Source organism: Rattus norvegicus, chromosome 3 (assembly GCF_021556685.1).
Source record: "Rattus norvegicus strain SHRSP/BbbUtx chromosome 3, alternate assembly SHRSP_T2T, whole genome shotgun sequence".
In the NCBI taxonomy this organism is placed as follows: Eukaryota; Metazoa; Chordata; class Mammalia; order Rodentia; family Muridae; genus Rattus; species Rattus norvegicus.
In genome coordinates, this window is record NC_141536.1 from 109,085,667 (window position 1) to 109,157,755 (window position 72,089).

Consider the following 72,089-nt stretch of genomic DNA (forward strand, 5'->3'; position numbering starts at 1 on the left):
TATATTTATGAGCTTATTGACGTGTCAGTTATGGGTTCTATCTTGTTGAGCTGGGTTTAAATCCAGTTAAAAGAGTTTTAACTCCTGTAATATTCATACCACCACTGCACCAGTGAGTATATCTGGTAAGCAGGTCATTACTATGGCTAGCAGGATGTACAGCTAGGAGAGATTGATGATTTTCTTATTAAGTAGGAGAAATAACAACTTCCAGAACCTTGAACACTAGAATGTAGGGATGAAGCTTCCAGAAGGTCATCATGTATTTCACCATGTTCTATGACATAAGGATCCTCTACATCAGCGTAATTTCTAGGAACCCAGTGGTATGGGACAGACAGATATTTCTTAGAAGGTGAATGAGAATTATGGGATTTCACCCCTCCTCCCATCTAGACAAAAGCATGCTGCCTACTTGCCCTTTTGGATTTGTAGGCAGCCTATTTCCTGAGTTGACCAAGTTACTATAACACATATACCAAATGTCTCAAAAGGCTGCTGGTTTTAAGAAGGACCTGGAATAAGAGTTTTTTTTTGTTTTACAGGTCCAGGCTGCTGTACAGGATGCTAGTGCAATTGTGCTGTATGACCAGCAGACTGGATGGTACTTGAGGAATCAGTGGCAGACAGGAGTGTTTAGAGTGTTTGGCAGGACCCTATAGGTATATTCCAATGGAGATTCTTGGAATTTTGACCAAAAGTCCTACTGTTAGCTACCTGCCAAGGCCTACATGGCTGCAGAAGGGACTTCAAGACACGGTTCCCTCCTCTGCAGCAGAGCCAGCAGGGCATGGGCCTCTATGAGTGATGATGGCTGCAAGGCATAAGGCTTCTCTGTATAATAATGTACATATTTCCATGCTCTTCTTTTGGGGAATGCTTTCCCTGTTAAGGTCAATGACTCCATGATACTTAGAAACAGCATGAGTCCAGGAGGCAAGAATATGTTCCTCAGCAAAATGGTAAATGCTGTGACCTTCAAGACAGCCCTTAAGGCTGTGGGAAAGAACTCTGAAAACCTGACTTCATGAATATAAAACTCTCAAAAACAAACAAACAAACAAACAAACAAACAAAAAAGAGTATACAACTTCTCAAGTATGCAAAATATAAGAACATAATATGAATTGTATGAGGGGCTTCATGGATAAAAAAAAAAAACAAAAACAAAAAAAACAAAACAAAAAAAAAAAAAAAAAACAAAGGCAGCTGCAGTAATGAGCCAGCTCAGCTCACCAGAAAAGTTCAAAGGCAGGTAGATTTCTGAGTTCAACTCAGCCTGGGACAGAGCAAATATAGGTGCAGTCATGGTGAGAATGTTGTTCTCAGAGCTCGATATCACCCAGCTAAATCATTGTCTGTGCTTACAAAGGCAGGTGGATCACTAATTCATTTGCTATGTTAAAATATATATTTGTTGTCTTTTTTCTAAAACCAAGTGGCTAAGGTCATAAAATGTTGATTCATGGTAAATCAAAAGGTAATGATTGAATTGATATATAAGTAAAAGATTGGGCTTTAGTCTGTAAGAGCTAAACTATCTAGATGAGCAGTCTAGAGAGGTGTCTCGAACAGAAGACAATTGTCTGCTTGCACCCTTCACTGACTTCAAGTCATTTCTTTCCCTGCTCTCAAAAACTCCGTCCTTGGGACCCCCCTCACTAAACCAAGGCTGGTCCTTGGCATCTGCTGATAGCCATTCTCCCTTTGAAAAGCAGCTTTTGATCTGTTATTGTGCCTTATTTAGTGGAAAATGAGCACTTGACAATGATCTGCAAAATTATCACGTGACATGGACTACCAGTCATAGGCTGTGTGCTGCCTGCTACACCAAACTGCCTCATTGAACATCCACAGCAGCTATGCACTATGTGTATGATTGGACCTAAGTAGGTACACAGGGCACAGTGAAGTTACATGAAGAAGTTGACTAATCCTGTGTACTAGTAACAGTATGCCTTCTGTCTCCAAGCATGTACCTTAGGCCTTGCTGGATGTGTTTTATGACTGATTGACTGAGAATCAGAAGAAGTATGTGGACAGACTACCCCAAAAATGAAGATATTTGTATCTCCCATAATTGCTCACCAAACCCAACATCATCAATGTATTCCTGATATCACACCATTCTGCAGCATGACCAGCCAGAAACTAGGTGACAGGTGGACTACATCAGTTTAATTCTATAGTAAAAATATCAGTGATTTGTTCTTACCAGAAGAGATACTTCTTCTGGCCATGGATTTTCCTTCTCTGAAGGCAATGATTAAGATAAAGTATCGTTTTTGGATTAATAAGTGCTTCTATAGTATTCCACGTTTCTGACCAAAGAATTAACTTCATATATATGAAGAAGTATGATGATGGTGGTAGTAGTTATACTTCTATTGCTGTGAAAAATTGCCATGACCAAAAGTAACCTAAAGAAAGTTTATTTTTACTTATGGTTCCAGACAGCTACATCCATAAAGGAGGGTCAGTATGACTTCAGACAGGCATGGCAGCAGGAGCAGGTAACTGGAGTTTACGTCTCAATCACACACAGGGAGCAGAGAGAAACAGGAAGGTGGGTGAGCCTGTGAGCCCTGAAACACCATGTCTTGAGATGTCCTTCCTTCAGTCAGGCTGTACCTAAACATTCTATAGTCTCCTCAAATAGTGCTACCAACTGTTGACCACTGTTCAAATGCACTAGCCTATGAGGAACATTTCACATTCAAACTGCCATGTTTTTCATCATCTTGAAGCAGCTGACTTGAGTAAATTGTAGAACAGCTTTTTAAAGACACAGTTACTGTGCTGTAAAATGAATAGGAGTAGAAACTTTACTGAAACTCAGGTTTCCCTCTAGGTGGATCCTGTCTTCTAACCTTTAGATATGTACATTTATGTGAAAGAAATTGTTGATCCCAGGAAACGAGAAGGTATAGAGTGCTAAAGGGGGAAATGGAATCTTGAGTGGAAGTAGAATGCCTGCTATATGCAAATGAAAGGGGAATGCTGGGAGTGAAGAGGTATGAGGAGGACACAAAGGAAAGGAGTCAACCCAAACTAAGGATGCATGAAAACACCATAGAAAACATGAGTCTTGATAGGGGAACAAAAAAAAAAAGTAATAGTTTAAATAGAGGTTCCTTGTGTAGATAGCAAAAGCTGTTAAATAACCCTGAGTCATGGGTGATAACTAAAAGCCTGTGTCAGGGATGATACCTCCCTATGGATTGCTGATCAGGGAGTCTCATGGAAGGGGTGAGGCAAGACAGGCATCTGCTATTGTTTGCTCACCAGGACTAGGTAGTAAAATCAGATTGCTGAAGATGCCCCATTTCTTGACCACAAGACATAGAAAATCAAGCTATAGCTTGGGGGAAAATTGCTGGGGATCACTCAAAAAGCCAGAAGGCATTACATAGGCTGTTGGAGAGAATTGTTCCCAACACCCTTACTTGGCTGTGGACCCTGTGTGAACAGTACTGACAGGCTAGATAAGATAAGCCCACTAGTACATCAGTGGTAGGGGATACCCAACTGCTATCTGGTTAGGTTTTATGTCCACCACCAGGAAGGAATTCATAGCCTGTGGTTAGGGAGGTTATATTTCCCAATGGGGAAGTACTGCTGTTGCTTTGCTAAATGGACATGATGTTCCCATTAAGTTGCGTTGTAATATAACTGTTTATGTTCATAGGGTACTAGTTATCTGCTTAGGTCGGTAAAATTTCTTCCTGCAGTTGTCAGTTTTGTCTGAAGAAATACAACTGGTCAAAGTACTCAGAGCAAATGACCACTGATAATAAATGAGATATCTGTTTAGTCACATATAAGACTTCTGAGTACCACAGAAAGAGGGCGGGGATGAATCTATGAGTTGGAGGAAAGGAGTTGTCGATGGTGTTATGGTGGTGACTTCTTTTTTTTTTTTTTTTGGTTCTTTTTTTCGGAGCTGGGGATCGAACCCAGGGCCTTGCGCTTCCTAGGCAAGCGCTCTACCACTGAGCTAAATCCCCAACCCCATGGTGGTGACTTCTGAGCATGATATAATTGTTGCACTCAGGAACTCACAGCAACTATGATTACTTAGCAAAACGTGCACATCATTAGTCCTGTACTGTCGATATTCTGTTTAGGGAATGAGAGAGAATTCTGGAGTCCCACCCCTTTCTGAGGATTAATCTATGTCAGTTGGTGGTTGACCTCTTTCTCAGGTATAGTGATTGGCAAGGTGCTCAAGACCCTATAAAGAAATCCACTGGGTTGTTAAAATAAAATTGAGACTTGGAAGTAGAGGAGTGGATTGTGATTAAAGCCAATGGGAAACTACAACAACTCAACTTAGGAAGGATGATACATAACTGATACCCTTCAAGAGTGAAGGCATCGGTTACTCCTCCAGGTAAAGGACCAAGAGTCCCTGAGGTGCTTGCTGAGGGTGGAGGAACGAGGGAATGTGTATAGAAGATAGTTACAACTCCAGCTAAGGCTCCAAGATCTGCTATAGAAATGAGGATTATTATTGCCATGAGTGTTCCTGTCCCAATTTTGTTCAGGATATGCTTGAGTAAAGAGATGCATATATTAAGCAAACATCAGTGCTTTCTTTTTGGGGGATTCCCCTTTCCCTGATACTTTACTAATGAGATACACACATCTAAAGTATAAAAGCTAGCATCCATGTATGGAAGAAAACATAATTTTTTAAAATGTGTGTGGAAAATTCATTGTCCACGTATATCTGTGTACCACTTGCATGCAGTGCTTGTGAATGCCAGATAGAGGCATTGGATTTCCTGGGGTTGGAGTTAGAGATGACTGTGAACCTTAATGTGGATGTGGGATCAGAACCTGTGTCTTTTGTAAGAGCAGCCATGGCTCTTAACCTCTGAGTCTTTTCTCCAGGCCTTTATGTTCCATTTTTAAAGTGCGTTGTTTTCTTGATGTTTACAGTAATCTCAGATCCAATGCATTTCCCATAAAAGTCTAACAAATTCTTTGAAATAATTGAAAAATAATAGTTTTCATGGAAACACCAAAACCCCAAGATAGCTAAAATATTCTTGAACAATATAAGAATTACTGAATGTACCGCCATTCTTCATTTTAAGCTGTACTACAAGGCTATGGTTAATAAAAAAAATAGCATGTTATTAATATGAAAACAGATATATTAACCAATGGAATAGAATTGAAATCCTGAACATAAGTTCACACAACTACAGGCTGCTGTTTTAAATTTGAATTAAAATCTGTTGATTTAAATCTCAATTGTTCAATTTTACCAATAATGACTGGGAGTCAGATGGAAATCTGCTAGCCCAGAGAGGCAAAGAAAGCACCTAACTGACGTTCCTCCTGAGGCCACATACCAAAAATCCAGTTCTCCTTCTCCATCCCTTCCTAAAACCCCACAAACTGAATGTCCCTCCCTTCTACTTCCTGTGTGTCTCTCTATCTATCCTCCTGACGTTTTCTTAATTTTTATATTTTTTTCCTATGTTCAATACCTGTCACCTGGTTGTTTATTTTCCCTCTTGATTAAATTAATCCTGTTTACAATGTACAATCAGAATGCTCTTGGGTTAAGAATGTGTGCTAGGACTACAAAGGATAATAAAGGGTAAAGCCCAACATAAGGAGGCAAGCTATACCCTAGAAGAAGCAAGAAACTAATCGTCTTGGCAACAAAACAAAGAGAAGAAAAGCACACAAACATAACCTCACATCCAAATATGAATATAACAGGAAGCAATAATCACTATTCCTTAATATCTCTCAACATCAATGGCCTCAACTCCCCAATAAAAAGACATAGATTAACAAACTGGATACGCAATGAGGACCCTGCATTCTGCTGCCTACAGGAAACACACCTCAGAGACAAAGACAGACACTACCTCAGAGTGAAAGGCTGGAAAACAACTTTCCAAGCAAATGGTCAGAAGAAGCAAGCTGGAGTAGCCATTCTAATATCAAATAAAATCAATTTTCAATTAAAAGTCATCAAAAAAAAAAGATAGGGAAGGACACTTCCTATTCATCAAAGGAAAAATCCACCAAGATGAACTCTCAATCCTCATCTTCGGTTGGTTTATATACAAGTGTGCAATTTCTGGGCTTGAAGGTGAAGTGATGCTGTCTGGTGCTGGATAGAGGAGCCTTGTTTTTTGTTGTGGCAGCTTGCTATTTTTGTGACGTGGTGATTTGGTTGAACACAATGGAGTGCAGTGGTGGCTGATCTCCCCTTCTTCCTGGATGAGTGAGCAGATGGTTGAATGTTGATGTCAGCATCCTTGAGCATGTTCGGATGGGCTTCTGCTTCTGTTGAAAATGATGCTGTGTTTGATTGTGGTCCGAAGCTTTGAAGCACTACTTGGCATCTCCTTCCTTGGAGGTCTCACTGTTTAGACATAACAGATTTGATAGCTTGTTGGTGAGGTGAGGTCCAGCTTGTCTCCACTAGGTCATCTTCATGTGAATCCGGTGGTTATACGGTTTTGTTTTAGGGATATTTCATTTTTTTAATAACGGTTTTAGCTGACATTCATGGAGAGAATGAATCCTTAGAACTGTGCCACTAGTGAAAGGAAATCCTGTCTAGAGTATGTTTCTTTACAAAGCTGTGTCACACCATCCTTTGGGCCCTCTGCTGGAAAAGTAGAATCAAGTCTCAAATAATGCCTTTTAAATTGTATCCTCTAGTATTATAGATGTAGGACAGTACTGTATCATACCTCTGTGGATGTAAAATAGCTTGTACCTGCTTTATGATACGTAGTAGTGACCGTGCTTTATCAGAGCTGTTTTTAATGATGTTGCTCAGAATGTTTTCTTTCCAGATGATGATTGAGAAGCTAATTAAAAAAAATGGTGCCAGGTACCACAAGAGTAACAGAACTGTGCTGTTTTCTGGGGTTTTGTTTTTTTTACTTTTTTTTTTAATGGAGTGTGCTGGATGTCTCTACAGTTTTGTTCAGATTACTGCAGAACCTGGAAAAGCTGTTGCTGCTGTTGATGCATAACACACTGCTATTATTGGTCTTTTTATATAAATATAAATATATATACAGATATATAATTTGAATTTTGGAAACTTTAGCTGTGCTGTCAACTTTGGAAAAAAGTATCCCCATTTACTGTGTTGAGTTGGCACTGTACAGAAATTAACAGCCATATTGGTCTAGAAATGTTGAACTTAAGTTTTTTCCATTTGTACAGGGGTAACGCACTGTATTAAATATGTAAGGTCTTATCTACGTGGGTTTGATTACAAAAACTAATAAAGTATTCTCAAAAAAAAAAAAGAATGTGTGCTAGGGCTAAGCCACACCCCAACTAGAAAGAAAATTATTCTTTATTCCAGTAAACAATAAGATCTCAGGTTTCATAGTGTGGTCAAATACACTACAACAGACACCTGATTTTTGACAAAGAAGCCAAAAGTGCACACTGGATGTGATGGTTTGTATATGTTTGGCCCAGGGAATGGCACTATTAGGAAGTGTACCCTTGTTGGAGTATGTGTGTCTCCATGGGCATGGGCTTAAGATCAAAATCTTAGCTGCCTGGAAGTGAGTCTCCCACTAGCCGCCTTCAGATGAAGATGTAGAACTTTCAGCTCTGCCAGCACCATGTCTGCCTAGATGCTGCCAGTTTCCCACCTTGATGATAATGGACTGGACCTCTGAGTCTTTAATTCAGCCTCAATTAAATGTTGTCCTTTTTAAGACTTGCCTTGATCATGGTGTCTGTTCACAGCAGTAAAACCCTAACTAAGATCTACTGGAGCTGGGGTTACAGGTGATTGTTAGCCAATGGATGTTGATGCTTGAGATCGAACTCTTGTCCTCTTCAAGAGCAGCAAATGCTCTTGCAAACTGAACCATCTCTCCAGCACCCCCCCTTTTTTTTACCATTTACTGTAACATTGAGGTAATATCAGTGATTAAGTGCCACACCCACTCCAGTGGAGTCTGTGTGACCTGAATCTCTTGTGCTTCGTTTCTATCCAGAACAGAGGCCTGTGCCTGGAATGGCTTGGCCTCCTGGAGGTCCCTGGTGTCTCCCTACAAAAAGATGATGACTGGGGTCTATGCTTGCAGTGGAGGTGCCTTCTGTGTTCTAGCCTTGGTGATTTTAGCAACTTTAAGCCTGTCAGCAATATCTAATTTTAAGAATATAGAAGTGTGGGAAGATGGTTATGTACCTTTAGATGTCTCAGGAACTGAAAATTCAGAGACGAAAACGTCTCACATCTTCATGATCCTGATAAACTTAAGGGCTGCGATGAATACAACTGCTATATCCATTATCTCCCAGTAAATAGGAGAGAAATTAATTACAGTTACTAACAACATGACTGTTCCAGAAAAGCCTTTCCCCCCTTTTGGAAAAGTTTTGTTTAGCATGATTCAAAATAGTAATAATTCTTTTAAGAAGATCATAGACAAGTTCCAACAAGTTGAATAAACTTATCAAGAGTTAACTATGGTTACAAAAGTTTCCTTATTAATCTGAGGGACCATAAATATAGAGTTTAAACTTTATTAAAACAAAGGTAAATGATGAACACATACCTGGTACTCACAAGTCTGGCAGTATAACTACAGTTTTCTAAACTATTGTTTGAGGCTGAAAATTGTTTCCTAGACTGTACGTTCAGCTTTCCTCCTTGCAAGGGACATTGGTGGGGTAATGAATAGAACTGGATGACTGCCTATTATGATGTACCTGTTCTAACTGCTTAAATCTATGTCAAGAAGTAAAGCTTTTTACAGCAGCACACACCTCGAGTTTGTGTCTGTCTGTCACGCCGAATCTGTTCTCTACCTGAAATCCAAGCCTTGGTCCTCTGCTGACACACTCCCCTAGGTGGTCTACGACAGTTAAGTGTTGCAAATATGTATTATCATATTCAGGCTATGGGACACCAAGAAACTAAATGTTCCCCAAGCAAGTTTGCCTCTTATTGTGGAAGGAAAAAATGTGCTTATGGTTTTAATGTGGGACAGTTATATCATGCTGGGCAGTATTATGGTTTTGATGTTGTTTTTATTTGGGAATTAAGCATGACATAAAGATAGGTGAATGGATACCAAGTTGCCAAGGGGCAGACTTCTGATGGTTAATTTTGGTTGTCAACTTGACTGGTTATGAAATCAACTTTAGTTTTGGAGGCAAGAAGGTAGGTAGACACACCTGTGAGGAACTTTCTTGACCAGATTGTTAGAAGTGGGAAGACCCATTGTTAATGTCGACAGCCCTTTCCAGTAGCATCCCAGATAAAAGAAAGAAGGGGACTGGAGAGACTGACTGTTCAGTGGTCAAGAGCACTGGCTGTCTTCCAGAGGACCTACGTTCTGTTCCCAGCTCCCATATCACAGTTCACAACCATCTATAATTCCAGTTCCAGGGGGGATCTGACACCTGTGGATTTCGTGGGATCCAGGCCATACACATTCTTTAGTGACTTTTACTTCCAGATTGTGGTTAATTCTTTTTCCTGTTTGTAGGGGGACGGTTTGTGCAATCCAAGTCCAATGGGCAATCCCTGGTTCATATGCCCCAAAGTTAATTTTCTGATTCATAGTCAAGTGTATCTGACACAACCTCCCATCTTAACTGTTCAGGGAGAAGCAAGGTCTATGCGGCAATTATCCAAGGTTGAGAGTACTTCCCAAAACAACACAGTAATGGCTTGACTCACAAAAACTTTAGAACTCCCTAATAATCATGGTGTCCCCAGAAGTAAAATAGACATGGTGTCAACTATATTTTGTTTGATCTCTATAAGCAAAGGAACTTCAAAGAGTGGAAAGAAAAGTTACATCGAATTATTATAATAGAGAATCAAGGTCCCCTTAACTAATTTCCAATCTGGAGTCAGTTACAGACATAGATCCCCTCAGATCAATGGGAGGCCAGGTCTCCTTGAGGCAGAACCTACTATAATGCCAGAAAGTTTCCCTGTGACTTTTTCTCCTTCCCTCAGGAACCTAGAATTTTTTGTGAGGTTAAAGTCACATTGGAGTAAAGAAGGTGATCAAACTTCGTCTGGCCCAAGAGACACTGCTCTGAATTGACATTGATTTCAGAAGATGGCAGACTGCATTTTGCTCAGAGTCAAAGAAGAGGCTTATGGGAGTCAGGCCATTGATAGAGTTTTAGCCAAAGTGTGACTCACACTGGGTCCAGTGGTGTGTTATACTCACTTTTTTTTATTATTTTCTAGTCCTAGAATGCCTAATTGGGATAGATACATTTAAGTATTGACAGATTCCCCATATTGGTAACCTGGTTGGCAAGGCCAAATGCAAGTGAATAGAGCTGCCCCTGTCAGGGAAAATGCTGAGTCAAAACTGGTGTGCAAGGCTCAGAGGATTACAGAAGTTTGTCCCATCATCAAGGAATTGAAAGATGCAGAGCAATGGCTCCCACCTCATCTCCTACTGGCCTGTGCAAAAGACACAGAGATCATAGAGAATGACAGTTGTCCATCACAAACGTAATTAAGCAGTGACTCCAATTGCCACTGCTGTACCAGACATGGCTTCTTTCTCTCAGTAGACTAGCATACCTCCTGGTACCTAGTATGAAAACATTGACCTGGCAAGTGCTTTTATTTCCTTGAAACTTTTTACTATGAGAGTTCACTAATTCTTTTCCCCAGTGTCCTAACTTAGTTTGCAATAATCTTGATCACTAGAATCTTCCACAGTGGTCACACTGGTCTATTTTATTGAGGACATTAGATCTATTGGACTATGAGAGCAAGAAGACCTCAATTTAGACTTGTTTGTAAAGTATATGTCTATCAGATGATGGGAAAGAACCTGGACAAAATGAAAGGATATTCTACATCAGTGTAATTTCTAGGAGCCCAGTGGTATGGGATGGACAGAGATTTTTCTTAGAAGGTGAATGTGAATTGTGGGATTTCGCCCTTCCTACCACGTACAAAGAAGCATGCTGCCTATTTGCCCTTTTGGATTTGTAGGCAGCCTATTTCCTCAGTTGGCCATGTCACTCCAACACATATACCAAGTGTCTCAAAAAGCTATTGGTCTGTTTTCCTTCTCCATATTTATTATATTGGGTATTCAATGTACACATTTCAATTGTTAGGCCCGTTCCTGGTTTCTAGGCCAACATCCCCCAGTCCCTCACCCTCCCCTTCTATATGGGTGTTCCCATCTCCCTCTTCCCCCCATTTCTGCCCTCTCCCCAACAGTCACGTTCACTGTGGGCTCAGTCTTGGCAGGACCCAGGGCTTCCCCTTCCACTGCTGCCCTTACTAGGCTATTCACTGCTACCCATGCAGTTGGAGCCCAGGGTCAGTCCATGTATAGTCTTTGGATAGTGGCTTAGTCCCTGGAAGCTCTGGTTGGTTGGCATTGTTGTTCATATAGGGTCTCGAGCCCTTTCAAGCTCTTCCAGTCCTATCTCTGATTCCTTCAACGGGGGTCCCCTTATCAGTTCAGTGGTTTGCTGTTGGCATTCGCCTATGTATTTGCTGTATTCTGGTGTCTGTCAGGAGAGATCTACATCCGACTCCTGTCTGCCTGCACTTCTTTGCTTCATCCATCTTATCTAGTTTGGTGGCTGTATATGTATGGGCCACATGTGGGGCAGGCTCTGAATGGGTGTTCCTTCTCCCTCTGTTCTAAACTTTGCCTCCCTATTCCCTGTCAAGCGTATTCTTGTTCTCCTTTTAAAAAAGGAGTGAAGCATTCACATTTTGGTCATCCTTCTTGAGTTTCATGTTTTCTGTGCATCTAGGGTGATTCAAGCATTTGGGCTAATATCCACTTATCAATGAATGCATACCTTCTGTGTTGTTCTGTGATTGGGTTACCTCACTCAGGAAGATATTTTCCATTTCCATCCATTTGCCTATAAATTTCATAAAGTCATTGTTTTTGATAGCAGAGGAGTATTCCACTGTGTAGATGTACCATATTTTCTGTGTCCATTCCTCTGTTGAAGGGTATCTAGGTACCTTCCAGCTTCTGACTATTATAAATAAGCCTGCTATGAACATAGCGGAGCATGTTTATTTGTTATTTGTTGGAGCATCTTTTGGGTATATGCCCAAGAGAGGTATACCTGGGTCCTTAGGTAGTTCAATGTCCAATTTTCTGAGGAACCTCCAGACTGATTTCCAGAAGGGTTGTACCTGTCTGTAATCCCACCGGCAATGGAGAAGTATACCTCTTTCTCCACATCCTTGCCAGCGTCTGCTGTCACCTGGATTTTTGATCTTAGCAATTCTGACTGGTGTGAGGTGGAATCTCAGAGGTGTTTTGATTTGCATTTCCCTTATGACTAAAGATGTTGAACATTTCTTTAAGTGTTTCTCAGCCATTTGGCATTCCTCAGCTGCAAATTCTTTGTTTAGCTCTGAACCCCATTTTTTAATAGGGTTATTTGTCTCCCTGCAGTCTAACTTCTTGTGTTCTTCATATATTTTGGATATAAGCCCTCTATCTGTTGTAGGATTAGTAAAGATCTTTTCCCAATCTGTTGGTTGCCGTTTTGTCCTAACCACAGTGTCCTTTGCCTTACAGAAGCTTTGCAGTTTTATGAGATCCCATTTGTCGATTCTTCATCTTAGAGCATAAGCCATTGGTCTTTTGTTCAGGAAATTTTTTCCAGTGCCCATGTGTTCCAGATGCTTCCCCAATTTTTCTTCTATTAGTTTGAGTGTGTCTGGTTTGATGTGGAGGTCCTTGATCCATTTGGACTTAAGCTGTGCACAGGGTGATAAGCATGGATCCATCTTCGTTCTTCTACATGTTGACCTCCAGTTGAACTAGCACCATTTGCTGAAAATGCTATCTTTTTTCCATTTGATGGTTTTGGTTCCTTTGTCAAAAATCAAGTGCCCATAGGTGTGTGGGTTCATTTCTGGGTCTTCAATTCTATTCCACTGGTCTATCTGTCTGTCTCTGTATCAATACCATGCAGTTTTTTTTTATCACTATTGCTCTGTAATACTGCTTGAGTTCAGGGATAGTGATTCCCCCTGAAGTCCTTTTATAGTTGAGGATAGTTTTAGCTATCCTGGGTTTTTTGTTATTCCAGATGAATTTGCAAATTGTTCTGTCTAACTCTTTGAAGAATTGGATTGGTATTTTGATGGGGATTGCATTGAATCTGTAGATCGCTTTTGGTAAAATGGCCATTTTTACTATATTAATCCTGCCAATCCATGAGCATGGGAGATCTTTCCATCTTCTCAGATCTTCTTCAATTTCTCTCTTCAGAGGCTTGAAATTCTTATTGTACAGAACTTTTACTTGCTTGGTTAAAGCCACACCGAGGTATTTTATATTATTTGGGACTATAATGATAGGTGTCGTTTCCCTAATTTCTTTCTCAGCTTGTTTCTCTTTTGTGTAGAGGAAGGCTACTGATTTATTTGAGTTAATTTTATACCCAGCCACTTTGCTGAAGTTGTTTATGAGCTTTAGTAGTTCTCTGGTGGAACTTTTGGGATCACTTAAATATACTATCATATCATCTGCAAATAGTGATATTTTCACTTCTTCTTTTCCAATCTGCATCCCCTTGATCTCCTTTTATTGTCTGATTGCTCTGGCTAGATCTTCAAGAACTATATTGAATTAGTAGAGAGAGAGTGGGCAGCTTTGTCTAGTCCCTGATTTTAGTGGGATTGCTTCAAGTTTCTCTCCATTTAGTTTAATGTTAGCTACTGGTTTGCTGTATATGGCTTTTATTTGTGTAGGAATGGGCTTGAATTCCTATTCTTTCCAGGACTTTTATCATGAAGGGGTGTTGAATTTTGTCAAATGCTTTCTCAGCATCTAATGAAATGATCATGTGGTTTTGTTCTTTCAGTTTGTTTATATAATGGATTATGTTGATGGTTTTCTGTATATTAAACCATCACTGCATGCCTGGGATGAAGCCTACTTGATCATGGTGGATGATTGTTTTGATGTGCTCTTAGATTCGGTTTGTCAGAATTTTATTGAGTATTTTTGCGTCGATATTCATAAGGGAAACTGGTCTGAAGTCTGTTTCTTTGTTGGGTCTTTGTGTGGTTTAGGTATAAGCGTAATTGTGGCTTCATGGAAGGAATTCGGTAGTGCTCCATCTGTTTCAATTTTGTGGAATAGTTTGGATAGTATTGGTATGAGGTCTTCTATGAAGGTCTGATAGAATTCTGCACTGAACCTGTCTGGACCTGGGCTCTTTTTCGTTGGAAGACATTTAATGACTGCTTTTATTTCATTAGGAGTTATGGGGTTGTTTAAATGGTTCATCTGTTCCTGATTTGACTTCGGTACCTGGTATCTGTCTAGGAAATTATCCATTTTCTGCAGATTTTCAAGTTTTGTTGCATATAGGCTTTTGCAGTAGGATCTGTTGATTTTTTGAATTTCCTCTGATTCTGTAGTTATGTCTCCCTTTTCATTTCTGATTTTGTTAATTTGGACACATTCTTTGTGTCCTCTTGTTAGTCTGGCTAAGTGTTTATCTATCTTGTTGATTATCTCAAGAACCAACTTTTGGTTCTGTTGATTCTTTCTATGGTCCTTTTAGTTTCTACTTGGTTGATTTCAGCTCTGAGTTTAATTATTTCCTGCCTTCTACTCCTCCTGGGTGTATTTGCTTCTTTTTGTTCTATAGCTTTTAGGTGTGCTGTCAAGCTGCTGACACATGCTCTCTCCTGTTTCTTTTTGCAGGCACTCAGAGCTATGAATTTTCCTCTTAGCACAGCTTTCATTGTGTCCCATAAGTTTGGGTATGTTGTACTTTCATTTTTATTAAATTCTAAGAAGTCTTTAATTTCTTTCTTTATTTCTTCCTTGACCAGGTTATCATTGTAGAGCATTGTTCAACTTCCATGTATATATGGAGGTTCTTTCCTTATTGTTATTGAAGACCAGCTCTAGGCCATGGTAGTCTGATAGGACACATGTGAGTATTTCTATCTTTCTGTATCTGTTGATGTTTGTTTTAGGTCAATTTTGGAGAAAGTACCATGAGGTGGTGAGAAGAATATATATATATATTGCTTTCAGATAGAATGTTCTATAAATATCTTTCAAGTACATTTGGTTCATGACTTCTGTTAGTCTGTCTATGTATCTGTTTAATTTCTGTTTCCATGATCTGTCCATTGATGAGAGTGGGGTGTTGAAATCTCCTACTCTTATTGTGTGAGATGCAATGTGTACTTTGAGCGTTAGTAAGGTTTGGTTTATGGATGTAGGTGCCCTTGTATTTGGGGCATAGATATTTAGGATTGAGAGTTCATCTTGGTGGATTTTCCCTTTGATGAATATGAAGTGTCCTTCCATATCTTTTTTGATGACTTTTAGTTGAAAATTGATTTTATTCGATATTAGAATGACTACTCCAGCTTTCTTCTTCAGACCAATTGCTTGGAAAGTGGTTTTCCAGCCTTTCACTCTGTGGTAGTGTCTGTCTTTGTCTCTGAGGTGTGTTTCCTGTAGGCAGTAGAATGCAGGGTACTCATTGTGTATCCAGTTTGTTAATCTATGTCTTTTTATTGGGGAGTTGAGACCATTGGTATTGAGATATATTAAGGAACAATGATCATTGCTTCCTGTTATATTCATATTTGCATGTGAGATTATGTTTGTGTGCATTCCCTCTCTTTGTTTTGTTGCCAAGACAATTAGTTTCTTGCTTTTTATAGGGTGTAGCTTGCCTCCTTATGTTGGGCTTTACCATTTATTATCCTTTGTAGTGCTCTATTTGTAGAAAGATATTGTGTAAATTTGGTTTTGTCATGGAATATCTTGGTTTCTCCATCTATGTTGATTGAGAGTTTTGCAGGATACAGTAACCTGGGCTGGTATTTGTGTTCTCTTAGCCTGTGTATGACATCTGTCCAGGATCTTTTGGCTTTCGTAGTCTCTGGCGAAAAGTCTGGTGGGATTCTGATAGGTCTGACTTTATATGTTACTTGACCCTTTTCCCTTACTGCTTTTAATATTCTTTCTTTATTTTGTGCATTTGGTGTTTGACTATTATGTGACAGGAGGAGTTTCTTTTCTGGTCCAATCTATTTGGAGTTCTGTAAGTTTCTTGTATGTTTATGAGCATCTCTTTCTTTTTGGTTAGGGAAAATTTCTTCTATGCTTTTGTGGAAGATATTTACTGGTCCTTTAAGCTGGGAGTCTTCACTCTCTTCTATACCTATTATCCTTAGGTTTAATCTTCTCATTGAGTCCTGGATTTCCTGTATGTTTTGGACCAGTAGCTTTTTCTTACATTATCTTTGATAGTTGTGTCGATGATTTCTATGGAATCTTCTGCCTCTGAGATTATCTCTCGTATCTCTTGTATTCTGTTGGTGATGCTTGTATGTACAGCTGCTTTTCTCTTCCTTTGGTTTTCTATATCCAGAGTTGTTTCCCTGTGTCCTTTCTTTATTGCTTCTATTTCCATTTTTAATTCCTTCAACTGTTTGGTTGTGTTTTCCTGAAATTCTTTCAGGGATTTTTGTGATTCCTCTCTATAGGCTTCTCCTTGTTTATTTATGTTTTCCTGCGTTTCTCTAAGGGAGTTCTCCATGTCTTTCTTGAAGTCCTCCAGCATCATGATCAAATGTGATTTAAAATCTAGATCTTGCTTTTCTGGTGTGTTTGGATATTCAGTGTTTGTTTTGGTGGGAGAATTGTTCTCCTATGATGCTATGTAGTCTTGGTTTCTGTTGCTTGGGTTCCTGTGCTTGCCTCTCACCATCAGGTTGTCGCTGGTGTTACCTTGTTCTGCTATTTCTAACAGTGGCTAGACTGTCCTATAGGTCTGTGCGTCAGGAGTGCTGTAGACCTATTTTCCTGTTTTCTTTCAGCCAGTTATGGGAACAGAGTGTTCTGCTTTCGGGCGTGTAGTCTTTCCTGTCTACTGGTGTTCAGCTTTCCTGTGGGCCTATGTCCTGAGTCCACCAGGCAGGTTGCTTGGAGCAGAAAAGTTGGTCTTACATGTGGTCCTGCAGCTCACGTTTGCTTGTGGGGGGCTGCTTTTGAGCTGTCTGTGAGGGCGGCATCCAGGAGGGCCTGCGCTGCCTTTTCTGGGAGCCCCCCTGCACCGGGTTCCCAGATGGCATTAGGTGTTTTCCTCTGGAGTGAGAAATGTGGGCAGAGTGTAGTCTCTCTGGCTTCCCAGGCGTGTCTTTCCCTCTGAAGGCTTAGCTCTCCCTCCCATGGGATTTGGGTACAGAGGACTGTTGATAGTGTCCCTTCAGTTCCGGGCTGTGTCTGGACTGTGGGGGACCTGCCACTGTAGTGCCCCTATCTTCTGGTTCCCAGAGGCCGTATATACTTTCCTGTGGGCCAGGGATGTGGGCAGGGGTGGGCAGTATTGGTGGTCTCTCCCGCTCTGCAGTCTCAGGAGTGCCCACCTGTCCGGGTGGTGAGCTCTTTCTCCCAAGGGGTTTGGGAGCAGTGAGCTGTGGGCCAGGATCAGTGAAGTTTTCCTTATTTCTTTCTCAGCTTGTTTCTCTTTTGTGTAGAGGAAGGCTACTGATTCATTTGATTTAATTTTATACCCAGCCACTTTGCTGAAGGTGTTTATCAGGTTTTGTAGTACTCCGGTGGAACTTTTGGAATCACTTAAATATACTATCATATCATCTGCAAATAGTGATATTTTGACTTCTTTCTTTCCAATCTGAATCCCTTTTATCTCCTTTTGTTGTCTAATTGCTCTGGCCAGGACTTCGAGAACTATATTGAATTAGTAGGGCAAGAGTGGGCAGCCTTGTCTAGTCCCTGATTTTAGTGGGATTGCTTCAAATTTCTCTTCATTTAGTTTAATATTAGCGACTGGTTTGCTGTACATGGCTTTTACTATGTATGGGCCTTGAATTCCTGTTCTTTCCAGGACTTTTATCATGAAGGGGTGTTGAATTTTCCAAATGCTTTCTCAGCATCTAATGAAATGATCATATGGTTTTTATCATTCAGTTTGGTCATATAGTGGATAATGTTGATGATTTTTCATATATTTAAATCATCCCTGCATACCTGGGATGAAGCCTACTTGATCATGATGGATGATGTTTTGATGTGTTCTTGGATTCGATTTGCAAGAATTTTATTGAGTATTTTTGCATTGATATTCATAATGGAAATTGGTTTCAAGTTCTCCTTCTTTGTTGGGTCTTTGTGTGGTTTAGGTATAAGAGTAATTGTGGCTTCATGGAAGGAATTCGGTAGTGCTGCATCTGTTTCAATTTTGTGGAATAGTTTGGATAGTATTGGGATGAGGTCTTCTATTAAGGTCTGATCCAATTCTGCACTAAACCCGTCTGGACCTGGGCTCCTTTTGGTTGGGAGACTTTTAATGACTGCTTCTACTTCTTTAGGAGTTATGGGGTTGTTTAAATGGTTTATCTGTTCCAGACTTAACTTCAGTACCTGGCATCTGTTGGAAATTGTGCATTTCCTCCTGATTTTCAAGTTTTGTTGAATATAGGCTTTTATAGTAGGATCTGATGACTTTTTTGAATTTCCTCTGATTCTGTAGTTATGTCTCCTTTTTCATTTCTGATTTTGTTAATTTGGACACACTCTCTGTGTCCTCCTGTTAGTCTGGCTAAGTGTTTATCTATCTTGTTGATTATCTCAAAGAAACAGCTTTTGGTTTTGTTGATTCTTTGTATAGTCTTTTTTGTTTCTACTTGTTTGATTTCAGCTCTGAGTTTGATTATTTCCTGCATTCTACCCTCCTGGGTGTATTTGCTTCTTTTTGTTCTAGACCTTTTAGGTGTGCTGTCAAGCTGCTGATATATGCTCTCTCCTGTTTCTTTCTGCAGGCACTCAGAGCTATGAGTTTTCCTCTTAGCACAGCTTTCATTGTGTCCCATAAGTTTGGGTATGTTGTACCTTCATTTTCATTAAATTCTAAGAAGTCTTTAATTTCTTTCTTTATTTCTTCCTTGACCAGGTTATCATTGAGTAGAGCATTGTTCAACTTCTATGTATATATGGAGTTTCTTCCCTTATTGTTATTGAAGACCAGCTTTAGCCTGTGGAGGTCTGATAGGACACATGCAATTATTTCTATCTTTCTGAATCTGTTGATGTCTGTTTTATGACTGATTATATGGTCAATTTTGAAGAAAGTACCATGAAGTGGTGAGAAGAAGGTATATTATTTTGTTTTAGGATAGAATGTTCTATAAATATCTGTTAAGACCATTTGGTTCATGACTTCTGTTAGTCTCTCTATGTCTCTGTTTAATTTCTGTTTCCATGTTCTGTCCATTGATGAGAGTGGGGTGTTGGAATCTCCTACTATTATTGTGTGAGGTGCAATACGTGCTTTGAGCTTTAGTAAGGTTTGTTTTATGTATGTAGGTGCTCTTGTATTTGGAGCATAGATATTTTGGATTGAGAGTTCATCTTGGTTGATTTTTCCTTTGATGAATATAAAGTGTCCTTCCTTATCATTTTTGATGATTTTTGGTTGAAAATCAATTTTATTCAATATTAGAATGGCTACTCCAGCTTGCTTCTTCAGACCATTTGCTTGGAAAATTGTTTTCCAGTCTTTTATTCTGAGGTAGTGTCTGTCTTTGTCTCTGAGGTATGTTTCGTGTAGGCAGCAAAATGTTGGGTCCTAATTGCATGTCTAGTTTGTTAATCTGTGTTTTTTTATTGGGGAATTGAGTCCACTGATGTTGAGAGATATTAACGAATAGTGATTGTTGCTTCCTGTTATATTCTTATTTGGGTGTGAGATTATGTTTGTGTGCTTGTCTTCTCTTTCTTTTGGTAAAAAATGATTAGTTTCTTGCTTTTTCTAGGGTGCTGGTTTTAAGTAGAACCTGCAATAAGAGTTTTTTTGTTTTACTGGTCCAGACTGCTATTCAGGATGCTGGGGCAATTGTGCTGTATGACCAGCTGACTGCATGATACTTGAGGAATCTGTGGTAGATGGACGTGTTGCTTAGTGTGCTTGGTAGGACCCTGTAGGTATATTCAAATGGGGGTTCTTAGAATTTTGGCGAAAAATTTTACTGATAGATGCCTGCCAAGGCCTGCATGGCTGCAGAAGGGCCTTCAAGACACAGTTCCCTCTCTGCAGCAGAGCCAGCAGGGCTTGGGCCTCTATGAGTAATGATGGCTGCTACGCATAAGGGTTGTCTGTATAATAATGTACATATTTTCATGCTCCTCTTTTGGGGTATGCTTTCCCTGTTAAAGTTAATGACTCCATGATACTTAGAAACAGTAGGTGTCCAGGAGGCAAGAATATGCTCTTCAGCAAAATGGTAAATTCTGTGACCTTCAAGACAGCCCTTAAGACTGTGGGAAAGAACTCTGAAAACTTGATTTCATGAATATAAAACTCTCAAAAACAAACAAACAAATAAACAAAAGAATATACAACTTCTCAAGTATGCAAATATAAGAACATAATATGAATTGTATGAGGGGCTTCATGGATCTAAAAAAACAAAGACAGCTGCAGTAATGAGCCAGCTCAGCTCATCAGAAAAGTTCAAATGCAGGTAGATTTCTGAGTTCAAGGTCAGCCTGGGACAGAGCAAATTTAGGTGCAGTCATGGTGAGAATGTTGTTCTCAGAGCTCAATATCACTCAGCTAAATCATTGTCTGTGCTTACAAAGGCAGGTGGATCACTAATTCATTTGCTATGTTAAAATATATATTTGCTGTCATTTTTCTAAAATCAAGTGGCTAAGGTCATAAAATGCTGATTCATGATATAATTAAAAGGTAATGATTGACTCAATGGACTCGAGCTCATGGATCCTATGAGTTTTACCATGTTTCCCAACATGCTGAGGCAGATGGACTGGCAGATGATAGCATAGTGGAATGGACTTTGGTTGCAGGATATTTGATTACAGTGTGAACCCCAGATCATGTTATTTACTGAAAAAAAAACTGTTTCTAGTTGTGGTGAGGCTCAGCCCTTAGCACATGCCTTTAATGCCATGGCTCGAATACACACACACCCTTAGCACACACCTTTAATCCCAAACAATGAAGCTAAAGTTAGTTTGTATAAAGAAACACCCAAACCCAAGTTTGAAAGTGATGTCTAATTGAGGGGCACACAAAGTAACTAATCAGGAAAGATCTGACAGAATAGGACATGTCTAACTCTCCCAAGAAGAGAGAGGAAAAGGAGTTACTTGAGGGAGCAGAGCAGAGAGAAAAAGGAGACAGTTTTACTGGGACAGTTGTACAGAGACAGGTTTCATAGACAGATCAAGCTAGACACAGGTGAAGACAGATGAGACATAGAACGAGGAGCCAGAAGATTAGAACAGATTGCCCAAAGTCAGTATAAAGCCAAGCAGAGCAATTCAGGAGACAGAAGGAGGGAGGGAGGGAGGGAGGGAGGGAGGGAGGGAGGGAGGGAAGGAGGGAAAGAGAGCTTGGAGAAGAATTTGAGGCAGAACAGCTCAGTTGAACCAGCCAGTCAGAGTTCAGAAAGAACTAGAAAGGGGTGAGTTTAATCAGCAGTAAGTCTTAGAGGCTGAAAATATTCTTGGCTGAGATTAGATTGTACAGATGTTAGAAGCTTCCAGAACTAGGCCTAGGTTAGCAGACTGAGGCAGTAAACCTCAGATGACAATTACATCAGGTAAATAAAGCATACATTTATGGGCTTTCTAAAATACCAATAATTTTATTTATGTTTGAGAATTTCATGATATATTTTGACCATATTCTTTCCCCTCCATAGCTCATCCAAAGTTCTCCCTTACCAACTTCTTGTCCTTTCTAAAAAAATAAAACAAAATGAAATAAACCCATGGAGTCCAATTTATGTTGGTGGACGACCTCTAAGCACAAGGCTTGTCCTGGAGCACTGCTGATATACCCATTGCCCTCCATTCATGAAAACAGATTTCTCTCACTCAGGACTAAAGTTATGAATAGTTTCTTGCTTAGGGATGGGACTTTGTGTCTCATCTTCCATGATGGGATCTTGTCTGACTTGAGCTTGGCAAATCTGTATATTCTGTCACAGTCTGTGAGTTCTTATGCACATATGCCCTGTGGTATCTAGAAAACACTGCTTCCCTGAAGTCATCCACTAACTCTGTCTCCTATTCTCTGCATAGGGACCAGTTGTGGATCTCTGTGCTAATAACCATCTACCACAAGAAGCTTGCACTGATATGTGGGTATAGCAATGTAACACTAGGAATCATGTTACTGCTGTGCTCATTTAGCAGAATAATAGTGGTAGGTTTTCATCTGCAGACCATTCCTATCCAAACTTAGATTTTTGACCTTATCAAAAGTGTCTGTTATGGGTTCTAGCTCATTGAGCTGGGTTTAAATCTATCTTAAAGAGTTTTTACTCCTGTAATATTCATACCACCATGACAGCAGTGCATATATCTTGTAGGAAGACCATTACTGTGGCCTGCAGGATTCATAGCTAGGTGATTTTTCTCCACCAGTAGCAAGCATAACAACTTCCAGAAGTATGAACGCTAAACAGTAGGGGTGAATCTTCAATGTGCACCATTTTTATTTTACCATGTTCTATGACATAGGTATCTGGTGCTTTCAGTTGTGGAGGGCCGTCCTCACATTCTCCATTGTAAGATGGCGCCGATATCCGGCAGGATGCACCTAATAAAAGGGCAATACGCAAGCGTCTGGTAAATTCCTCACTCAGGGGGACACGTATGCTGTGGTACATCATCTGGCACATCTGGCAGCGACCAGCCAGAGAGTGACACGTCCGAGGCGAGGATAGTTTCCTATATAAGGGATGGTCTTTCCCTCACTCAGGGTCTCCGTATTGTAAGCTTGTGCTCTCGCTCTCAAGATGCATTAAAGCTATTTCTACAGAAGGATCCTTTGTGTCCTGCGTCATTCTTGCTGGCAAGATGTAGCGTGGGACATTTGGTGCCAGAAACCCGGGAAAAAGACCTCATCAGCACCTCCGGAGACCCCTTGGTGACAAGGAGGATTCAGAACTGCAGGTAAAAAAAAATACGTTCAGAGAGGCATGCCTTTCTTGGATTTTGGTCTGGGGTTGTTGCCGCCTTGGGAAGGATTTGTTGAGGCTATGGTATTTGTTCTCGGAGCCACTCTACTCTTTCTTATTATTATGTACTGTTTTCACCGTTTCCGCTGCTAAAAGGACAGCAGCTGGAGGCGCGTCTCAGTCTCTCGTAAATAAGTGAGCTTCGCGCAGCTCCCCTTTACTGTTGGGGAGCAGGGACGCGATAGCACCGCCTGGGAAGTGCGCGTAAGACTCCCGTATATAAGAGAGCGGCGTGTCTGTTTCTACTCACGCTTTGTCAGACAGACGTAGATAAGCCGCTGGGCATTCTTGGTCCCTCATGGGATCCTCACAGTCTGTGATCACGGCTCTGGAAACGGTGCTAAAGCAGAGGGACATTAAAATTGGAGGAAGAACACTTAAAAACTTTGTGAAAGAAGTGGACAGGGTGGCTCCGTGGTTTGCCTGCTCAGGCTCGTTTACAATTGCCTCATGGGACAAACTTGGAAGGGACCTAGACAGAAAATTGGCGGAGAAAGATCTGCGTCTAGGAACTAAAGCCATATGGAAACTAGTCAAAAATTGCTTAGCAGATGAAGTGTGCAAGGCAGCAGTTGTAGGAGGGCAGACCACACTTGAAATATTTCGAGAAAGTATGTCAGAAACTGAACGTAGTGAGAGATTAGAGGCGCGTAAGAAAAAGGATGTCCTGAGAAAGAAAAAGAGCCCTCCCATTAAGTCCTCGGATAAGGGAGTGTTAAAGCTTTCAGATTCCGGCACTTCCCTCTCTACACAGCAACCAGGAGGGGGAGCCAGCATATACCCTGTGAAAGAGCTAGAAGCGCTGAACCTCGACAGTTCTGATAGCTCTGAGAATGGAATCTTAGATTCAGAGGAGGAGGCCGAGTTAGATGAGGAAGCAGCTAGATATGAGGAAGAGAAATATCACCCCGAGGAACAAAAGAAAGGTAATAAAAAGCTTCTGCCGCGGCAGTCGCCAACCGCACCCCCTCCGTATGAGGTGCGCTCTTGCGCATTCTCTTTAGTCCCCGATAGGGTGAGAAGGAAGCTGCAGTTGACGTTCCCGGTCTTTGAAACGCAGGAGGGTGAGCGGGTTCATGCCCCAGTCGAATATAACCAAATAAAAGAGCTGGCGGAGTCTGTCAGAAAGTACGGAGTTACAGCCAATTTCACCCTAACCATTCTTGAAAGGCTGGCCCTAAATTATTTGACACCCGCCGATTGGCAGATGATTGCAAAAGTGACCCTTGTGAACATGGGCCAATATATGGAATGGAAAGCGCTTTGGTATGAGGCGGCTCAAACACAGGCCAGAGCTAATGCCACGGCGGCGTTAATGTCTGAGCAGCGAGAATGGACGTTTGAACTCTTGACAGGACAGGGTCGCTTCGCAGCAGACCAAGCTAATTACCATTGGGGTGCTTATACTCAAGTCTCCAGCTCGGCCATTAAGGCCTGGAAGGCACTCACTAGGAAAGGCGGGGCCGATAATCAACTTACTCCTATCATCCGAGGACCTCAGGAACCGTTCTCAGACTTCGTAGCCAGAATGACAGAAACTGCTGGACGAATATTTGGTGATGCGGAGCAAGCAGCACCGCTCATAGAACAGCTCGTTTACGAGCAAGCCACCCAGGAATGCCGGGCGGCTATAGCACCCAGAAAAAACAAAAGATTACAGGACTGGCTCAGAGTCTGCAGAGAACTCGGCGGGCCTCTTACTAACGCAGGCTTGGCGGCCGCCATTCTCCAGTCCCGGCAACGCCCCCTTAAAGGGACAGATACAAGATCATGTTTTAGATGTGGAAAAATGGGCCATTTAAAAAGAGACTGTAGGATAACCAAGGAAGACAGGAGGCCTGCAACTATCTGTGCCCGATGTGGCAAGGGCTACCATAGGCCTGACCAATGCCGCTCAGTGAGGGATATTAAGGGAAAACTACTCCCTCCCTTGGAAGCTCAGCCTAATGAGATGTCAAAAAACAGATCGTTGGGTCCCCGGTCCCAGGGCCCTCAAAGATATGGGAACCGCTTTCAGAAAGCTATGACCCTGACAGAGGAGACTCCCCAAGAGGTGACACAAAATTGGACCTGTGTGCCGCCTCCGACTTCTTTCTAATGCCCCAGATGGGCATTCAGCCAATTCCTGCTCAGACTGTGGGGCCTTTGCCCCCAGGAACGATAGGCCTTGTCCTTGGGAGAGGATCTCTCGCCCTACAAGGACTGATAGTCCATCCAGGCCTTGTTGAAGCTCAGCACTCTCTTGATATTCAGATTCTTTGTTCAAGTCCTGATGGGGTTTTTTCCATAAGTGAAGGAGATAGAATAGCACAGTTATTACTCCTTCCGTGCTCCCAAACCACAATACAGGATACCAAGGGGCCCATGGGGACAACGGGTAATGATTTGGCATATTTGGTGGTTCATCTTAACAACCGCCCAAAATTGAGCTTAGAAATTAATGGAAAGAAATTTGAAGGCATTCTGGATACTGGGGCTGATAAAAGTATAATTTCCTCAAAATGGTGGCCTCAATCATGGCCTACCATAAGATCTTCTCACTCGCTACAAGGCTTAGGCTACCAGTCGTGCCCTAAAATCAGCTCTGCCACTCTAACTTGGACTACTGTCGATGGCCGACAGGGACAATTTGTTCCCTATGTACTTCCCCTACCTGTTAATCTTTGGGGGAGAGATGTTATGCAGACCATGGGACTAACCTTATCTAACGAATACCCCCCACAAGTGGCCCACATGATGTCAAGGATGGGCTATAAGGAAGGGAAAGGCCTAGGGCGATTAGAACAGGGCTGTCTCACACCCATTGAACCAGTTACAAACCCCTATAAACAAGGCCTGGGTTTTTCCTAGGTGCCATTGAGGGTTCTATGCCCATACCCTGGCTTACAGAGGAAGCTATATGGGTTCCTCAATGGCATCTATCCTCTGAAAAATTAGAAGCTGCCACTAAATTGGTTAATGAACAATTGCAGCTTGGTCATTTAGAACCGTCCATTTCACCATGGAATACTCCTATTTTTGTGATAAAGAAAAAAATCAGGAAAATGGAGACTTCTCCATGATTTGAGAGCCATTAATGCACAGATGTGTTTATTTGGCTCGATCCAACGAGGCCTACCCTTACTCTCTGCCTTACCTAAGCAATGGAAGATAATAATTATAGACATTAAGGATTGTTTCTTTTCCATCCCCTTGTGTCCACAGGACAGACAGAGGTTTGCATTTACTATACCAGCTACTAATCATCTTGAACCTGATAAGAGATTTCAGTGGAAGGTCCTACCTCAAGGCATGGCCAATAGCCCCACTATTTGTCAGCTATATGTGCAACGAGCCCTTGAACCTATAAGGAAGCAATTTCCATCTTTGCTTCTGGCTCATTACATGGATGACATTTTAATATGTGATAAAGATTTAACAACCTTACAGACCTCATATCCCATCTTAATCAAAACATTGGGACGATGGGGACTACAAGTCGCTGTAGAAAAGGTTCAAATTGCAGAAATTGGCTCATTTCTGGGATCGGTCATTTATCCTGAAAAAATAGTTCCCCAGAAATTAGAGATTCGCAGAGATCATTTGCATACCTTAAATGATTTCCAAAAGTTATTGGGAGATATAAATTGGCTGAGACCATTTTTAAAGATTTCCTCTGCTGAGTTGAAGCCCTTATTTGATATTTTGGAAGGGGACTCTCATATCTCCTCTCCGAGAGCATTGACCCCAGCCGCAAACCGGGCCTTACAAGTTGTAGAAAAGGCCTTACAGGATGCTCAATTGCAGCACATTGATGAAACCAATCCTTTTGATTTGTGCGTTTTCAAAACTATGCAATTACCAACAGCTGTCTTGTGGCAGAATGGGCCTTTATTATGGATCCATCCCAATGCATCTCCTGCTAAGATTATTGACTGGTATCCCGATGCGGTCGCTCAGCTTACACTCCACGGGTTGAAGGCAGCTATTACTCATTTTGGGAAAGAACCCAAAACTTTGATAGTACCATATACAGCCATTCAGGTTCAAACATTAGCTGCTACCTCAAATGCTTGGGTAGTGTTAGTTACTTCCTTTGCTGGACAGATAGATAATCATTATCCTAAACACCCCCTATTATGTTTTGCTAGATCACAACCTGTTGTTTTCCCCCGCGTCACATCCCACAGACCATTAAAAGAAGGGATAACAGTGTATACGGATGGGTCAAAAACAGGGGTGGGAACATATGTGGTAAATTCCCAAGTGTTCTCACGACAATATTTTGAAACCTCACCCCAAGTGGTGGAATGCCTAGTGGTCATGGAGGTCCTTGAAAAATTCCAGATGCCTCTAAATATTGTTTCAGATTCCTCCTATGTGGTCAATGCTGTTAATATCCTTGAAACCGCTGGCGTAATTAAGACAACTAGCAAGGTAGCAGAGATTTTCCAAAAAATCCAAATTATTTTAATAAATAGGAGATTCCCTGTATATGTTACTCATATACGGGCCCATTCTGGACTCCCTGGTCCAATGAGTTCAGGGAATGATTTGGCTGACAAAGCCACAAAAATGATAGCTGTGGACCTGGCCTCTCCTCTAGAAGCCGCTAAAACTTTTCATGGCAATTTCCATGTTACCTCGGAAACTTTACGCCGCCGCTTCTCTATAACTAGAAAAGAGGCATGCGATATAGTCACCCAATGCCAACAGTGCTGCCAGTTCCTCCCAGTCCCTCACATCGGGGTCAACCCGAGAGGAATACAGCCATTGCAAATCTGACAAATGGATGTTACTCATAATTCTACTTTCGGAAAATTACAGTATGTGCATGTATCTATAGATACATGTTCTGGCATTCTACATGCCACCCCACTTACAGGAGAAAAAACAACACATGTCATTCAGCACTGCCTTGAAGCATGGAGTGCTTGGGGAAAGCCAAGATGTGTAAAAACTGACAATGGCCCCGCCTATACATCTCAAAAATTCCATCAGTTTTGTGCTCAGATGCAAGTTACCCATCTGACGGGCCTGCCCTACAACCCTCAAGGACAGGGAATCATAGAGCGTGCTCATCGGATGCTCAAATCATATTTAATAAAACAAAGAGGGGGATTTATGAGACCCGGTGAGAGAGAGACCCAACCGCCTGGTCAGGTGGGCACTCCTGAGGCTGCAGAGCGGAAGAGACCACCAACACTGCTCACCCCTGCCCACATCCCTGGCCCAAGAGGAAACTGTATAAGGCCTCTGGGCCCCCGTGGGGGAGGGCCCAGGAGCGGCAGGACCTCTGCGCCTGAGACACCGCCGGAACCTGAAAGAAACAGACCGGATAAACAGTTCTCTGCACCCAAATCCCGTGGGAGGGAGAGCTAAACCTTCAGAGAGGCAGACAAGCCTGGGAAACCAGAAGAGACTGCTCCCTGCACACACATCTCGGACGCCAGAGGAAAAAGCCAAAGACCATCTGGAACCCTGGTGCACTGAAGCTCCCGGAAGGGGCGGCACAGGTCTTCCTGGGTGCTGCCGCTGCAGAGAGCCCCTGGGCAGCACCCCACGAGCGAACCTGAGCCTCGGGACCACAGGTAAGACCAAATTTTCTGCTGCAAGAAAGCTGCCTGGTGAACTCAAGACACAGGCCCACAGGAACAGCTGAAGACCTGTAGAGAGGAAAAACTACACGCCCGAAAGCAGAACACACTGTCCCCATAACTGACTGAAAGAGAGGAAAACAGGTCTACAGCACTCCTGACACACAGGCTTATAGGTCAGTCTAGCCACTGTCAGAAATAGCAGAACAAAGTAACACTAGAGATAATCTGATGGCGAGAGGCAAGCTCAGGAACCCAAGCAACAGAAACCAAGACTGCATGCCATCATCGGAGCCCAATTCTCCCACCAAAACAAACATGGAATATCCAAACACACCAGAAAAGCAAGATCTAGTTTCAAAATCATATTTGATCATGATGCTGGAGGACTTCAAGAAAGACATGAACACACTTAGGGAAACACAGGAAATCATTAATAAACAAGTAGAAGCCTACAGAGAGGAATGGCAAAAATCCCTGAAAGAATTCCATGAAAACACAATCAAACAGTTGAAGGAATTAAAAATGGAAATAGAAGCAATCAAGAAAGAACACATGGAAACAACCCTGGATATAGAAAACCAAAAGAAGAGACAAGGAGCTGTAGATACAAGCTTCACCAACAGAATACAAGAGATGGAAGAGAGAATCTCAGGAGCAGAAGATTCCATAGAAATCATTGACTCAACTGTCAAAGATAATGTAAAGCGGAAAAAGCTACTGGTCCAAAACATACAGGAAATCCAGGACTCAATGAGAAGATCAAACCTAAGGATAATAGGTATAGAAGAGAGTGAAGACTCCCAGCTCAAAGGACCAGTAAATATCTTCAACAAAATCATGGAAGAAAACTTCCCTAACCTAAAAAAAGAGATACCCATAGGCATACAAGAAGCCTACAGAACTCCAAATAGATTGGACCAGAAAAGAAACACCTCCCGTCACATAATTGTCAAAACACCAAACGCACAAAATAAAGAAAGAATATTAAAAGCAGTAAGGGAAAAAGGTCAAGTAACATATAAAGGGAGACCTATCAGAATCACACCAGACTTCTCGCCAGAAATTATGAAGGCCAGAAGATCCTGGACTGATGTCATACAGACCCTAAGAGAACACAAATGCCATCCCAGGTTACTGTATCCAGCAAAACTCTCAATTAACATTGATGGAGAAACCAAGATATTCCATGACAAAACCAAATTTACACAATATCTTTCTACAAATCCAGCACTACAAAGGATAATAAATGGTAAAGCCCAACATAAGGAGGCAAGCTATACCCTAGAAGAAGCAAGAAACTAATTGTCTTGGCAACAAAACAAAGAGAATGAAAGCACACAAACATAACCTCACATCCAAATATGAATATAAAGGGAAACAATAATCACTATTCCTTAATATCTCTCAATATCAATGGCCTCAACTCCCCAATAAAAAGACATAGATTAACAAACTGGATACGCAACGAGGACCCTGCATTCTGCTGCCTACAGTAAACACACCTCAGAGACAAAGACAGACACTACCTCAGAGTGAAAGGCTGGAAAACAACTTTCCAAGCAAATGGTCAGAAGAAGCAAGCTGGAGTAGCCATTCTAATATCAAATAAAATCAATTTTCAACTAAAAGTCATCAAAAAAGATAAGGAAGGACACTTCATATTCATCAAAGGAAAAATCCACCAAGATGAACTCTCAATCCTAAATATCTATGCCCCAAATACAAGGGCACCTACATACGTAAAAGAAACCTTACTAAAGCTCAAAACACACATTGCACCTCACACAATAATAGTGGGAGATTTTAACACCCCACTCTCATCAATGGACAGATCATGGAAACAGAAATTAAACAGTGATGTCGACAGACTAAGAGAAGTCATGAGCCAAATGGACTTAACGGATATTTATAGAACATTCTATCCTAAAGCAAAAGGATATACCTTCTTCTCAGCTCCTCATGGTACTTTCTCCAAAATTGACCATATAATTGGTCAAAAAACGGGCCTCAACAGGTACAAAAAGAAAGAAATAATCCCATGCGTGCTATCGGACCACCACGGCCTAAAACTGGTCTTCAATAACAATAAGGGAAGAATGCCCACATATACGTGGAAATTGAACAATGCTCTACTCAATGATAACCTGGTCAAGGAAGAAATAAAGAAAGAAATTAAAAACTTTTTAGAATTTAATGAAAATGAAGATACAACATACTCAATCTTATGGGACACAATGAAAGCTGTGCTAAGAGGAAAACTCATAGCGCTGAGTGCCTGCAGAAAGAAACAGGAAAGAGCGTATGTCAGCAGCTTGACAGCACACCTAAAAGCTCTAGAACAAAAAGAAGCAAATACACCCAGGAGGAGTAGAAGGCAGGAAATAATCAAACTCAGAGCTGAAATCAACCAAGTAGAAACAAAAAGGACCATAGAAAGAATCAACAGGACCAAAAGTTGGTTCTTTGAGAAAATCAACAAGATAGATAAACCCTTAGCCAGACTAACGAGAGGACACAGAGAGTGCGTCCAAATTAACAAAATCAGAAATAAAAAGGGAGACATAACTACAGATTCAGAGGAAATTCAAAAAATCATCAGATCTTACTATAAAAACCTATATTCAACAAAATTTGAAAATCTTCAGGAAATGGACAATTTCCTAGACAGATACCAGGTATCAAAGTTAAATCAGGAACAGATAAACCAGTTAAACAACCCCATAACTCCTAAGGAAATAGAAGCAGTCATTAAAGGTCTCCCAACCAAAAAGAGCCCAGGTCCAGATGGGTTTAGTGCAGAATTCTATCAAACCTTCATAGAAGACCTCATACCAATATTATCCAAACTCTTTCACAAAATTGAAACAGATGGAGCCCTACCGAATTCCTTCTACGAAGCTACAATTACTCTTATACCTAAACCACACAAAGACACAACAAAGAAAGAGAACTTCAGACCAATTTCCCTTATGAATATCGACGCAAAAATACTCAATAAAATTCTGGCAAACCGAATTCAAGAGCACATCAAAACAATCATCCACCATGATCAAGTAGGCTTCATCCCAGGCATGCAGGGATGGTTTAATATACGGAAAACCATCAACGTGATCCATTATATAAACAAACTGAAAGAACAGAACCACATGATCATTTCATTAGATGCTGAGAAAGCATTTGACAAAATTCAACACCCTTCATGATAAAAGTCCTGGAAAGAATAGGAATTCAAGGCCCATACCTAAACATAGTAAAAGCCATATACAGCAAACCAGTTGCTAACATTAAACTAAATGGAGAGAAACTTGAAGCAATCCCACTAAAATCAGGGACTAGACAAGGCTGCCCACTCTCTCCCTACTTATTCAATATAGTTCTTGAAGTTCTAGCCAGAGCAATCAGACAACAAAAGGAGATCAAGGGGATACAGATCGGAAAAGAAGAGGTCAAAATATCACTATTTGCAGATGACATGATAGTATATTTAAGTGATCCCAAAAGTTCCACCAGAGAACTACTAAAGCTGATAAACAACTTCAGCAAAGTGGCTGGGTATAAAATTAACTCAAATAAATCAGTTGCCTTCCTCTATACAAAAGAGAAACAAGCCGAGAAAGAAATTAGGGAAACGACACCCTTCATAATAGACCCAAATAATATAAAGTACCTCGGTGTGACTTTAACCAAGCAAGTAAAAGATCTGTACAATAAGAACTTCAAGACACTGAGGAAAGAAATTGAAGAAGACCTCAGAAGATGGAAAGATCTCCCATGCTCATGGATTGGCAGGATTAATATAGTAAAAATGGCCATTTTACCAAAAGCAATCTACAGATTCAATGCAATCCCCATCAAAATACCAATCCAATTCTTCAAAGAGTTAGACAGAACAATTTGCAAATTCATCTGGAATAACAAAAAACCCAGGATAGCTAAAGCTATCCTCAACAATAAAAGGACTTCAGGGGGAATCACTATCCCTGAACTCAAGCAGTATTACAGAGCAATAGTGATAAAAACTGCATGGTATTGGTACAGAGACAGACAGATAGACCAATGGAATAGAATTGAAGACCCAGAAATGAACCCACACACCTATGGTCACTTGATTTTTGACAAAGGAGCCAAAACCATCCAATGGAAAAAAGATAGCATTTTCAGCAAATGGTGCTGGTTCAACTGGAGGGCAACATGTAGAAGAATGCAGATCGATCCATGCTTATCACCCTGTACAAAGCTTAAGTCCAAGTGGATCAAGGACCTCCACATCAAACCAGACACACTCAAACTAATAGAAGAAAAACTAGGGAAGCATCTGGAACACATGGGCACTGGAAAAAATTTCCTGAACAAAACACCAATGGCTTATGCTCTAAGATCAAGAATCGACAAATGGGATCTCATAAAACTGCAAAGCTTCTGTAAGGCAAAGGACACTGTGGTTAGGACAAAACGGCAACCAACAGATTGGGAAAAGATCTTTACTAATCCTACAACAGATAGAGGGCTTATATCCAAAATATATGAAGAACTCAAGAAGTTAGACCGCAGGGAAACAAATAACCCTATTAAAAAATGGGGTTCAGAGCTAAACAAAGAATTCACAGCTGAGGAATGCCGAATGGCTGAGAAACACCTAAAGAAATGTTCAACATCTTTAGTCATAAGGGAAATGCAAATCAAAACAACCCTGAGATTTCATCTCACACCAGTGCGATTGGCTAAGATCAAAAACTCAGGTGACAGCAGATGCTGGCGAGGATGTGGAGAAAGAGGAACACTCCTCCATTGTTGGTGGGATTGCAGACTGGTAAAACCATTCTGGAAAGCAGTCTGGAGGTTCCTCAGAAAATTGGACATTGAACTGCCTGAGGATCCAGCTATACCTCTCTTGGGCATATACCCAAAAGATGCCTTAACATATAAAAGAGACACGTGCTCCACTATGTTCATCGCAGCCTTATTTATAATAGCCAGAAAATGGAAAGAACCCAGATGCCCTTCAACAGAGGAATGGATACAGAAAATGTGGTACATCTACACAATGGAATATTACTCAGCTATCAAAAACAACGAGTTTATGAAATTCGTAGGCAAATGGTTGGAACTGGAAAATATCATCCTGAGTGAGCTAACCCAATCACAGAAAGACATACATGGTATGCACTCATTGATAAGTGGCTATTAGCCCAAATGCTTGAATTACCCTAGATCCCTAGAACAAACGAAACTCAAGACGGATGATCAAAATGTGAATGCTTCACTCCTTCTTTAAATGAGGAAAAAGAATACCCTTGGCAGGGAAGGGAGAGGCAAAGATTAAAACAGAGACTGAAGGAACACCCATTCAGAGCCTGTCCCACATTTGGCCCATACATATACAGCCACCCAATTAGACAAGATGGATGAAGCAAAGAAGTGCAGACCGACAGGAGCCGGATGTAGATCGCTCCTGAGAGACACATCCAGAATACAGCAAATACAGAGGCGAATGCCAGCAGCAAACCACTGAACTGAGAATAGGTCCCCTATTGAAGGAATCAGAGAAAGAACTGGAAGAGCTTGAAGGGGCTCGAGACCCCAAAAGTACAACAATGCCAAGCAACCAGAGCTTCCAGGGACTAAGCCACTACCTAAAGACTATACATGGACTGACCCTGGACTCTGACCCCATAGATAGCAATGAATATCCTAGTAAGAGCACCAGTGGAAGGGGAAGCCCTGGGTCCTGCTAAGACTGAACCCCCAGTGAACTAGTCTATGGGGGGAGGGCGGCAATGGTGGGAGGGTTGGGAGGGGAACACCCATAAGGAAGGGGAGGGGGGAGGGGGATGTTTGCCCGGAAACCGGGAAAGGGAATAACACTCGAAATGTATATAAGAAATACTCAAGTTAATAAAAAAAAAAGAAGAAGAAAGTGAAATTAAAAAAAAAAAGCAAGAAAGTAATCTTCTTGCAACAAACCCAAAAGAAGAAAGCCATGGAAACATAATTCCACCTCTAACAACAAAAATAAGAGGAAACAACAATAACTATTCCTTATTATCTCTTAACATCAATAGACTCAATTCCCTCAATAAAATACATAGTCTAACAAACTGGATACATAAAGAGGACCCAGCATTTTGATGTGTACAGGAAATACACCTCAGACACAAAGACAAACACTACCTCAGAGTAAAAGACTGGAAAACAATTTCCCAAGCAAGTGATCCCAAGAAACAAGCTGGAGTAGCCATTCTAATATCAAAGAAAATCGACTTTCAACCAAAAGCTATCAAAAATGATAAGGAAGGACACTTCATATTCATCAAAAGAAAAATCCAGCAAGGTGAACTCTCAATCCTGAATATTTATGCTCCAAATGTGAGGGTAACTTCTTTCATAAAGGAAACCTTACTAAAGCTCAAAGCACACATTGCGTTTTACACAATAATAGTGGGAGATTTCAACACCCTACTCTCATCAATGGACAAATCATGGAAACAGAAAATAATCAGAGACATAGAGAAACTAACAGAAGTTATGAACAAAATGGATTTAATAGATAATTATAGGACATTTTATCCTAGAACAAAAGAATATACCCTCTTCTCAGCACCTCATGGTACCTTCTCCAGAACTGACCATAGAATTGGTCACAAAACAGGCCTCAACAGATACAAGAAGATTGAAATAATCCTGTGCATCCTATCAGATCATCATGGACTAAGGTTGGTCTTCAATAGCAACAAAAACGACAGAAATCCCATATACACATGGAAATTGAATAATGCTACACTCAATGATAACTTGGTCAAGAAAGAAAGAAAGAAAGAAAGAAATTACACACTTTTTAAGAATTTAATGACAATGAAGCCACAATATACCCAAACTTATGGGACACAAGGAAAGCAGTGCTAAGAGGAAAACTCAGAGCTCTTAGTACCTCCAAAACGAAACAGGAGACAACATACATTAGCAGCTTAACAGCACACCTAAAAGCTCTAGAACAAAAAGAAGCAAATACACCCAAGAGGAGTAGAAGACCATCCATCATGGACAAGAAGGCTTCATCTAAGGGATGCAGGAATGGTTCAATATATGGAAATACGTCAATGTAATACATTATATAAAAAACTCAAAGAAAAAAACCACATGATTATCTCACTAGATGCTGAGAAAGCATTTGGCAAAATTCAATACCTCTTTATGTTAAAAGTCTTGGAAAGATCAGGAATTCAAGGGCCATACCCAAACATAGTAAAAGCAATATACAGCAAACCAGTAGCCAACATCAAAGTAAATGGAAAGAAACTGGAAGCAATTCGACCAAAATCAGGGACTAGACAGGTTGGTCACTCTCCCCCTATCTATTCAACATAGTACTCGAAGTTCTAACCAGAGCAATTAGGCAATGAAAGGAGGTCAAATGGTCACAGATTGGAAAGGAAGAAGTCAAGATATCACTATTTGTAGAAGATACGATAGTATACTTAAGTGAACCCAAAAGTTCCACCAGAGAACTACTAATCCTGATAAATAACTTCAACGAAATGGCTGGACATAAAATTAACTCAAAAAAATCAGTAGCCTTCCTCTACTCAAAGGATAAACAGGCTGAGAAAGAAATTAGGGAAATGACAATCTACACAAGAGCAACAAATAACATAAAATACCTCGGTGTGACTTTCACCAAGCCCGTGAAAGATCTGTATGACAAGAACTTCAAGTCTCTGAAGAAAGAAATTGAAGAAGATCTCAGAAGATGGAAAGATCTCCCATGCTCATGGATTGCCAGGATTAATACAATAAAAATGGCCATCTTGCCAAAAGCAATCTACAGATTCAATACAATCCCCATTCAAATTCTAACTCATAGAGATAGAAAGAGCAATTTGAAACTTCACCTAGAATAACAAAACAAAACAAAACAAAAAACAAAGAGGGGGAATTATGATAGAACTCCCCCCAACACCCCGAGTGGCCACTGCTTTGGCCCTTTTTACCTTAAATTTTTTAAATCTTGATGAAGCTGGGCAAACAGCGGCTGAGCGACATTGCTCAGAGCCCAAAAGGACAAAAGAATTAGTTAAATGGAAGGATGTATTGACAAACGAATGGAAGGGCCCAGATCCTGTTTTGATAAGATCCAGGGTAGCTGTTTGTGTTTTTCCACAAGATAATGAAAATCCAGTTTGGGTTCCAGGACGACTTACTCGGAATATCAAGACAGAGGACCAAGAAGATGACAACTCTGGTGATCCTCATGCTGATCCAGGGAGTGCCAATAAAAGTACAGAGCGAACTACAGTGGGGAATTATGTCAACCTTCCCCCTCCCGATGCCGGTGATGTATAATGCCCAAGTGTTTCCACGTTTCTTTACTACCAACAAAGAATTGGGACTAGCCTATTTACCACTAGATTCCCAAATAGAACAAGTAAAAGAAAATAGGATTATTCCCCTTAAGGGCAGCCTTTGTTTTGGCATATTCAACAAAATATCTTCTGATCTTCCTTGCATTATGTTGAGTAATCAATCTTCTGCTTGGTTAAGGGAGGCCACATGGGGAACTGGTGAGGAAGACATTGTGGCTAACGCCACAGTTCTCTATGGTTGGTGGCCTTACATTAACTCCTCCACCTGCCCTCTCCGTCAACCAAAGTTGGCACCCTTTTGTAGAGGGACCCAGGATGAAAAACTTACTTTGCTGTGGACTGGTTGCCAGTCCCGGGACTCTGCCTGGGCAGTCCAGAATTTTTTCTCCTTCTCCCCTGATTTGGGAGGCGGAGTGAACTTCACCACCATTGATCCTAGACGGTCCAATAATAATCCCTTTGATCAATGGATGCTTTGTGGCTTTAATGGTAGCTGCACTGATCTTACGCCCATGGCGATGCTACTTGGAGGAAAGGGCGAAAAGGGACGGTTATCATTTTCCTGGACGGGGAATATCCACCCTTCAGCCTCTGTCTGGACAGCTACTTGTATAAAATATAAACTTTACTGGAGCACGGGGTTTAACCCTGCTCCAGTTTGTGTCTGGCCGCCATTTGTGTGGATTATAAGTAATGCCACTAAAGTTTCTAAATTGAATTGTACAGACGGTCCATGTTTTTATGCCGTGTTGGGATGCTAGCCAATATCCCATAGCGGTAGTTACCCGTATGCCTCGCTTTATCCCGGTCCCTGTTGAGACTCCAGGGACCCTGACCTTATTTAGAGGAAAGAGAGATTTTGGCATTTCTGTGATCATTGTTGGCATTATTGCTACAACGGCAGTTGCTGCCTCAGTTACTGCTTCGGCATTGGCCTTGTCAAACACAGTACAGACAACCCAAACTATCAATGATTTATCGGCTACCGTCTCTGTGGCTCTGGACAGACTTCTGATGGTTAATTTTGGTTGTCAACTTGACTGGTTATGAAATCAATATTTTTAAAGGCAAGAAGGTAGACACACCTGTGAGGAACTTTCTTGACCAGATTATTAGAAGAGAAAAGACCCATTGTTAATGTTGACAGCCCTTTCCAGTAGCATTCCAGATAGAAAAACGAAGGGGACTGGAGAGACTGACTGTTCAGTGGTCAAGAGCACTGGCTGTCTTCCAGAGGACCTAAGTTCTGTTCCCAGCTCCCACACCACAGTTCACAACCATTATAATTCCAGTTCCAGGGGGGATCTGACACCTGTGGCTTTTTTGGGATCCAGGCCATATACATCCTTTAGTGACTTTTACTTCCAGATTGTGGTCATTTTTTCCCCGTTTGTTGGGGGACGGTTTGTGCAATCCAAGTCCAATGGGCAGTCCTTGTTTCATAGGCCCCAAAGTTAATTTTATGATTCATAGTCAAGTGCATCTGACACAACCTCCCATCTTAACTGTTCACGGAGAAGCAAGGTCTATGTGGCAATTATCCAAGGTTGAAAGTACTCCCCAAAACAACACAGTAACGGCTTGACTCACATAAACTTTAGCACTGCCTAATTAATCATGGTGTACCCAGAAGTAAAACAGACATGGTGTCAACTACATTTTGCTTGATCTCTTTAAGCAAAGGAACTTCAGAGAATGGAAAGAAATGTAACAATGAATTACTATAATAGAGAATCAAGGTCCCCTTAACTAATTTCCAATCTGGAGTCAGTTACAGACATAGATCCCCTCAGATGAATGGGAGGCCAGGTCTCCTTGAGGCAGAACCTAGTATAATGCCAGAAAGTTTCTCTGTGACTTTGTCTTTTTTCCTCAGGGACCTAGAATTTTTATGAGGGTAAAGTCACACTGAAGTAAAGGAAGTGATCAAACTTCCTCTGGCCCAAGAGGCACTGCTCTGAATTGACATTGATTTCAGAAGATGGCAGACTGCATTTTGCTCAGAGTCAAAGAAGAGGCTTATGCAAGTCAGGCCATTGATAGAGTTTTAGCCAAAGTGTGACTCACACTGGGTCCAGTGGTGTGTTATACTCACTCTTTTATTATTTTCTAGTCCTAGAATGCCTAATTGGGATAGATACATTTAAGTATTGACAGACTCCCCACATTGGTAACCTGATCTCTGGTTGGCAAGGCCAAATGCAAGTGAATAGAGCTGCCCCTGTCAGGGAAAATGCTGAGTCAAAACTGGTGTGCAAGGCCCAGAGGATTACAGAAGTTTGTCCCATCATCAAGGAATTGAAAGATGCAGAGCAATGGCTCCCACCTCATCTCCTACTGGCCTGTGCAAAAGACACAGAGATCATAGAGAATGACAGTTGTCCATCACAAACGTAATTAAGCAGTGACTCCAATTGCCACTGCTGTACCAGACATGGCTTCTTTCTCTCAGTAGACTAGCATACCTCCTGGTACCTAGTATGAAAACATTGACCTGGCAAGTGCTTTTATTTCCTTGAAACTTTTTACTATGAGAGTTCACTAATTCTCCACCCCAGTGTCCTAACTTAGTTTTCAATAATCTTGATCACTAGAATCTTCCACAGTGGTCACACTGGTCTATTTTATTGAGGATGTTATGGCTATCAGAACAAGAAAGCAGGGAGTGGACACTACTTTGGTATTATTGATAAATCATATGTACTTCAGAAGATGAGAAAGAAACTGGACCAAAATCCAAGGATATTCTTCAGTAGTAGAATTTTAGGAGCCCAGTGGTATGGGACAGACAGAGATATTTCTTAGAAGGTTAATGAGAAGTTTTGGGATTTCACCCTTCCTACCACCTACAAAGAAGCATGCTGCCTACTTGCCCTTTTGGATTTGTAGGCAGCCTATTTCCTCAGTTGGCCATGTTACTCCAACACATATACCAAGTGTCTCAAAAGGTTTTGAATAGGACCTGGAGTAAGAGTTTTTGTTTTACAGATCCAGGCTGCTGTACAGGATGATAGTGCAATTGTGCTGTATGACCAGCAGACTGGATCGTACTTGGGGAATCAGTGGCAGACAGGAGTGTTGTTTAGAGTGTTTGGCAGGACCCTGTACATATATTCCAATGGAGGTTCTTGGGATTTTGGCAAAAATTTCTACTGTTAGATGCCTGCCAAGGCCTGCATGGCTGCAGAAGGGACATCAAGACACAGTTCCCTCCTCTGCAGCAGAGCCAGCAGGGCTTGGGCCTCTATGAGTAATGATGGCTGCTAAGCATAAGGCTTGTCTGTATAATAATGTACATATATTCATGCTCCTCTTTTGGGAAATGCTTTCCCTGTTAAGGTTAATGACTCCATGATACTTAGAAACAGCATGAGTCCAGGAGGCAAGAATATGCTCCTCAGCAAAATGGTAAATACTGTGACCTTCAAGGCAGCCCTTAAGGCTGTGGGAAAGAACTCTGAAAATGAGTTCAAGACTATATAACTCTCAACTGGTAAAAGTACTCAGAGCAAATGACCACTGATAATAAATGAGATATCTATTTAGTCACATATAAGACTTTTGAGTACCACAGAAAGAGGGTGTGGATGAATCTATAAGTTGAAGGAAAGGAGTTGTCGATGCTGTTGTGGTGGTGACTTCTGAGCATGATATAAGTGCTGTACTCCTGGACTCACTACAGCTATGAGTACTTATGTAAGACATGCACACCATTAGTCCTGTACTGTCGATATTTGTTTACGGAGGGAGAGAGATTTGTGGAGTCCCACCCCTTCCTGAGGATTCATCCATATCAGTTGGTGGTTGATAGGGGAAGGAGACACCTCTTATTCAGATATAGCCATTGACAAGGTGCTCATGGCCCTGTAAAGAAATCCTAATGAAATCCATTGGGTCGTTAAAATAAAATTGAGACGTGGAAGCAGAGGAGTGGCTAGTTTGGAAGAGAAGGAGTATTAGTGGGAGTGGAAGGAGACAGAATAGGATAATGGGGCTGAATAGGATCAAAGTACAGTATGTACACGTATGAGAATATTAAAATGAACTCCATTCTTTATATGTAATTGATATATGCTAATAAGAACTTATCTTCAGTTCCACCTTGAAAAGATGCAGTTATATAGCCAGCCAACTGGCAGCAGTCTCGAATGCCGAGGTTCTCCAGAAGGTGTGATATGCTCCAATCAGTGCCCAATATATGGTTTCTTTCATTACTCAGGCTTCACAGGTCCAGCATGGAGATGTGGAAACGGAAATGGTACCTCATCAGCATCTGCAGTGAGCCACTAGCCAAACTTGTGTTTTGTGTTCCCACACGTTTATGCTCTGTTGGCCTAGAAGTCTTGATTCCAGAAGTGGGGTTGCTTCGGCCAGGAGGCGCAGGAGATATTCCACTGATCTGGAACCTAAGACTACTCTGTAGCCACTCTGGAAGCAACAATAGAGTTAGGAGGGGTGGTTGACCCAGACCAAATGGATATCGGACTTTCTCCCACAATAGAGGTAAGCAAGAGCATATCAAACGCAAGGGATCTGCATTGTGATTAAAGCCAATGGGAAACTACAACAACTTAACCCAGGTACGATGATACTTAACCAAGACCCTTCAAGAGTCAAGGCATCAATCACTCCTCCAGGTAAAGGACCAAGAGTGCCTGAGGACCAAGAAGCAGAGGGTGGAGGGACTAGGGAACGGGTGTAGAAGATAGTTATAGCCAGCTAAGGCTACAAGATTTGTTATAGAAATGAGGATTATTATTGCCATAAGTGTTCCTGTCCCAATTTTGTTCAGAATATGCTTTAGTAAAGAGATGCATATATTAAGCAAATATCTGTGTTTTCATTTTTTCTGATCCTCTAGCTAGTAATGTAATGACTGAGATGATATCAGTAATTAAATGTTCTTAAATTTATATTGTCACAGTTCAGCTATAAGACACTAAAGACTGCATTCCTCCAGGGAGTTTGTCAGTTATTCTTTGGGAAAAATGGTATATTTTCACTGGTAATGAGATAAGTATATGTTAAGCTCAAGTAAGAAACACGTTTTCAAGAAGCCTCTCCCTAGAGTGAGTGGCACTTTTCATTGGTAACCACCTACATAAAAGGAAGTCTAGTTGGGAAACTTCTGTTCCTTGCCCAGAAGTCTTGCTGAAGGGAAACCTCCACTTCCTGCTTGTGAGAGTATTAATCCCTGCTGCAGCTGTCCATCCCCAATGACATCAGACTCCAGTTCCTCCAGGATCCAGTGTGTTCTGAAGATCAGCAGCTCTCCCGGAGTCTTCAAGGCGCCAGATTTGGAAGTCTGAGGCATCTGGCTTTGTAACCTGAGCAGCTGCCAGGTTCCAGCCACTATCTGACTAGGCTGTGCTGACCCACCCAGCACATTGTAAGTCATTCTTGGAAGCCCTCTCTTCATACACACTCTATCAATTCTGTTCCTTAGAGAACCTTCCTAAAGCAGTCTGTTTATCTCTCCCGTTTCCCCCCTAGCAATACTGGGCACCCAGGGCTTCCTCAGGTATTCTCTTCTCTCTCGTTCCTTTCAGCATAGCTCAGTGGGGACTGCTTAGGAAAAAGATAAAGAACATTGCTATGTGACCCTTGATTTGAGGGACTAAATGGGTTATATTTTAACCCAGGTCTTGGGGCCCTGGGAGGCCCATGGATTCCTTCCAGTTCCTCCCTGTCCTTTACTTCTTGCCTGCCAAATAACCTCTTTTTCCAAAATCGTTCACAGCAAGAAATCAAATTCTACATTTTGTTTCTTATTATATTAATCTGTTCACAATCTTTCCAGTTCTTATTTTTAATGAAAGCATCAGACTCCTTAGAGAGGTTTGTTTTGTTTTCTAAAAGGACCTGGCCTTAAAACGTCTCCTTTTCCCCACATGACTGAGTGACAAATGGACCAGCCTTCAGCTTGAGTGTGTTTTTCAGCAGAGGATAACTGAAAGACCCCAGCTTAGCAGCAGTAACGCCATTTTGCAAGGCTGTATTTAAGATGACTGGTTCAGAGAAAGGTTAGAACACTGAGTACACAGCGGCTGCCAAGCAAGATGTGTTTGGTTGAAGGCCTGGCAACAGGACGACTGCGGTTGAGCACCTGACAATGAGAAAAGCCCTGGGAGAGGTCCCACACCCTGGTGGGGGGCCGAGTCAGCCGTTATGTTCCAAGAAGGTAGCTAGGAAACTTGCCCCCGGGCTGAACCCTTGGGGGGCCGAGTCAGCCGTTATGTTCCAGAAAGGTAGCTAAGAAACTTGCCCCCGGGCTGAACCCTTGGGGGGCCGAGTCAGTCATTATGTTTCAGGAAGGTAGCTAGGAAACTTGCCCCCGGGCTAAACCCTTGCCACATTAGAATCCACCAATTATATCCCTGTAACCATGCATCTGCTTCTGTATGCTTGCTTCTGCTCCCCAGTATCCTATAAAAAGCCCATCCTTGGTTCCGTGGGGCGCCAGTCCCCCGAGTGACTGAAGCACCCGCAGGTGCCTGTGCCTGTGTATCCTGACTATAAACCAAATCCTCTTGCTGATTGCATCCTGTGGTGTCTCGGTCTGGTCATTAGAGTTGGAGGGTCTCCATCCCGAGGGAAAGTTCTCCCTGAGAGCTTTTCATTTGGTGCGTTGGCCGGGAAAGGAGATCCTCCACCCAGGGACCACCGACCACCCACTGGGAGGTAAGCCGGCCGGCGTCTCTCTGATTCTGTCTCGTTCTGCCTTATTCTGTCTGTTCTGTGAGCGCTCGGCCAGGTCGGTTCTGTGAGCGCTCGGCCAGGTCTGTTCTGTGAGCGCTCGGCCAGGTCTGTTCTGTGGGCACTCGGCCAGGTCTGTTCCGTGAGCGCTCAGCCAGGTCTGTTCTGTGAGCGCTCAGCCAGGTCTGTTCTGTGAGCGCTCAGCCAGGTTGTTTGGAATTTGGGCGGGACGAAGAAGGAGCTGACGAGCTCGGACTTCTCGCCCCGCAGCCCTGGAAGACGTTCCAAGGGTGTTAGGGGCCCGACTTTTCGGGGCTCAATCTGGGACTCTGGTTAGAGGAGGAGGATCCGGACTAACGGCACCTCTGTCTGTATTTTTGGCTTTCAGAGGGCCCTGGACCTTTGCCACCTCCATCTGATTTTTTTGCTTTCAGTTTGGTACCAAAGCCGTGCAGCACGCCTGTCTGTTGTTTGTTTGACTGTTGGTGTTGTTTGTTTTCTCTGTGTCCTAATCTTCCTTAGAAGAAACCTGTCCTCCCGGCAGACCCAAACTCCCCTCTCATAGATCTTCTCTCTGAAGATCCTCCTCCCCCACATCGTTTACCTACAGGCCCGGCTGAAACGGAGGAGGCAGAGCCGCCGGCCAGATCAGTTGCCGGGCCACAGTCTGATAAGGGTTTCTCCCCTGTCGCAGGGAGATTGCGCAATAAGCGCGAGGTGATGCCAGATTCAACCTCCCAGGCTTTCCCACTTAGACAGGGAACCGGTGGCCAGACCCAATACTGGCCGTTTTCAGCAGCTGACATTTACAATTGGAAACAACACAACCCTTCTTTCTCCAAAGATCCGGTGGCACTCACCGACCTAATAGAATCTGTTTTACTTACCCACCAGCCTACTTGGGATGACTGCCAACAGCTCTTACAGGCCCTCTTAACCTCAGAAAAAAAACAAAGAGTGTTCCTAGAGGCCAGAAAGCATGTTCTGGGAGATGATGGGCGTCCCACCCAGCTGCCTGAGGAAATTGATGCTACATTCCCACTTAAGAGACCAAACTGGGATTTTAATACAGCTGAAGGTAAGGGACACCTACGCCTTTATCGCCAGTTGCTTCTAGCGGGTCTCCGAGGGGCTATACGATGCCCTACTAATTTGGCTCAGGTAAAGCAGGTATTACAGGAAGCAGGGGAAACTCCCTCCGCCTTTCTAGAGAGACTTAAGGAGGCCTACCGTATGTACACTCCCTATGACCCAGATGACCCAGGACAAATGACGAGTGTCTCTATGTCCTTCATCTGGCAGGCTGCTCCAGATATCAGGACTAAGTTACAGAGGTTAGAAAATTTGCAGGGCTATACATTACAGGATCTACTTAAAGAAGCTGAAAAGATTTTTAATAAGAGAGAGATAAAAAAAAAACAAAGAATTGAGTCAAATCTAGGCCACCGTAGTTCAGGGCCAAGAAAAGAAGGGAGATGGGGGGGAGCTCAAAAGGGGCTGAAGCTGGATAAAGATCAATGTGCCTATTACAAAGAGAAAGGGCACTGGGCCAGAGAGTGTCCCAAAAAGCCTGGCGGACCCCGAAAGCCTCGACCACGAACCTCCCTCTTGGCTCTAGATAAAGATTAGGGAGGTCAGGGCCAGGAGCCCCCCCCCTGAGCCCAGGGTAACGCTTAAAGTTGGGGGGCAGCCGGTTACTTTCCTGGTAGACACAGGAGCCCAGCATTCAGTCCTCACCCAAGCTTCAGGACAACTCATCGACCGGACGGCCTGGGTACAAAGAGCTACTGGTGAGAAACAATACCGATGGACTACGGACCGCCGGGTTCAGCTGGCTACCGGTAAGGTGACCCATTCCTTCTTACATGTTCCGGACTGCCCGTACCCTCTGCTGGGCCGTGACCTGCTCACCAAACTAAAAGCACAAATTCATTTTGAGGATGAATATAGACTATATGAACCGAGACAGGACAAGCCACAATCCCTAAAAATAGACACTTGGGTCACGAACTTTCCACTGGCTTGGGCAGAGACTGGTGGGATGGGGTTGGCGCTCCAACAGCCCCCCTTAATTATACAGTTAAAGGCCACTACAACTCCAGTCTCCATAAAACAATACCCCCGTCACATGAAGCTTATCAAGGTATAAGGCCTCACATTACGAGGCTTCTGGATCAAGGCATCCTAGTCCCCTGCCGGTCGCCTTGGAATACTCCTCTTCTGCCTGTTAAGAAACCCGGCACTGGAGATTATAGGCCAGTACAAGACTTGAGAGAGGTCAACAAGAGGGTAGAAGATATTCATCCGACTGTTCCAAACCCTTACAATTTGCTCAGTAACTGTTCATCGATGAGAAACAGGGGTATGCTAAAGGGGTCCTAACACAAAGGTTGGGACCCTGGAAATGCCCTGTGGCCTACCTGTCTAAGAAATTGGACCCTGTGGCCTCCGGCTGGCCACCGTGCCTAAGGATGGTGGCTGCTATTGCTGTCCTGATCAAGGACGCTAGAAAATTGACTTTGGGACAGCCACTCACCATCCTAGCACCCCACGCAGTGGAGGCCTTGGTAAAGCAGCCCCCAGACCGCTGGCTCTCTAATTCCCACATGACCCACTACCAAGCCTTGTTACTGGATGCAGAAAGGGTTCAGTTTGGGCCCGTAGTTGCCCTCAATCCTGCCACCTTGCTTCCTCTACCAGAGGAGGCAGAACAGCATGACTGCCTACAAATCCTCGCAGAAGTACATGGAACCAGGCCGGACCTATAGGACCAGCCTCTTCAGAATGCTGACCACACATGGTACACGGATGGCAGCAGCTTCTTGGCAGAGGGAGAGCGAAAGGCTGGAGCTGCGGTCACTATGGAGGACAAAGTGATTTGGGCGAAAGCCCTGCCTGCTGGTACCTCCGCACAATGGGCTGAACTCATCGCCTTGACTCAGGCGCTCAAGATGGCAAAAGGTAAGAGGCTAAATGTATATACAGACAGCCGTTATGCCTTTGCCACGGCACACACCCACGGGGAGATCTACTGGAGGCGGGGGCTGCTCACATCTGAGGATAAAGATATTAAAAATAAGGCTAAAATTCTGGCCCTCTTAGAAGCCCTATTCTTGCCCAAAAGACTGAGTATTATACATTGTCCAGGACACCAGAAAGGGCACAACCCAGAGGCACGAGGAAACCGGCTGGCCGATGCCACGGCGCGAGAAGTGGCCATGAGCAAACAAATCTTGCCCTTAAATAGCCCAGACCAACCCACGCCCCCACCAGTGGGACAAACCAGTTGGGTTTATGCCCATGAGGACATAGAGCTCCTAAAAAAAAAAAAAGAAAAAATGGGGGCCATCTACCACCCTCAACTAAAACAGTGGGTCTACAAAGGAAAGACAGTTATGCCAATAAAAATGACTTTTGAATTGATCTCCTTTCTACATAAATTAACCCATTTGGGGTTTAAGAAGATGAAAACCTTACTAGATCGAGAAGAGATAAATCTGTGTTTTTTTAAATCGGGACAAAGCGATACAAAAGGTGACTGAGAGTTACAAAGCGTGCGCTCAGGTTAACCCGAAAAGAACCATGATTGGACAAGGAGTTCGTCCTAGGGGACACCGTCCCGACATCCATTGAGAAATTGATTTTACTGAAATTAAACCAGGTATGTATGGATACAAGTATCTCCTAGTGTTTGTAGACACCTTCTCAGGATGGGTCGAAGCCTTCCCCACAAAGCACGAGACTACAAAAATGGTCACCAAGAAGCTCCTCGAGGAAATCTTTCCCAGGTATGGCATGCCTCAAGCGTTGGGGTCGGACAACGGGCCCACTTTCGTCTCCCAAGTAAGTCAGTTGGTGGCCAAATTGCTGGGGATTGATTGAAAATTACATTGTGCCTATAGACCCCAGAGTTCAGGTCAGGTAGAACACATGAATAGAACAATTAAAGAGACTTTATCCAAACTTACGCTTGCAACTGGCTCAAAGGATTGGGTGGCCCTCCTTCCCCTAGTTCTATATCGGGCCCGGAATACCCCGGGCCCCCATGGTCTAACTCCTTTTAAAATAATATATAGAGCACCACCCCCATTTGTCCATTTCTTTGATTCAAACATTGCTGATTTTGCTGACAGCCCTTCTCTGAGGGCCCATTTACAGGCCCTACAGATTGTGCAGAGAGACGTCTAGAGACTTTGGCCGCTGCTTACCAGGACAAGCTTGAACATCCAGTGGTACCACACCCGTTCCAGATTGGAGACACCGTGTGGGTGCGAAGACACCAGACCAAGAATCTCGAGCCACGGTAGAAAGGACCCTACACCGTCCTCCTGTCTACCCTGATGGGACCCCTACTTATTCTTCTCCTAATTCTTCTTTTTGGACCCTGCATCCTTAATAGGCTGGTACAGTTCATGAGGGATAGACTTTCAGTCATTCAGACCCTCGTACTGACGCAGCAGTACCATAGGCTGAGACAACAAGAGACAGAAATTTCTTGAGCAAGTCGAGTGAAAGATTTCACTCAAAGTTAACAAAAAAAATGGGGGAATGAAAGACCCCAGCTTAGCAGCAGTAACGCCATTTTGCAAGGCTGTATTTAAGATGACTGGTTCAGAGAAAGGTTAGAACACTGAGTACACAGTGGCTGCCAAGCAGGAGATGTTTGGTTGAAGGCCTGGCAACAGGACCTGACAATGAGAAAAGCCCTGGGAGAGGTCCCACACCCTGGTGGGGGGCCGAGTCAGCCGTTATGTTCCAAGAAGGTAGCTAGGAAACTTGCCCCCGGGCTAAACCCTTGCCACATTAGAATCCACCAATTATATCCCTGTAACCATGCATCTGCTTCTGTATGCTTGCTTCTGCTCCCCAAAATCCTATAAAAAGCCCATCCTTGGTTCCGTGGGGCGCCAGTCCCTCGAGTGACTGAAGCGCCCGCAGGTGCCTGTGCCTGTGTATCCTGACAATAAACCAAATCCTCTTGCTGATTGCATCCTGTGGTGTCTCGGTCTGGTCATTAGAGTTGGAGGGTCTCCATCCCGAGGGAAAGTTCTCCCTGAGAGCTTTTCAATAACAAGAGATGGCGAAGTCAGAGGGAAGAAAGTCTGTTTCCCAGGACACATCGGAGAATGGCATGGAGAACCCAGGCCTGGAGCTCATGGTAATTCAGTATGGTGGGCTGCTGTGTGACTGCTTTCCCAGGCTCTTGATCCCTTGGGTGCACAGCTGATCTCACCTTTACCTGTGCTTCTAGGAAGTCAGAAACCTTGAGCAAGGCAAAACACTGGAGGAAGTGACACAGGGACATAGCCTGAAGGATGGCTTGGGGCATTCCTCTCTCTGGAGGTAAGGGTGTTCTAGAGTCCATCTTAGTAAGCAACAAAAACCTGGGGGATGAGAGGGCAGGGAAGAAAGGTGACTGGGAACAGATTGAAGCTACTCATTCTCAGATTGCTTATCTCACAGGCAGGACCAGGGTCACTGCATGTTACCATGTGAACGTGTGTGTATTTTATAGAATTAACTGAGTTTAAGCCCATGACATAGACAAGCCCATCAGTGCCTGCCAGGATGACATTCAGAAAAGAATAGCAACAGCAGTGGTAATGACAGTATATGGCTAACATTTACTGAGCACTACTATGTGTAATTATCTAGATGAACAGTCGACTTGGTACATTTTTGTAATTACAACATTTCATCCTTTGGTTAGCAGTTTAACAGTCAATAATGTAAATTCCATGGAAGTTTGCTTGGAGCCATAGCAGAACTCTGCCCAGGAATGTCCTGGTTTGTTTGTTTTGGTTTGCTTGTTTGGTTTTCGCTCTTTTTTTCTCCCTCTTCTTTTTCTTTCTTCTGTTTGCTTTGTGATAGAGTGTTACTATGTAGTTACTGCTGACTTGGTATTCACTGTATAAGCTAGGTTGTCCTTGGATTTACAGATATTCTCTTGCCTCAAACTCCTGAGGGCTGGGATTATATTCTTGCTGTTAAATACATGAGTGGAAGTTCATGCTGTACACACCTGTCAACTTTGGACCTTGAAGGCTGATACAGGAAGATGAGTTCTGTTCTTATTGAGTGTGAGAATAATCTGGGAAGTATCGTAAGATGCTCTTTCATTCCCCCCAAGTTAGTTTTCTTTTTTAAACATAATTTAGACAAGAATGTTATAGATATATTTTGCTTACCTACCAAGGATGATTACCAATTGGCACACTAATGTGCTGTTCTGAGACCTCCACCATCACACACAGCAGGAGTGATGATCCTCCAGCGCTTGAATTCTTTAAATTCTAGTAGCGCTTTAGTCTTCCCAGTCAGGCTTACTCTCCTTTCCTTCTGAGCACGACTTACCTGTCATCCATTGTGGTAGGTGCAGGACTTATACCCTCATTATTTTGTTCCTTGGTTATTCAAATAGCACCTATAATTTTCCTTGCAAAAGAAATAAACACAAGGGCCCAGACTGAGATGTGCATGGAGCATAGTCATGAGATAGAACATCTTCCCTTGGAAATCTCCACTGTCTGTCAGAACAAATGCAACTTGAAGAGAGAGGAGTTCTGGAGGAAGAAGCTGAGGATAGGTTGGAAAACTCACTGTATAGGTTCTTCATGTCTGCCTATTCATCTACTTATTTTTGTATCTATATATCTGTATATCTATGTCTATGTATCTATGTATCTAGTATTTATGTGTCCATGTATTTTTGTGTATATCTATGTATCTAGTGATGTATGTATGTACGTATCTATCTATCTATCTATCTATCTATCTATCTATCTATCTATCTATCTATCTATCTATCTATCTATGTACTTATCTATGTATCCATGTATCTATGTATCTAGCTAGCTAGCTATCCATCCATCCATCTATGTGTCTTTGTATCTATGTTCTATCTATCTATCTATCTATCTATCTATCTATCTATCTATCTATCTATGTATCTATCTATGTATCTATCTATGTATCTATCTATGTATCTATCATCTATCTATCTATCTATCTATCTATCTATCTATCTATCTATCAATCTATCATCTGTCTGCCTATCTGTCTGTCTGTCTGTCTATCTATCTATCTATCTATCTATCTATCTATCTATCTATCTATTTATATGTAGGATGATGTCATTACGCAGGTGATGCCAAGTACAAGATAGAACCAGGCCTGTCATTGAGAAGGAAGGATGGGCAGGAGAAAAGTTTTTGGGAGGAGGAGGAGAGTGGAGTGGTGGAGAAGCAGCTGAGAGAACATGGCAGCAGATGTTAAGATTTCTCTCTGCATATCTACAGGTTGTTATGATTATTCTTAAGGGATGGATGTGTACAGGGCTTTGCATGTCTAGATGAGCAAATGATATCTTATTTAAGTGAGCAATTATATCTTATTACTTGGATCAGAGGTTATTGTGTTGTGTGTTCCTTTATGTGGTGATTTAATTTAATTCAAGAGAGTATGTGGTGGCTGTAGACACTGGGCTGCTACAGAATTGAGATGTATATGTCTTGCATGGTGGCAACCTGCCTTGGGAACTAGCTGTGTAGAGAGATTGTTGCCAGGCTCAGAGAGTAGCCATCGGTGGGTGAGATGCTTTGCTGACTGAGATGAAAATATCAAACAGATGTCATGGGGCACTACAGTGTTGGATCTAGTGCGAATTAAAAGAAAGCATTTTTTAAAATTTTACAGAAACAGATGGTACTCGTTTTACCTCAACATCTATCTATCCATCTATCCATCCATCCATTCACCCATCCATCTACCCACCCACCCATCCATCCATTATCTATCTATCTATCTATCTATCTATCTATCTATCTATCTACCTACCTACCTACCTACCTACCTATCTATCTACCTACCTACCTATCTATTGAGGCACTCTTATTCTGTCACCCAGGCTGGCCTCAAAACTCTTATGGGCTCAACTAGGCATGCAGCTGTGACTCACCACATCTAGCTTGCTTGGTACTTTGTTTGTTTGTTTTTTAAGATTTATTTATTTATTATATGAGTACACTGTAGTTGTCTTCAGACGTATCAGAAAAGGGCCTTATATCTCTCATTACAGATAGTTGTGAGATACCATGTGGTTGCTGGAATTTGAACTCAGGACCTGTGGAAGAGCAGTCAGTGCTCTTAACCACTAAGCCATTTCTCTAGCCCAGTACTTTGTTTTTTAAAGACTTTTGGCCTTGCTTCTTCATAGCATGGTAAATATCAGACATTTGCTATCTTCTGTGAGGACTGTATCAAGCAAGGATGTGGGTATTTTGGGACAGAAAGTCCTCTACCAGACAACACATCTACTAAGACTCAGTAGTGACTATGTTCTGGTTTAGGTCTTGTCTCATTGGTTTAGGTCTTGTCTCATTGAATTTGGACTCTGAACCTTTAGAACTTGTTATCTCCAGCTTCTCCAGTTCCTTGTAGCTATCACCTCTGATTTAAACATGCTGGCCTTCCCTGATAGACTGTACCCTGGCTCAGTTTTTCTTGGCTTTACCCACTGGTTATTAGCCTCTGTTTGTGTTTGAGATTCAGTTGACATTCTCCTTTGGACAGCTTTGTAAATTTCTGTTTCCTATGCAACAATATCATTCGGTTCTTTTTTTCTTCTATCTTTATTAATTTGAGTGTTTCTTATTTACATTTTGATTGTTATTCCCAGGCCAACATCCCCCTAACCCCTTCCCTTCTCTATGGGTGTTCCCCTTCCCATCCTCCCCCCATTACTGCCCTCCCCCTAACAATCATGTTCACTGGGGGTTCAGTCTTGGCAGGACCAAGGGCTTCCCCTTCCACTGATGCTCTTACTAGGCTATTCATTGCTACGTATGCAGTTGGAGTCCAGGGTCAGTCCATGTATAGTCTTTGGGTAGTGGCTTAGTCCCTGGAAGCTCTGGTTGGTTGGCATGAAAGACACCAGCTTAGCAGCAGTAACGCCATTTTGCAAGGCTGTACTTAAGATGACTGGTTCAGGAAAAGGTTAGAACACTGAGTACACAGCGGCTGCCAAGCAGGAGATGTTTGGTTGAAGGCCTGGCAACAGGACGACTGCGGTTGAGCACCTGACAATGAGAAAAGCCCCGGGAGAGGTCCCACACCCTGGTGGGGGACCGAGTCAGTCGTTATGTTTCAAGAAGGTAGCTAAGAAACTTGCCCCTGGGCTGAACCCTTGCCACATTAGAATCCACCAATTATATCCCTGTAACCATGCATCTGCTTCTGTATGCTTGCTTCTGCTCCCCAAAATCCTATAAAAAGCCCATCCTTGGTTCCGTGGGGCGCGCCAGTCCCCCGAGTGACTGAAGCGCCCGCAGGTGCCTGTGCCTGTGTATCCCGACAATAAACCAAATCCTCTTGCTGATTGCATCCTGTGGTGTCTCGGTCTGGTCATTGAGTTGGAGGGTCTCCATCCCGAGGGAAAGTTCTCCATGAGAGCTTTTCAGGCATTGTTGTTGATATGGGGTTTCAAGCCCCTTCAAGCTCTTTCAGTCCTTTCTAAGATTCCTTCAATGGGGGTCCCGTTCTCAGTTCCGTGGTTTGCTGATGGCATTCACCTATGTATTTGCTGTATTCTGGGGTGTCTCTCAGGAGAGATCTACATCTGGTTCCTGTTGGCCTGCACTTCTTTGCTTCATCCATCTTATCTAACTGGGTGGCTGTATATGTATGGGCCACATGTGGGGCAGGCTCTGAATGGGTGTTCCGTCTGCCTCTGTTCTAAACTTTGCCCCCCATTCCTTCAGTTCTTAAGTTCAGAACCAGTTGTGTCAAAAGAATTAATCAGTCCAGCTAGCATGTGTTAAAGACACACAATCCAGGTATTTTATATACCAGCTATAAGCCTAGATTGGGTAGGCTTTGGAGTTATTTTAAGTTTTATCCCAGCCATATGTATCTTGTTACTGGCTGTTTCTCTTGGCCATATGCTCAAGGTCCATCTCCTCTCATGGAGGCCTCTTGGGGAGGAAGAAGGAGGAGGAAGAAGGAAGATATCATGGGGTAGGAGTGTTGTGAGCATATGGCCATGAAGGCCAGACAGTTGGAGTAGGAGCAGCCCAGGGAGAACCTGGCAAGTGATATCTCTAGGTCATTGACAGGGAAGTAGATAAAATAGCATAGAGGTTTGTTATCTGCCCAGCTCTAGTGATTTAAGGCTTATTACAAATATGAAGGGATGTTTCTTTTATTTGGGAACTAAATGATTTAAGGTGGGGTAGAAACCCCCCAAATAATATTTAGCACAACACAGTTGTATACATAATTTTGGCTGTGGAATCTCATACTTCAGATGGTGGGTTTTTGGTTAGGTGACAACGGACAAAATCTCTTGCCTGTGACTTATTTTTACAATTCCGGAGCACATCCCCTCTTGCTTCATAGTAGTGTGTCCAACTGGTATTTAATTGGGTATAAAATAAGACCTTAGACCTCTTGAAAGTTTCTAGACACCAGTGCTGGGCAATCCTCATTGTTTTCTCACACCGTCAGTTGATTCTGAATTGACTTCTTCAGTTCCTGCTTCTATTTCTTTCTTCAAGCCAGTGTAATAAAGACTCGGCCAAGGCTGCACTGTCTGCGTTAACAGACACTGAATTGTCTGAAAACTGCCTCAAGTTTTCCACAGCTTGACCTGAACGAATTAAGAGTTAAATGAAGAGCCCCAGATCCCAGCAGTTATGTGGGGCTCTGTGTCCCTGAGTTAGGAGAGTTTCTACACCTGGCAGATAGTTTGACTAAGAGAACTCATGGACACCTTTGCTGCTGGTTTGCTGCTGGATGTGGTGACCACCAAAGTCATGCTTAGCTAGAGCTTCTGACCATGCTCGCCCATTTGACTTCCACCTACCACGTGTGGGTGGAGCCAGTAAGCCTGCAGGAAGGTTGTCTTTAGTCAATACCGGAAGCTTCCATACAAATGTGTGGAGGTAGAGGCAAAAAGTGTCAGTGTTCACTCACCTAACAGCTAAACCTCTCAATTCAGTGTCTAGCTATAGCACAGATACTAAGCCTCAAACTGTACCATTATGTAGGGTAAAGGGATTGGTACTCTTGGCAAGATGCTGGACCAGGCAAGATGCAGAGCTCATGGACACTTGTGTATGTGCTTCTATGACTGTTTGATTAGTTTAAAAGGTTGAGTTCTTCTTCTTTTTATTTTGGATGTATTGTCCATCATCGTTTCCTTTTTAATACTCAGTTCTAACCTGGTATTCTAGGATTCCATTGTTCATGAGTTTTGCAAATGTTTTGGTAATTTCTGAGTACTCATGAAATGCTGGTTTTCGGTGAAGAGGTGAAACCCTAAGCCTGTGCTTTCTATTGACTCTTAGGCTCATGTATATTCCTTTCTTTTTTGCAGTGGCTTTGCCCAATAGGTACTTAATTGGATATAGTTTCAAGTCAGCTTCACCTTGTGAATTAGGAGATAGGTAGCATATTTAAAGTAGAGAGAATTTATTCATAAAGAGACTACTATGTGCAATTAAAGTATAATGACAGGCATATGAAAATAATATAATAAAGCCCAAAACTAACTGAAAGAGAGAATTAAGAGAGAAACAATAAGAGTGGCTGGGGAGTCGGCTCAGTGGTTAATTAAGTACATGCACTGCTCTTTCAGACGTCCCACACCCTGTACCTAGAAGCCACACTGAGTGGCTTACACTTGCCTAGCTCCATGAATCAGGGAGCACAATCTATCCCTAGATCAGAAGGGTGTAGTGCAAGAGAACCTGGTAGTGTGCTCAGACCAGAATCCCTCCCTGCTTAGATGGGAACTTTCTGTATTGTGATGTCTTGTGAGGTCCCATGGGGGGAACCCACTAGATAAGCCAAAGGGTTTGGAGTTCAGTGGAGTTCCTCACTGATTGAACTCTCAGGACCTAAGCAGGGTGGAGTGAGGACTTGGAAGAGCAAGCTAAAAGCTGGAACTTACGGGTCAAAATGGTGCTTTGTGAATGATATTCAGTTGGCAAGAACAACCTCCTCCAGTGTTGTAAGAGTTTCACTGCTGTCAAGTGCCGACACTGTAAACTTTCTGACTCCCTACTTGTCCACGAAGCACAGATGGTGGCAGGGGCCTGTAGATCTCAAACGTCCTCCTGAGGTGAGGGGCTTAGACAATCCAAGCGTGATATGGATAGTTTCCCTCTCTCTTTTACTTCCCTGTATCTGAGAATATACACCCTGCTGAGGCAACCCAGGGTCCGACTTCATGCAGAAGTTAAGGGGAGAGAGGTGGAACTGAAGAAGGAAGGGTGTAGGACCTATGGTTACAATGGGTTCAACCCAAGATAGGTGGGATGGGCACCAATAGACTCCAAACTGTGTGGACCAAGACCTCAGACCATTTAGCTGCTGGTCCCATCTGTAGCTAATACCTTAGCACCACAGTCTCAGACAGGTCACTTCTAGCTGGGCTCACTTTCTTTGGAGTTTCCAAGAGTGTGGGAGTCGTATCTATTTGCACACATAGCTACAGTGTACTCCTTAGGAGTGGCAAAGGCAGATGATGGGGTCAGGTAATGTGTTCCTGGGATGATGATGGAGAGTTTAAGAAGGTAGGCTACTCAGAGACGAGCTCTCCTGACAACCTCTGTGACCTTGGGAAAGTTACTTGGCTTTCTGGCTTTCAGATTGCAGCAGCACCCACCCCCAGGGTCATTAGAGGGTCAATGGTGTTAGTATTTGTGAGTCCTTTGAGCCCAGACACATGAAACACACCACACAAAGCAATCTTGAGTAGTTCTTGCTGAATGTCTTCTCTCAGTCCTGTCAACCTAGAGACTGAGCTTGGTGCTGTTTCCCTCCTACCTGCCAATGTGTGAAGAATTACTCAAAGTACTAGCTTTGTGTGGTTTTAGGGTGCTGTGATAGAATATCTTCTAAGAAGGACAGGCGGAATATGGAAGCCAAGCAACGCCTTTTCTTAGGCAAACACAGACCACCACCCGCTTCTGTGGTAGTAAATCACAAATGATGTAGCTACTGTATGATGAGTCAGCCTTTCTGACCTGAGGCACAGGCACAAAATTTAAGCTGACCTTTGGGGACCTTATTGAAGAACTATTGAACATCTGCATCTGATTAATTTTCATTATTAACTAAGAACAAACTTTGCCTGGTCTATCAAGTTCAAAGACTTGCACACAGGATGGCGTAATGCTCACATTTAAATTTTGTCTTCTCATCAGGAGGATTCTTCAGCCCTTCACCAAGGCCAGAAGTTTCTATCAAAGACATGCTGATTTATTCAAAAAGATCCTGCTTGGTCTCTTGTGTTTAGATGAGATCATGAGAATTCATGGGCGGGGGAAAAAAGAGCATTTTTACAGTTGTCAACTTGTGTCAAGATTGTTGCTGTGACAGCAAACCACTGAACTGAGAATAGGACCCCCGTTGAAGGAATCAGAGAAAGAACTGGAAGAGCTTGAAGGGGCTCGAGACCCCATATGTACAACAATGCCAAGCAACCAGAGCTTCCAGGGACTAAGCCACTACCTAAAGACTATACATGGACTGACCCTGGACTCTGACCTCATAGGTAGCAATGAATATCCTAGTAAGAGCACCAGTGGAAGAGGAAGCCCTGGGTCCTGCTAAGACTGAACCACCAGTGAACTAGACTGTTTGGGGGAGGGGGGCAATGGGGGGAGGGTTGGAAGGGGAACACCCATAAGGAAGGGGAGGGGGGAGGGGGATGTTTTCCCAGAAACCAAAGAATTATTATTAAGTATTAAATAAATTAAAAAAAAAGATTGTTGCTGGGAGAAAATGAATAGTACTCAGATACTAACCTAAAGGCTATGTGAGGTGCAGATCGTAACTGCCTGTAGGTGAAGACAGTTTATTGTCTTAGACCCAGAAGGATAAGTGAAATCCAAAGAAAAGCTATAGTTTAAAAGCACACTATTTGACAGGTTTAAATTTTTAACAAAAAAAATTTTGGTTCACCTTGTTTTTAGTGCTTAGATTTGATTCAGAGCACATGTCTGTAGTATTTATGAAAGACGCCTTTATACATAACATATTTACTGTGTTATACTTAAAATCAGTTCTAGATATTATTTTTGAGAGACAGAAAACCTTGTTTATGGTATGCTGTCAATGGCATTCGGAGCTTTGATTAGGTACAGCTGGGATGCTGAGATCATAAATTATTCTTCTGGGTGAATCCAGGGGCACAGAGGAAAGCTTCATGTGGCTTTCCCTCCTAGAGCCAGCCTCCCTACATGGCTTTACTCAAGACAACGTTTTATCATTGTCATTTCGACACAGCTGGGGTAAAAAAGAAGAAGAAGAAGATAAAAAGCCTGATTTCCAAAGAGTCTGACAGTGGCTGTGGACCACATCTAAGGGAGAGAGCAAGAGCGAGGGCAGCAGCTAAACTGGAAGGGTTGAGACTTCCCCAGAGCAGAGAGGAATGGCCTCCTTCTGTGTGGAAGCTCAGCCTTCCTGACTCCCACCCTTCGCCTTCTTTTCACAGGTTATGCTGCCTACCTCCTGGCAGCTTGCATCCTGAACTTCCAGAGGGCACTGGCCTTGTTTGTCATCACCTGCCTTGTCATCTTCATCCTGGCTTGCCACTTTCTGAAAAAATTCTTTGCTAAAAAGTCAATAAGATGCTTGACGCCCTTGAAAAACACCCGCCTGAGATGTTGGCTTAAGAGGTAAGTGTGCCAACTTTGTTGCTGTTCACTAAATCCCTAAGAACAGCGCAAAGACTCTTCTGGCTCCCTGGTTCAGAGGTTTAGCTGTGGTCTCTTAGCCCCATCAATGTTGGCTGGTGATAGACCAGGATATTATGGTGGGAATCAAGCAGGTGAAGTAAAGCTGTTCACATCATGGAGGCCCGGAGGCAATGGTGTCAGTAGGGCAGAGATCAGCACAAGGTGTAACCTTCAAGGGTTGCCCTGTGATTGACTTCCACAAGTTGGGTCTCAGCTCCTAGAGCTTTCTCCACCTCTTAAGAATCCTTTTAACTGTGAACGTGTCCGTGGATTAACTCAATGATGACGTCAAAGCCTTCTTCTTGTCTCCTTTTACCTCCCTTTCTTTTTCTTTTCTTTATCTTGAAACAAGGTCTCTTGCCCAGGCTGGTTCCAGAACTCTTTATGTAGTCAAGGATGTAGCAAAAAATGTTTTTGGACTTCTGATCCTCCTGCCTCCACCTCTTCAGTACCAGAATTACACATGTACTTAGTTCACGGAGTGCTGGGATTGAGCCCATGGCCTTGTCCATCCTAGGGAAGCCTCTACTTGGGCAAGTGGTGGCTGAGCATCACAGCCATCTCTTTAGTATGTTCCCTCTTGGCAGCTCCTGAGTGGGCAGGCTCTCACCTTATACCAAGGCAAGTGCAGAGAACACAGAGCAACAGGCCTTTGAGCCCCACTCTAGTTTCTCATAGTCTTGGGTCAGCATTGCTGGTGCAGATGGGACTCTGTATCAGGGAGGAAGTTCAGTCTGAAATCCCAAGCGGCCATGACAGAAGTGAGAAAAGCCATGCTTCTCCTCAGTGGAGTGGTCAGAGCAGATGCTCGCACTTACACCAACCTATTAGCCAGGTGGCTTCCCCCTGCCCTGTGTTAGCCCCTTTCCCTCCAGTCCTCCCAAGCCCGTCTATGTGATTTCATCTTTACAGCCCCTTAGAGCACTGGTTTTCAACCTTCGTAATGCTGTGACCTTTTATTGTACTTCCTCGTGCTTCGGTGACCCTCCAACCAGAAAATGGCTCATCGCTATCTAGTTGTAATGTTGACAGTTATGCATTGTAATTACATTAGTGTTATCATAATGTAAATATCTGTTATGTATGATATCTGATATAAAACCTCTAAAGGGGTCTTGACCCACAGGTCGAGAGATACTCTTACAGTCTAGGAGCAACTTGCTCACATGCATAGATGAATTCATTTTCAATTTTATGTGTATGAGTGTTTTGTCTGCATGTATGTGTGTGTGCCACATGCATGGCTGGTGACCACTGTGTTCAGAAGCAGGGATCAGATCCCTTGTGACCTGTGTTACAGGTGGTTGGTGAGCCACCGTGTTGGTGCTGGGAATTGAACCTGAGTCCACCACAAGAATAAGTGTTCTCAGCTGCTTAGGGAGTTCTCCAATCCCCAATCTTGCAATCACATTCCTCCTGCCTCTGCTTTCTAAGGTTTGCACTCCATGACTGTCTCCTTATTTATTTTGGTAGGCTAGGGATTAGACCCAGGGTCTTGTATATTCTAGGCAAATGCTCTGCTAAGCTACATCCACAGCCTCTAGTCTATGTAGTAAAGGCTGTAAGTCCATAGATGATGTATTTGATTCCAACATTTGGAGTGGTCAAAAAGGAGTAGCAGTCTGTTGGGGACCAGCTCAATATTGTCTTCTGTTTTCAGTATTTTATTGGTCACTGTAAGCACCTTCATGGATGAGTCTGCATATCACATTTCAATGATATGTCTGTATGAGAAATGAGACGTTATGTGGTTTGTAGTCTCTTATTAGACACTTATTCATGTAAATTTGGGAGCAGAAGCTAGGGAGCTACCAGAAGATTCTCAAGGTTCATCTCTGTGTAGTGAATGAGCCCTTGTGTTCTTTCACTGAGCCTCTGACTAAGGGAGTTCTCTGTTGCTCATTGCCTGATTCGGTGACTGAGCTTCGTCATCCCTCCTCCAGGGTGTTCCTGGGAGCCGCTGTTGTTGCCCTTATTCTCTGGCTGGCTCTGGACACAGCTCAAAGGCCAGAGCAGCTGATCTCCTTTGTGGGAATCTGCATGTTCATCCTCATCCTCTTTGCCTGCTCCAAACACCACAGTGCGGTGAGTTTGGGGTACTTAGGTTGGGCATAGAAACACAAGCAAGGGCTACGTAGAGATTACAAAGTTCTCATGTCAGGTATACATGGCAAAGACAGAGCTAAGCAACATTTCCTGGAATCTTCTGACAGGTTTATTCCTAATCAAAGTTTGAAAGCTTTTAGACACATTTGGCTTATTCATTGTTACTTTGATAATATGAAGCCAGTCAGCACTAAAAATAAATAGAATAGAAGATAAAGAAGGAAAGAAAAATAGAGTATCACAGAGAATCAGGAGGCACTGAGCAAAAATGTTGTTTGCGGAAGTCATTTGTATGTGTGTGTCATAACTACCGTGTAACTTGTTTTTAAAATTAGTATGGACACATGCCCAGCCCACATGGCCTTGGAGGGGACAGAGTGACATTGTTCCTGCCCCTGGGATAGGGCCCCTGATGTGAGCCTGCAGGAGTCTCAATGTCTGCTGTGGACATAAGGCTTGTTTGTATAATAATGTACATATTTCTGGACCGAGTACTAGCAGTGGAAGTCTCTTCCCTCCTGAGGTATGTCCTCCATATTAACATTAATGACTCCATGATGCTTAAAGACAGCAGGAGTCTGGGAGTCTATGGTGAGGCTATGTCTCAGTAAAAGTGTAAACACTGAGACCTTTAGGACAGCCCTTAAGGCTATGTGAAAGAACCCTAAAGACATGACTCTGAAAATCTATAATATTTCAACTATGCAAAAAATAAGGGTGCAATGTGAATTATCTGAGGGGCTTTACATATCTAAAGGAAGAGAAGCAGGTTCACAGTGAGCCAACTTGTCAGAATGTCCTTTAAAAGAGCTGCCTGCGTCATGGCAATGAAACCATAACTATGGCACTTCATCTTTGAAGGAAGTCAGAACATAAACTCAAACAGAGCAGTAACCTGGATGCAGGGGCAGATGTAGATGCAACAGAGGGGTGCTGCTTAGTGACTTACTCAACATGGCTTGCTCAGCCTGCTTTCTTATAGAACCCAGGACCACCAACCAGCCCAGGGATGGAACCACCTTCAATGGTCTGGGTTCTCTCCATTAATCACGAATTAAGAAAATGTAACACAGTCTTGTCACCCTCCCAGTCTCATGGAGGCATTTCTCAACTGAGGTTCCTTCCCCTTAGATGACTTTAGTTTGTGTCAAGTTAACATAAAACTAGCCAGCACAGCTACATTACCCCAGACTGTTCACACATTCCCTTAGCAGCACTCCCAGGACATGGTTGAATTAGGCAATGGCTGAACAAAGTCTGTAACTCATGCATGGAATATTTTCTTTTTGTCTCAGGTGAGCTGGAGGACAGTGTTTTGGGGCCTGGGCCTTCAGTTCATCTTTGGGATTTTGGTCATCAGAACTGAACCTGGATTTAATGCATTTCAATGGCTGGGAGATTAGATCCAGGTACAGGGAATTGGATGTCAGAGGTTTCTTCACTGGGAACCTCAGAGAATGTGGATTTGAGGAAGCAGGAGGCTTTGGGACTATGCCTTAATGATGCTGTGGTAGAATCTGGTCGGGTAAAGAGAAAGAGTAATGGGGTTCCGGTGAGAATACAGAATCCAGTTAAGTAGAGTGTAATAAGGTTCAGGCAGTACACAGAATCGGGTAACAAGAGAAAGAAGAAGGGGTTCAAGTGAGAATGTAACTGACGAGAAGTTGATTGGCTGAATCTGTCATTTCATGACCAATTTTGGGACATGGCTCACAGATGGTCACACCTGAGTCATATCCCATCTTCCTCTGTGTCCCGCCTATCCTAAATCTCAATCCGTTTCTTTCTACTTCAGATTTTCCTGGCATATACCCTAGAAGGATCCAGTTTTGTTTTTGGTGACACACTGGTCCAAAGTGTTTTTGCTTTTCAGGTAATACCCAATTTTGGCAGGCATGACAATGTCAGTGAAGGGCAGGGCTTCGAAGAGAGCCGGGGATTATGTGTGCCCCACAGTGTACACTCACTATAGTGTCTCACACACTGCCTCCATTCTTTTTGCAGTCTCTACCAATCATTATTTTCTTCGGATGTGTGATGTCTATTCTCTACTACCTGGGCCTTGTGCAGTGGGTGATCCAGAAGGTAAGGCATTTGGTTTACATGAAAAGACCTTCAGCCTGAATCTTTCAGGGGAATGAATGAATTCATACTTACATTGGGGGTGAAAGTTCATATGTGGGATGTGGAGAAACAGAACCAATTTGAGAAGTCTATCTCTCTGAAGCCTCCTGGTATCAAATGATTACCCAGGCCTGAGATGGGCTGGAGGCAGAACATGGTAAAAAGTTCTTTCATACTGGGTTGAATTTGCTTGTTCTAGAAACCCCAAGGCCTGAGTTCTGCCTGGCTAATGTTTGCAACTTCTTCTGTTACTCTGGGCCATATTCTTTCTCCGGGCCTGAGTTTCTTTACCACTCAATGGAATAGCAGGGAGGGCTTTTCCTGGACACTATCCAAGACTCCTACTAATGTTGAAGATTAATGTGTCTGGGTTCATGTAGAATACCTGGTTCCTGCAAATCACCATGGGTACCACAGCTGCAGAGACCCTGGCTGTGGCAGGAAACATCTTTGTGGGGATGGTAAGTACCCTGGAGTCTTCTGTTTAGATATCTAATCTCTGGAGAATCAAGAAGTTGGCAGAGAACCAAATTAGAAAGATGATTTCCCCTCCCCTTTCCCTCCCCACCTCCTTCCTTCCTGTTTTTCTGAGACAGGGTGTTTTGTATCCCAGGCTGACCTCAGAGTCACTATGTGGTTGAGGTTGACCTTGAATTTCTTTTTTTCCCCCCCCGGAGCTGGGGACCAAACCCAAGGCCTTGAGCTTGCTAGGTAAGCGCTCTACCACTGAGCTAAATCCCCAAACCGACCTTGAATTTCTGATCTTCTTGCCTCCCCACTCCCAAGTGCTGGGCATATAGGCATGTGTCACCATGTAGCTTGAAGGGCTCATTTTTCTTGTGAAAAGCAGAGAAATGAAGACTGTGGGACAGTAAATCCCTCATGAAAGAGTCCTCAGAGGGTCACGGAGAGTTCATTGCTTTGACCCTTGATGACTAATGCACAGTCTGGACACACTATCTAGAAGGTTGTCCTTAGCCACTGATGCAGCTTCTTACACAGGGTATAGGTGAATGTCTTAGCCTAACCTTATTCCCTCAGGAGCTAGGAAGGATGGCCGAGCTAGCTCTGCTTTCTTGCAGTGAATTCCTGTAGCTTTCAAAGGTCTCTGGGGAGGCAATGGTTTGTCTTGCTCAGGACTAGCAGGGCTCTTCTTCACACAGCATCTGTCTCAGTGCATCTATCTGTGTGGTAGAAGAGGAAGTGTTTGTTTTCAATGGGTGTCTTTCCCCTCTGTTTTGATCAAGTACCTTGATAAAAGGCATATAAAGAGAGAAGGGAATTATTGTACTCATAGTCTGAGAGTACAGCTGTCCTGTGGGGAAGAGCTTGGTGACAGGAGCTTAAGGTAGCTGAAGAGATATGTTGGTGCCCAGCATCCAGGTCCCAAGCCTAGGGAGTGGGTCTTCCCACTTCAATTCACCTAATTAAAATGAGTTCACACAGGCTGACCTATCAAGATAACCCCTCACAGGCATCCCTAGAGTCATTTTTAAGGAGATTCTATCAATTATTGATAATGAACATTAACCATTCCAGTGTTAAATCTATGCTATGAACTGGTCAAATCAACATTAGGGACAATCGTTTTTCAAATGAGTAAGAAGTTAACATTGGGATCTTTCTCTCCCAAAGTCCTCAGTTGGATCTCATTTCACTGGTTATGACAACACATCTTCTCACAGTGGGTTTGCTCTCTGCTACTTGGAAAACTAGTTGATATATTGCGCTGTCCCGCGCTAACGTCTCGCCAGCAAGAATGACGCATGGCAACAGGAGTCTTCTGCGAACAAGCCTTTATTGTACAGCTCTCTTGAGCAGGGGACAGGGGACCTCAAGCAGCAAGAGCTCCTGCCTTATATAGACAGCAGGCTGAGGCTATGCTAATTGTCCTTCAGGGATTTGCGGAGCATGAATTACCTCATTAGCACGGTGCTGCTCCCTCATTAGCATATTACCGTCCAACTGATGCCAGGTGCAAAGCCTGCATATGCGCAGTACCGTTGTTCACCACAGGATGGCGCCCTACATCTCCCCCTTTTTTGTTTAATAAAATGACTGGTCTAGATCTGGTTGTCACGTCAATCTTGTCATTGCTCCTGTCTTAGGTCATTCTCATCCAAACTCGGCCTTACCCATCATAGAGTTACCCTATCGCCACCGGGCCCCATGTCTTAGGTTGGTCCAAGCTCGAGGAAAGTTGCCCGTTTCTGGATACAATGACTCCACATGACAGTGACAAAAATGATCTAGGGCCAGCCATATGTTGGGAGAAGCACCCTTTTTAATGGTGGTCATAGCCAGGTAAACAACCACTTTTTGTCTGGCATGTTCTCTTTTTGAATGGCCAATAAGCCAGAGACCTACTCTGAATCCCAGGAGGACAATAGCTTCCCAGGCAAATATGCCCACCCACTCCTTAAAAGGGGAGAAAGTATTGATGATCCAGGCAGATAGTCCTTCTGCGAAGGAAGCATCAACTCTTGTGGAATTTACGGTTACAATGGCCACACACAGCTGCTCCATCAAACTGTCAAATTCACCAGTACAATTTCTTTGGCTGTCGAGGCGGTGTAGGCCCCTCCTGTCTGGCCGGCCACCAGCCAGAAATCCAGGTGGCATTCAGCTTTTACAGGGCCCAGATGAATCCCGTGGCAAATTAGACCACGCTGCATTCTGATTATTCAACTTCATGTATGGGTCATTATTTTGGGAAATATTACGTACTAGGGTAAAGCACAAGCTACCCAACAGGGAAAAATTCCTATATTCCCCTAAGCCAGCCACTTTCTTATCTAACGGCAAAAAGGGCAAATCAAAGGACTTATTGGATGTAAAATGGCGAGGAAACAATTTAGCATCAAAATACAGATAACTTCAGGGCAAACAACTTTGGAAAGCAAAACTCAACCTCCAACAAACAATCTAGTCTCCAAAATCCAGTCTCCAAGACACCGAGTCTATACAAGATTCGACTGTCAATTCTTACATATGAACCCATGATGGTGTAGTCTCCAATACCTCAACAAAGAGACATTGCCTTAAAATCTTTTAGAAGCCTGGTTTCTAGGATAAGAGTTCCATAAAAATATTGTCCCAATTTAGACCTGTTTCCCTAGATTGGCTCATGCCACATGTTGTCTAGAATAACTCTATCCAAATTAACAGTTTTATGTCAACTTTGTTACCAATGTTACATTTTTTTCAACTTTCTGTTACCAATGTTACATTTTTTAAACCATATCCAATAACATAAAAGCCAATAGTCCATAACCAAGACATGTAGACAATAATTATACATTTAGAACCAGTCAGAAACAAAATTGAAGTGGCTACACATATCTTTAATATTTAGACCAAACACCATTATGACTTTTCTAGCTGTGATTTTAAGAGAAGCACCTTGTCTCCTGCTAAATCTAATAATCAGCTCATGCAGACGCTCATCCCCGGGCAGCTTCTCCAGCTGACCTAGGCTCCTAGCTACAGGTGCAGGTCTCCAAGGGCCAATTGAAACTACTTTTTATTCATTTGTTCCTTTTTTTGAGACGAGTTAAAACCAAATCAAGGTGTGAACGACCAGCAGATAAAGTTTTTACCATTTTCTCTTTTGAACATGAAACATGAAACATTTAAGCATCGAGAAACAAAAACCACAGACATAAACTGACAGACATGGACAGCTTGATGCACCAAGGACAGACAATAGACATAGAGGGGGAAAACTAGATGGTTTCCCACTGAAGGGACCCAGATTCCAATAGGAGCCAACAGAGAGGTAGGATTTCCCCTATCCCACCACTTCCACGGTGACCATCCACTCGAATGGAGTTGATATGGACGATGGATTGTCTCAATTCCTGGACTAGTTCATCAAAGTGTTGAGACCAAATTCCTGTAAGATACTGAGATATATTACGGGATACCTGAGCAGCACGACTGACATTGACAAATGGTATGGAAGTGAAACACAGTCCTGAATATTTCCACTCACAACCCAATTGCATTAACTCCATCAAGCTGTACATGGACGTTGAGATGTCCTTGGGGGTAGGAGGTAGGAAAAATGAAATGAATGCTGTAGCTGATGTGTCCTGACTGGTCCCAGCTGAAAGTCCTTGGACCAGGAATCCAAGTAGGCACACTCTGTACAATTCTCAAGACAAAGGTTTAGAATTGAGGTATCTTTTTGTTTGATTCTCCTGAATAAATTTTCAGGCGGTCTACCTCTATCAAATCTGATCAGTATGACTCTGTGAGATTTCCAGAGCCTAATCACATACCTAGCAATAGCCTCAACTTGAGCCACAACAAAAGCTGCACTGACCCCATTTTTTTTATCTCTGCCTTCTCTCTGTTCCTTTTATCTCCTTTTCTTTTTTTTTCTTTTGAGACCTTTTCTCCCTCCGACATACTTTCTTGTTGCTCTGCAAGAACCCTCTGACCTGTCCTAACGGCTGTAAAAGCTTCCCACACAAAGAAAAAATAAAAAAAATTACCAACCTTGCCCACAAAGTATCCATAACTTTCGGTTTCTTCACAGTGGCTCTCCACCTAGGCCCATATCTTTCTTCCTCATATCTGGCTGCCTCTTCCTCTAATTCCTCCTGCTCCGACTCTGACAACTCTTGCTCAGAGTCACTGCCAGCCAGTTCTAAGGCTTCTAATTCTTTTAATGGATACAAAGTATCCTCTCCGGATGACTTGTACTTCGTCCTCTGGGGTATGCCTATTTTTTCCTCCGGCGGCGTTTCTTCCGCCTTTTGTATCTCTTTCACTTTTGTTTTAGTAACCTTTTCCTTTTTGCACGCTCCTAATTTCTCACTCCGCCCCGTTTCTGACATGCTGTCTTAAATCCAAAAAGGGGCATGCCTCTTGAAGCTTAACTTTTAATTTACCTTCTCGAAGTTCTGAATCCTCTTCAGCACACTGAAGGGTCCCCTCGGTACCAGCGATGTTGGTTCACAGGTTTCGGCACCACTTGTCGCGCGCCCAATGTCTCGCCAGCAAGAACAATGCATGGCAACAGGATTCTTCTGCGAACAAGCCTTTATTGTATAGCTCTCTTGAACAGGGGACAGGGGACCTCAAGCAGCAAGAGCGCTCGCCTTATATAGACAGCAGGTTGAGGCTATGCTAATTGTCCTTCAAGGATTGGTGGAGCATGAATTACCTCATTAGCATGGTGCTGCTCCCTCATTAGCATATTACCGGCCAACTATAATATCAATCTCCATCCAAGGCATATGAAAGGATAGTATGTAATAATATGTTATAAGAAGAGAGAGCTCGCTGCCCAGACAGGTGGGCACTCCTGAGACTGCAGGGCAGGAGAGACCACCAATACTGCCCACCCCTTCCCACATCCCTAGCCCAAGAGGAAACTGTATACAGCATCTGGGAACCGGAAGATAGAGGCACTGGAACAGCAGACCCCCCACAGTCCAGACACCACACGGACCTGAAGGGAATTGGTCAACAGTTCTCCGCACCCAAATCCCGTGGGAGGGAGAGCTAAACCTTCAGAGAGGCAGACACGCCTGGGAAGCCAGAAGAGACTACACTCTGCCCACATTTATGACTCCAGAGGAAAACACCTAATGCCATCTGGAACCCTGGTGCATGGGGTCTCCAGGAAAAGGCGGTGCATCCCTCCTGGTTGCCGCCCTTACTGAGAGCTCAAAAGCAGCCCGCAACGAGCAACTTGAGCCGAGGGACCACAGGTAAAACCAACATTTCTGCTCCAAGCAACCTGCCTGGTGGACTCAGGACACAGCCACATAGAAACAGCTGAAGACCAGTAGACAGGAAAGACTAGATGCCCGAAAGCAGAACACTCTGTTCCCATAACTGGCTGAAAGAAAATAGGAAAACAGGTCTACAGCACTCCTGACACAGAGGCCTATAGGATGGTCTATCCACTGTCAGAAATAGCAGAACAAGGTAACACCAGAGAAAACCTGATGGCAAGAGGCAAGCGCAGGAACCCAATCAACAGAAACGAAGACTACATGGCATCATCGGAGCACAATTCTCTCACCAAAGCAAACACTGAATATACAAACACATCAGAAAAGCACGATCTAGATTTTAAATCACATTTGATCATGATGCTGGAGGACTTCAAGAAAGACATAAAGAACTCCCTTAGAGAAATGCAGGAAAACATAAATAAAAAAGTAGAAGCCTATAGAGAGGAATCACAAAAATCCCTGAAAGAATGCCAGGAAAACATAATCAAACAGTTAAAAATGGAAATAGAAGCAATAAAGAAAGGACACAGGGAAGCAACCCTGGATATAGAAAACCAAAGGAAGAGACAAGGAGCCGTAGATACAAGCATCACAAACAGAATACAAGAGATAGAAGAGAGAATCTCAGGAGCAGAAGATTCTATAGAAATCATCGACACAACGGTCAAAGAAAATGTAAAACAGAAAAAGCTACTAGTCTAAAACATACAGGAAATCCAGGACTCAATGAGAAGGTCAAACCTAAGGATAATAGGTATAGAAGAGAGTGAAGACTCCCAGCTCAAAGGACCAGTAAATATCTTCAACAAAATCATAGAAGAAAACCTCCCTAACTTAAAGAAAGAGGATTCCTACAGAACTCTAAATAGATTAGACCTGAAAAGAAACTCCTCCCGTCATATAATAGTCAAAACAACAAATGCACAAAATAAAGAAAGAATATGAAAAGTAACAAGGGAATAAGTCAAGTAACATATACAGGCAGACCTATCAGAATCACACCAGACTTCTCACCAGGGACTGTGAAAGCCAGAAGATCCTGGACAGATGTCATACAGACCCTAAGAGAACACAAATGCCAGCCCAGGTTACTGTATCCTGCAAAACTCTAAATTAACATAGATGGAGAAACCAAGATATTCCATGACAAAACCAAATTTACACGATATCTTTCTACAAATCCAGCTCTACAAAGGATAATAAATGGTAAAGCCCAACATAAGGAGGTAAGCTACACCCTAGAAAAAGCAAGAAACTAATAATCTTGCAACAAAACAAAGAGAAGAAAAGCACACAAACATAATCTCACATCCAAATATGAATATAACAGAAAGCAATAATCACTATTCCTTAATATTTCTCAACATCAGTGGTCTCAACTCTCCAATAAAAAGACATAGATTAACAAACTGGATATGATATGAGGACCCTGCATTCGGCTGCCTACAAGAAACACACCTCAGAGACAAAGACAGACACTACCTCAGAGTGAAAGGCTGCAAAACAACTTTCCAAGCAAATGGTCAGAAGAAGCAAGCTGGAGTAGCCATTTTAATATCCAATAAAATCAATTTTCAACTAAAAGTCATCAGAAAAAGATAAGGAAAGACACTTCATATTCATCAAAGGAAAAATCCACCAAGATGAACTCTCAATCCTAAATATCAATGTTCCAAATACAAGGGCACCTACATACGTAAAAGTAACCTTACTAAAGCTCAAAGCACACATTGCATCTCACACAATAATAGTGGGATATTTCAACATCCCTCTCTCATCAATGGACAGCTCATGGAAACAGAAATTAAACAGAGACATAGACAGACTAAGAGAAATTATGAACCAAATGGACTTAACAGATATTTACAGAACATTCTATCCTAAAACAAAGGATATACCTTTTTCCCACCACCTCCTGGTACTATCTCCAAAATTGACCATATAACTGGTCATAAAACAGGCCTCAACAGATTCAGAAAGATAGAAATAATCCCATGTGTCCTATCAGAACACCACGGGCTAAAGCTGGTCTTCAATAACAATAAGGGAAGAACGCCCACGTATACATGGAAGTTGAACAATGCTTTACTCAATGATAACCTGGTCAAGGAAGAAATAAAGAAAGAAATTAAAGACTTTTTAGAATTTAATGAAAATGAAGGTACAACATACCCAAACTTATGGGACACAATGAAAGCTGTGCTAAGAGGAAAACTCATAGCTCTAAGTGCCTGCAGAAAGAAACAGGAAAGAGCATATGTCAGCATCTTGACAGCACACCTAAAAGCTCTAGAACAAAAAGAAGCAAATACACCCAGGAGGAGTAGAAGGCAGGAAATAATCAAACTCAGAGCTGAAATCAACCAAGTAGAAACAAAAAGGACCATACAAAGAATCAACAGAACCAAAAGTTGGTTCTTTGAGAAAGTCAACAAGATCGATAAACCCTTAGCCAGACTAATGAGAGGACACAGAGAGTGTGTCCAAATTAACAAAATCAGAAATGAAAAGGGAGACATAACTACAGATTCAGAGGAAATTCAAAAAATCATCAGATCCTACTATAAAAGCCTATATTCAACAAAACTTGAAAATCTGCAGGAAATGCACAATTTCCTAGACAGATACCAGGTACCGAAGTTAAATCAGGAACATATAAACCATTTAAACAGCCCCATAACTCCTAATGAAATAGAAGCAGTCATTGAAGGTTTCCCAACCAAGAAGAGCCCAGGTCCAGATGGGTTTAGTGCAGAATTCTATCTACTTTCATAGAAAACCTCATCCCAATACTATCCAAACTATTCCACAAAATTGAAACAGATGGAGCGCTACCGAATTCCTTCTATGAAGCCACAATTACTCTTTTACCTAAACCACACAAAGACCCAACAAAGAAAGAGAACTTCAGACCAATTTCCCTTATGAATATCGATGCAAAAATACTCAATAAAATTCTGGCAAACTACTCATTGATAAGTGGCTATTAGCCCAAATGCTTGAATTACCCTAGATGCCTAGAACACATGAAACTCAAGACGGAAGATCAAAATGTGAATGCTTCACTCCTTCTTTAAAAGGGGAACAAGATAATATCATCCTGAGTGAGCTAACCCAATCACAGAAAGACATACATGGTATGCACTCGTTGATAAGTGGCTATTAGCCCAAATGCTTGAATTACCCTAGATCCCTAGAACAAACGAAACTCAAGACGGATGATCAAAATGTGAATGCTTCACTCCTTCTTTAAATGAGGAAAAAGAATACCCTTGGCAGGGAAGGGAGAGGCAAAGATTAAAACAGAGACTGAACGAATACCCATTCAGAGCCTGCCCCACATGAGGCCCATACATATACAGCCACCCAATTAGACAAGATGGATGAAGCAAAGAAGTGCAGACCGACAGGAGCCGGATGTAGATCGCTCCTGAGAGACACAGCCAGAATACAGCAAATATAGAGGCGAATGCCAGCAGCAAACCACTGAACTGAGAATAGGTCCCCTATTGAAGGAATAAGAGAAAGAACTGGAAGAGCTTGAAGGGGCTCGAGACCCCAAAAGTACAACAATGCCAAGCAACCAGAGCTTCCAGGGACTAAGCCACTACCTAAAGACTATACATGGACTGACCCTGGACTCTGACCCCATAGGTAGCAATGAATATCCTAGTAAGAGCACCAGT

General features: G+C 42.7%; 2 protein-coding genes, 1 long non-coding RNA gene and 1 pseudogene across 4 annotated transcripts; 3 read left to right on the top strand and 1 right to left on the bottom strand.

The window, feature by feature from the left end:
• Positions 1–20,922: 20,922 nt before the first annotated feature.
• LOC148006532 (uncharacterized) lies at positions 20,923–24,780 on the bottom strand. The gene is made up of 3 exons (XR_015683749.1): positions 24,521–24,780; positions 23,292–23,381; positions 20,923–22,970 (listed from the first exon to the last, which is right to left on the bottom strand). It is a non-coding gene; the product is annotated as an uncharacterized LOC148006532 (long non-coding RNA).
• Positions 24,781–44,298: 19,518 nt separating this feature from the next.
• Positions 44,299–48,666, top strand: LOC148006533 (uncharacterized). Its single transcript, XM_087654947.1, has 2 exons — positions 44,299–47,464; positions 47,810–48,666. The coding sequence occupies exon 1, from the start codon at positions 44,397–44,399 to the stop codon at positions 45,303–45,305; it is 909 nt and encodes a 302-aa protein (XP_087511073.1). The 5' UTR covers positions 44,299–44,396; the 3' UTR covers positions 45,306–47,464; positions 47,810–48,666.
• A 33-nt stretch (positions 48,667–48,699) lies between these two features.
• On the top strand, positions 48,700–57,234 carry LOC148006534 (sodium/nucleoside cotransporter 2-like). The gene is made up of 3 exons (XM_087654948.1): positions 48,700–48,834; positions 48,928–49,019; positions 56,885–57,234. The coding sequence occupies exons 1-3, from the start codon at positions 48,754–48,756 to the stop codon at positions 57,054–57,056; spliced, it is 345 nt and encodes a 114-aa protein (XP_087511074.1). The 5' UTR covers positions 48,700–48,753; the 3' UTR covers positions 57,057–57,234.
• Positions 57,235–57,922: 688 nt separating this feature from the next.
• On the top strand, positions 57,923–64,718 carry LOC148006535 (sodium/nucleoside cotransporter 2-like; annotated as a pseudogene). Its single transcript, XR_015684108.1, has 8 exons — positions 57,923–58,031; positions 58,177–58,360; positions 60,364–60,505; positions 61,822–61,935; positions 62,322–62,399; positions 62,531–62,611; positions 63,031–63,111; positions 64,286–64,718. The product of XR_015684108.1 is annotated as a sodium/nucleoside cotransporter 2-like (transcript).
• The last annotated feature ends 7,371 nt before the right edge of the window (positions 64,719–72,089 follow it).

What these genes read in the sequence shown, in the direction of transcription:
- LOC148006533 (XM_087654947.1), top strand. Translation starts at nt 44,397, where the DNA reads ATGCCAGATTCAACCTCCCAGGCTTTCCCACTTAGACAGGGAACCGGT.
- LOC148006534 (XM_087654948.1), top strand. Translation starts at nt 48,754, where the DNA reads ATGGCGAAGTCAGAGGGAAGAAAGTCTGTTTCCCAGGACACATCGGAG. An exon ending in ACCCAGGCCTGGAGCTCATG is followed by an intron (nt 48,835 to 48,927) that starts GTAATTCAGTAT and finishes CTGTGCTTCTAG; the next exon opens with GAAGTCAGAAACCTTGAGCA. An exon ending in GGGCATTCCTCTCTCTGGAG is followed by an intron (nt 49,020 to 56,884) that starts GTAAGGGTGTTC and finishes TCTTCTCATCAG; the next exon opens with GAGGATTCTTCAGCCCTTCA.